General features: G+C 27.0%; 1 long non-coding RNA gene across 1 annotated transcript; it reads right to left on the bottom strand.

The window, feature by feature from the left end:
• Window positions 1-38072: 38072 nt before the first annotated feature.
• LOC123271791 lies at window positions 38073-53818 on the bottom strand. The gene is made up of 3 exons (XR_006510958.1): window positions 53738-53818; window positions 39429-39435; window positions 38073-38086 (listed from the first exon to the last, which is right to left on the bottom strand). It is a non-coding gene; the product is annotated as an uncharacterized LOC123271791 (long non-coding RNA).
• Window positions 53819-72089: the final 18271 nt, after the last annotated feature.

Genomic DNA, 72089 nt, shown 5'->3' with positions numbered 1-72089 from the left:
ATTAAATAAATAAAGAAAAAAAAAGGATATAAGATTTTAAATTGACCAAAGTCAATTTATTATATAGTTCTTCAAATTGCCACTAGGTGGCGCATGGTCGTAAATTTTGTTCCCAAGCACAAATTTGTTTCTAAGTTAATATAAACAGAATAATAGTTATTATTGATGAAATAATTAGTTTTAAACTGTTGTAAATTTATTTAGTAGAAATTTTTGAAAATTTTGGAAACATTTAATTTTTATTTATGTTTTGTAATAAAATTATTTTGATTTCAGGTCTTTCTAAAATCGTAATTATGTTTATTCAATTTCAATATTAACGCAATAATTTTAATTAAATAGGTTTGGTGTTTCAAAAATAAACTGTTATTTGAGAAGTTATTTGCGATAGGTAAAGAATATTATTTACAATTTTATCATTAAGTTTTGAATCACTGTTGCTTTATGTTACATAAAATAAATGATTAAGAAAAATTTTCAATCTTGGTAACAATTTTTTTTCTTTAGAACTTTTAAAGCACTTATGAAATTTGGTTCATTCAAACATTTATTTTATCTCGTGTGAAAATGATGAAAATTGAGTAGTTGATATTTTTTTTTTAATTTCCAAAATTTATTCTGCAGATTTCAAGTTATTCTATTTGATCCTACGATATTTGATAAGTTAAAACAATAGTGTAATTGAATAATTGTGCATCTATAAGAAGAAATATTGTCATTTTTTTTAATTTTCCATTAAAACTACGATACACTGAAAGTTTAGTAATTATTACCAAGAATCATGTATTTTAATTCAAAAAAGTTACTAGTTCCTATAATCGCCGCTAGAAGGCGCATTGAGATTATTTATTTCCGCTAGAATATACTTAATTCTAATCTACTATTTGTAATTTAGTGTTTTAGGTTGTTATATTAATTTTGTCGCATAAATACAACAAAATAAATTTTAAGACAAAATATCAAAGAGCTTGATAATGTTTTATAATCAATTGATCAATTTTTTATTTTATACTCAAAGAAACTGATTTTTTCGAAGATTTTTAAATTATTATCTTTATCGTCGAAGAAAATCAATTATATTGAATTAAACAGTCGCTTTAAGACTTCGATTAAAGCTTTGCCATATTAAAGCAAATTTTAAGGGAGTTGGGAAAGAACGGATAGGGGAAAAGGGGGGGACCTACTCAGTGGGAATTTTTCCGTAATTGAAAAAAAATAATCAGACAGCCCAGACTGGGAATCGAACCCAGATCTCTCGGTTACGCGCCAAGGGCTCTACCAGTTAAGCTATCCGAGACAAGTACTGGCTACTTCATTCAGTCACGTATATAAGACCCACCGAGCAAACAACGCCACCGTCCATCTTACGGTAAAGAGCCATATTAAAGCAAATTTTAAGGGAGTTGGGAAAGAACGGATAGGGGAAAAGGGGGGGACCTACTCAGTGGGAATTTTTCCGTAATTGAAAAAATAATCAGACAGCCCAGACTGGGAATTGAACCCAGATCTCTCGGTTACGCGCCAAGGGCTCTTTATATTGAATTAAGAGTCGCTTGTTTGCGCTAGAGTTGCAGCATCATCCCTATAATTGCATCTCGAAGCATTACAAAGTCTTTTTCTTTTCAGATGTGACGTTACGCTCCCTAAAATACAGAGATAGATATAAATGATTTTTTTATCAATCAGGTACTGGAAGAAAGTCAAAGTAGAGTAAAAATTAATTCATTAAGAATTGCCTGTTAGTTACCAAGGGCATTCGATTCAGCGTTACGTTCTGCCATTGAATCAATTTGGATTGTTTTTATCCTCGTTTTGATCTAAAGACGTTTAGACATAATCTTATTGAGATTATGATTTTTGAATAGTGATTAGTTCGTTGTTGAGATGACTTCATTAGAATTCAATTTAGAATACCTTAATTTTAATTTCCGTTGTTGGATAATTGTGCAGAAGTAAAATTCTTTCCGAATTCAACAATTTCAAAGTATAGTCGTCTATTATATCATCTATTTAATGACAACTGAAAATAACGGATTTGATGGTCTGACGTAAATAATTTTTCCATTTTTTGTTATTATTTACATTCCTCTATTATTAACTTTTGATGTTTAAATCTTTCAACAAATTTAAATTTAAAGAAAAATTTATCATTAACTATTTGCAAAATATTTATTTGTTAATATTTTATTTCTACTTTCAATCTCTTTATTGACGAGAACCCACTTTAGCTTGATATAAAAAATATTTGAATTAATTATACACATATCACCTTATCGATATTGCTGTAACTGTATTTTGAAAATTTTCCGAACCAGAAAATTTTTTAAGAAAGATACACGGGATGAACAAGATGACACTGGATATCATCCCAAATTATATTGAGTGAGAAAATATTAGATAATAGCTAGTATAATCCAGATTACACTGAGTATAATCCAGATATCACGCAGTGTAATCTGGATTTTTCTAGCTACTATCTGAAAATTTTTTTCGCCACAGATATCACTGAGTATAATCTGGGATGATATCCAGTGTCATCTTGTTTTTTCCGTGTTTAAATGATAAATTTATCGAGTATGAATTTTTTATTCAATATATAACTATATGTTTTTCTTAACAAATAAAAGTTTTTTGTTCGGAAAATAAAAATTATTGTTCGGAAAATTTTTTGGAATTTTTTTTAGAATTAATAGCGTAGAAATTCAATTTTTTGGAAATTATGATTCGAAATGAAATTTCTCAATTTAAGGTTCCTTGAACGGTTGAATTATTGCTCCATTATTTGCAGGCTCAAAATGGTTTCATTTACTTTTCGATAGTTGCTGTATTATCTGTCTTGTCAAAAATAAATATATGTTGATGGTTTCAAATTTTTAGATGTCAAAAGGAGGAAATTATAATTTTTCTCTTTTTGCAGCAAGTATTTAGGCCGTCCAAAGACTGATTTTTTTATTATAATTCGTTTCACCCAAATCAATAATGTAATTATTAAATTTTAAATAAAACAGGGTTATGAATTTAAGAAATATAATGTCTGCAAATTTTTCGACATATAATTTTATATACGTTTAACATCTCTATTTAAAGCTACAATTAATCTCAACTTTTACAGTTTGCTTCTTTAAATTTTAAAAGGTCACTCAGAAATATTGTCCGAATTATTATATATTATACATTATGACGATACAAAGAAAAATTTTAAAAAATAAACAATTTAAAAAAAATTATTTACAGTGGAGTTAATTCACAATAAAATTTTCAAAGTCGTTTCAACGCCTTTCTAAACATATTATTGTCGATCTTTATTGAGTACGCTTGTAAAAAGTTAATCAAGGCCGACAGATTCGCAATAAGATATTATAAATAATATTTATTTTGAAATTTAGGATTATTATTCTCATGTTCATTTTGATTTTTTAGATATTTTTAATAGAAATAAACATACACTAGTAATAATTAATAATAAAACATTTACACGCATCCAATCATCATTTTTCTGTCAAAATGCAACATGACTTTGACATTGGCTTTGACTTTTGATAATAACACTAGGAGTCTATTGAATTTTAGAAAAATTTATTCGATCTAAGCTATTATTTGCGGTCAAGAAAAGTAAGTATAAAAATTTCTGCTGCTCGTTCCAGCTTTTGGATTATTTGTAAATATTAAAAGTAACGGTTAGCAAAAATCCAAATTATCAAACTATATTTTGTTATTATTTTCTGACTATTGAATCTTTGTAATTTAATATCGAAATTTTTAGAGTAATAAAGAATGAAATAATTGCACGCCTCATAGCGCAAAGCGCGTGAGGTTGTGCTTTATACTCGACTATTTATTATTACACTTATACAATAATATAAGTAGATGTACACGGAGAAAACACTTAAATTAAACCATCTTTTACTTTCTAAAATCATTTCATGTAGCTATTTTGAAAAAAAAACGTTTTGAAAAAAATTTTACGTGGACGTCCGGATGTCACCCCATTTTGGATGTACCAATGATTACTCCCGAACAAATTGATATTTCAAGACCGCACTTTTTTTATTAGTTTACGAATGCGATGAACTGGGTCCGTATTTAATATCAGTAGCTTAGTTTACGTATTTTTTTTTTAAATTGAATTTTTATTAAAATTTATTACGATATAACCGTACAAAGACAAACGAATTTTTCTTATTTGTCTCGTGAAAACTATGGCGCCACTTGATAAAGCTAGATTTTTTTAGACTGCGTGCGCATATAACAAGAAAAAAGGGCGCTGATATTTAGAAAAAAAAAATACTCTGTAAGAAATTACTTAATTATAATTTTCTTTTTTTTTTATCAGTTACACAATTTATTTTTTCTTAAAAAATGAATGAGCGTTATGAGGCGTGCACTTTTGGATTTTCCAAACTTTTTTATATTTTAATGTTAAATAATTTCAAACGACAAAATAAATGATTTAATAACAGTATAATCAGTCGCTTTAATCGATGAGATTAAAAAAAAATTAGTTCTGAAAATTTCCGATAGGCGGCGCTTAGAAGAAAAACTTTCTACGTAAGTAGAAACGTATTTCTAAATTAATACAAGCAAAAAATAAGTTTTGGTTTGTAGAAATTGAATCAAGTGATTTTTTATACTTTTTCATGATAACTTAGCACATCTCTTGTAAACAATACAAAAACATAATCTAGTAAACCAAATGTTTCTTTAAATCTACGGATGGAAACAACTATTAGAATATAAAAGTCATGTCACTCTGCCATGTACATTAAAAACATAAATAAAAAAATTTTTGAAACGAATGATGTACAAATGATTTGTAAAGTAGAAGTGTCTATTCACATCTTTTGTCAAAATTTTGTCCTTTATCTTGGAAATATAACTAATAAATTCTCAAGTCTTAATGTTATGTACATCATCAGGTTCAAAATTTTCTGGTAATTTTTGTTTTGAAAAACCCAGTTTTAAAGTTGTCGAAATTAATTGGTGGCATGACGCTTCACCGTCTGTGTCTGATTTTTTCTTTTAAAATAATTGAAATTTAAGTCGGAAATGCCTCTGTTATAATTTACATCACTGGCCTAACAGGATGTAAACATTTGTATATAAATTGAGCTGAAAATATAATTTACGGAGCTGCATTTGTTTTCAATAGTTTTATCGTATTCACTCATAAGTATTCACGCTTTTTAGTTTATATTCTTTAAAATTATAGTCTCAAAAATCTTATTGATATGAAAAGAACCAAAACCATTCACCAAAAACAATAAATATTTAATTTTAAATTTGGATTCCAATAAAAATTGTTATAATGATTTGAATGTAATTAATGATTGGAAGTACGTGAAATCGCTGATACTTTTCACTCAAATATTAATTTCATACTATTTCCATTTCAAAATTTTTTAATCGAAGGGCGAATAACATATTTATTATGGTTATTCAAAGTCTAATTTTTGATAAAATTTTTAAATGTAACGAAGTAAGATAAAATACAATTTTTTCCGTTAAAAGTTCGAAATTTTACAAAGAAATAGTGTCAGAAACACTAAATTAAAAAATAAACAGTTTTGCAAACGTGTTTGCAAGATAATAAAACCAAAAAATTAATTTTAATTTGCATATTTTATTAATAATTTATCATTAGGCTTAAAAAATTTTTGGAAAATGTTTAAACTAGATTTAAAATTTATCAGATTATATTCATATGTGCAATCGTAATTGCGAAAAATGAGATTGTCCTTACGATCCTTAAATTCGAATGTTTCATTGGGAACTACGATTTCTGAAAAAAGGGTCCCGTAATAATTAAATTATATATGAAAAGATAATTTAAAATTATGAAGTTGTTACTGGATATTGTATTTTTCTAAAAAATCTGTATTCTTACAATTTTTTTGAAACTTGAGTTTATTTAATAAAGTGTCATTACATTAATTCACATTTCGCTTTATTAATATTGCGTAGCCATCCAAAAGTTATTGAAATTAAGACTTAAAATAATTTTCAGGATTATTTCAGTTAAAAAGTCTCTAATAAAAAAAAATGTATCAATAATCAATAATAAATTATAAATTATAAAAAAATTTATGAGCTACAAATATAGATCGAAAATAGTAAGCTGTATTTTTATCAATTTTCAAGTTTAGTATTAAGGGATAACTTCTAATAGGTGGCGCAGGGCCAAAAACTTTCTCGTAAGTACAAATATGTTCTCAAGTCGATTAAAGCAAATAAATAAGTTTCTATTTGTGTATTATTTTTTATAAATTAAATTGATGTACATTTTATCTGTTTAAAATATATATTTTTATAAAACTACTTTTTTTTTTATTGGCTTAAATTTTGTTTTCTTTCAATAAACTGTTGAGATATGATGTTTGCATTTAGAATAGTTAATCTCGTAGAATTTACGATCATTTGTAATTTTTAGAGATCCAAATTCTTCTAGAAAGAATTGCAATTATTACTTATGTTTTTTTTTTAATTGATTGATAAATTCATGCGAATTCATGTAAATTGTTATTATTTCAAAAATTATGGATTCGATATTATTTAATTTACAAAGCTTCGATTTAAAATATATTTTCATAAGTCCAATCCTGGTAAATTTCTTCTAAATATTCAAAAAAATAATCCAGAAAAAAATAAACGGAAACGTTCTAATTTTTAATGATGTTAACTATTAATTTAATGTATCTAATCTGAAAAATTTCTTCGTTTTTTTTTTACTTTTTTTAAATTAATTTCATAGAATGGTCCAAGTTTTTATTTTTCTCTTTGGAAGAAATTTCAACATATTTGGTTACTCAGCAAATTGAATTTAGTTTTGATTTAAAATTTATTTATATAAATTAGTTGTTCGCGGTAATTTGTGGTGAAAATATTAGAGCAGTTTCACTATCTTCATTAATTTGACATTATTAACATTATAAATATTTTTTGACGCGTAAATAATTACTAGCGCCATGACGTATATTCAAAAAGATGATCCGAATTATTACAAAGACAAACTAAACATTTGCAGTTACAAATAATTTTAAGAGTGCTAGTTGCTAGACCTTAGTTGCATATCTGAATGGATTAATGATATCATTCAAACCAGGTAGCATTGAACAATTGAAGTAAATTGAAAAAAACAATGACAAAAATAAATTATTGAATAATTAAGTACAAAAATATGATAATTTGTGCTGCACAGGTTGATTGCAATATAATTTGAATTACAAGGCCATGAAATTCAGCATGGCAGTAACTTGCAACTATTGCTGATATTTACGCAACATTCATCTTTGCCTATCTATAATTCATAAAAAGAAAATATAAATTAGTAATAATTTATTATTAATGACTAGAGCGTTTTTACGTAGCGTCCTTGTATTTTCAAAAATATAGTTTTCCTTGCGTTCAAAATCTTTTTTAAATTTTATCTTAACGTCAATAAATTTGACGGTACTATAAGCCGTAATTTAATTCGTCAAGATAATATTTGCTCTATAATTTTTTTTCTAGTCTTATGATATTTCCTGAATTAGATGTCTCAAGGATTGATTAGCGGAAAAAATATAATGAATTTTCTGTCTTAAAATCAAATAGAATTATTAGCTATGATAAATTTTTCGAAAGTTTAATATTTATAAAATTGGATCCAATTGATCATAAATAATCAAATATAGTTACATGGGCATTTATAGCTGTAATTGATTTCAAGATTTATAATTTCATTTTTCAAATTTTATTTCTAGGATAATAAAAATTGTGCAGATTATTATTCATTGCAACGATAGAAAAAAAATTAACCTTAAATCATTCACTACTTTCAATATAAAAAAAATAATACTTACTCTGCTTTTTATAGGAGTGATATCTTTATACTCAGAAACTGACCAATAGTCATCGTTTTATCAGTTTACAATAGCATAGTTGTTTTTTTGTATTTAGCCATTAGCAAAGTTCTTTTGGCTGATCATCTAGCGGTGATAGATATTTTAGAAAATATTTTTCAATATTATTTTTACAAACAATTTAATATAGACTGAATATTGATAAGGGCATAAAATATTTGCTAACAACTATCCAATACATCATAAAGTTTATCAAAACTTCAACAAGTTGATGAATTAAATCTCCCTTCAATTTATTTCAGAATAATTCATAAGATCACCGCTAGGTGGTGCATAGTCGCAAACTATTCTCACTAGAAGATACTTGTTGTCAATTTAATATACTCTTGTATAGATAATAGTTTAGTGTCTTAGTTTCGTTTGTTATTTTTATCAAATTTATGCATACGAAATGCAACAATATGAAAATAGATTTATAAATCAGAGAAAAATTTACCTACCCTTAAGGGAAAATTGCCTTTTTTTAATTTGCTCAAATCTGGTATTTTTTTTCTTTTGGCCAATTTTCCAAATGGGATTTTTAATTTTTTCAAATTTGTTTTCCATGTTGGATTCAATTTTTCTTGCTCATCGTATGAAGCTCTTTTAGTCATCTTTCTACTTCCATTCTCACTTCCATTCTCACTGAATTTTTCATTAGCCAGCAATGTATTAATTGTCAATATCTATTATGCTCCTGACTGAACGTGTAAGTTTCAAATTTATGCCAGTAGTACATTGCTTGGCCCAGAATTGTTTTCTCATCGTTAGAAGCTAAGGTGATTTTTTCCGTTGTTAATGATTATTTTCTTATTGCAGTTGGAAATTTATTATTAAATTATATTTATACGTAAATTAATTTTTTCATAACAATTGAAACGGATTGTTTGTTAGTTTCAAGCAAGTCTAGAGCTGGACCAGAGCAAGGACTTATCTTGAGCTTGGTAAGAAATTGAGTTTAATACAATAAAAAAGCAAAAATAAAATAATCTAATCCATTAATATCCGTTGTTTGTCCGTGAAAACGGACCGCGACATTTAGATTATCGGAATACCAATATTGTTGTAGTACGTGACGAACGGTCGCATCCCCTACTTTGAGTTCGAAAACGTAGGGGAACCATCGACGTGTAGGTAAAATTCGAGCCGTGATAATTATCGGTTTACTGTAAGTTAAATTTATAACTGACTAATTTTATTTTGTGAAAGCTCTTGCTTATATAGTCGAGAGATTAGTGACTCATCAAAGTAGGAAGGGACACAAGATAAAATTTTCAATCATGCAAAATAATTAATTCTACTTACTGTTAGTGAAAAAAAAAAAAAAAAAAAAAATAAGTCGACGACTGAAAAATTTTTCAATTTTCTTTTCCGAGAAATTTATTACAGATATTCATAACAACTTTTTATAAAAAAAGTTTTAAAAAATAAATTACGTTAGTAATAAATTGTCTATGTCCCTCACAATGCAAGTTTCGATCAATTTTATCCTTACAAATAATTTTTATTTCAAAATTATGAAATTTTGAAATTGACAATGTTTTTATTTTCTTTTTAATAATAAACTAGCAACCTTGCAATCACTATGTGACTGCCGTGACTTGTGAACTATAAAAAAGTACAATTTTGCTTTATTAAATAATGACTTTTGTTTAGTTGCACTGTACTTTTTTAACTATTGACGTTTTTAAAAATAAAAGCTCATCCCGATGTTACACTCATCAAGAGCTTTCATTTGAGTACCCACATGCATTTTTGATAAATTTTTCATATATGCATTCATATATAATATATATATAAAAAGTTTGGAAAATTGAAATAAGCATGCCTTAAGCGCTCATGTCATACACAAATTATTTAGATCGTAACAAAAATTATTCGTTTTTTTGTTTGGATTTTCCCGCGAGTAGTATTATCCCCTCTGTAGGTTGAGCTAAAAAAAACAGTCAAAAAAATTAACTGTATCGAAAAGGAATCCACAGATTCGGTAGAATCTGGCGCCAAGTTCCGTTCAAATCTGATGTAAACGGAGCGCCAGACTACCGACTATGTTTACTGTAAGCAGAACGGTATTTTGAGGTTGCAAAATTTTATTTAATTCTACGGTACTTTTTTTTCCTAAATTGTATATTATAACAATAATTCATACTTTATTTGACTGTTATTAATTAATTATATTCACTTATAACAATTAATCTAATTGAAATTATTAAATTTAATCAGCACAAACTATAGCAACGCAAAAATTTCGATCCTGACTTTTTTTCGATGGGCAAAGTGATCTGCCACAGACTAAATAATTCGAGAATGCATAGTAATCCTTCATTAGATGGGAAATTACAGTTAAAAAAATATATTTCACAGCTTGCATCTACACCCGCCAAGGTGCGCTGGAATTATTTTTACATAAACTGTAGTTTCAAGGGGATAGTTTGCTATAAAAAATGCAACCAACGCGAGATTTAAGTTGGTACCAATTGTAAATTTTTATAATAATTACAAAAAATACTAAAATCCGAACAAAAACAGTTTCACTGTAAAAAATCGCGCCAAGTCCACGTTCATAAGACTATTAAGAAAAAATTTGTTTTTTCTTTACAAAAATATATAAAATAAAAAATTAAAAATCCAAGTAACCGATATGATTGTTTATGATTTTCGGAAATTAAAAAAATTGTGTTATAAATTTAAAAATTAAGAAAAAATTTTGGAACGTACTTGGTGTGCGTCATTGTGTATTTCAATTTTTTAAGTCCTAGTAAATAGATTTTACGAATTTCATTAAAAGTAAAATATTTTGCAACCGCGCACACTAAATACGTTCCAAATTTTTAATTTTAAATTTATAACACAATTTTTTTTAATTTCCGAAAATCATAAACAATCATATCGGTTACTTGGATTTTTTAATTTTTTTATTTTATATATTTTTGTAAAGAAAAAAACAAATTTTTTTTCTTAATAGTCTTATGAACGTGGACTTGGCGCGATTTTTTACAGTGAAACTGTTTTTGTTCGGATTATATTGACAGATAATATGGTTCTAGACCTATATCATTGGTTTTAAATTAATAAGTAACAGACGTGAGAGTTCTACATTATTAAACTAAAAAATTAATTGATAGTTTCATGAATTACCGCTAGGTGTCGCATGGTCGCAAATTTTGTTCTTAAGTATAAATTTGTTTTTAACTTACTATAACCAAAAAAATAGTAATGATTTATAAAATGAATTTTTATTATTATCCAAAAATTATTTTATATTCAAATGTATTACGCTCCATTGGTTTTCTGAAGGGGATATCAAAAATTAAACAAAGTAGACACAAATAGGACAAATTATCCCAATAACGTGGCTTTTCTTTTAATTGGCACATGCATAATTGCTTTGTTTGATTGAGTAGTGCGTTATGTTTGAAGAAGAAAAAACATGACATGAGATGATATTTTCTCTAACTCCATTTATGTTGAAAATGGTAAGTGACAGTTAACTAGCTAGCTATAGAATAAGAAATCAATTGTGGTCTCAAAATTTTTACTTTTTCTTTTTCATCGATTTCTAAATGAGCCATTCATATAAGCAATAATTGGCTGTCACAGAAATTTGGATTTTTTTGCTTTTTTTCGGGAACACTCAATGCTCAATTTTGAATCAAATTAATAGTAACAATTTTATTATTTTACATACTGCAGATTTTAATCATTTTGATTTATATAAAACTTTACAAAAAAAATTTAATCACTTGTAACATAAATATAAAATTTTACGTCTACTATTTATACTTGTCAAGTTTTCATAATAATTAACAATATTCATTATCAGTTTCAAAACTTTTAATAAGTTTCTTATATAATTTATGAAATTATCTTTTATTCGTTCGTTTGTTATCGTTTCGTCATGCTATAACAAAGTTAGTGAAATAAAATTTGGTTAAAGCTATTTATTTAAACCGAAGAACAATTTTCCATCATAAATATCTTTTTTATTTTGAAATTTACTTCTTTCTTATTTTGTTGTAAGTTTAAGTTGTAATACAATGATATAATGCTGTAATTATATAATAAAAAAGTATTTCTAACTTTAGGAACAAACAAACATTATTTAGTCTAAAAAAGAAAAAAAATGAGTAATTTCAATTCTGGTTTGAGTCGGATCTCGAAAAAATTTGTCGAATTTGCAAAATTTTTCTTTTAATACACGATTTAGTACAGGTTGTCCTCAGTTGTCCTTACTTGAATCGTGCTTTCTGTAGCTAAATTTTAACTTTTGTGGAACACCGTTTGATTCGAAAATCATCGTTAATTCTTGTCAAAACTTGCTGTTCTAACATTCAGATAGTTTTATCGTTTGTCTTGAAAAGTTCTATCGTTCTGAGTCTTGAAAGTATTTTTCAAAATTCTTAAAATTATAACATACGCTGCAATAAATGCGATGTTAGAAAACTTTAATTGAAATCAAATTGATTCTTTTTATTACTTCAGTAACTTCACGACTTCGAGGTTCCCTTTCTTTCAATTTTTTTAAAAAATGTCAATTATCATCAATTACGTCGAAATTTGCTATATAATTTGTTGAATTGTAAGCTAGTTTACAGACAAAATGAATTTTGCACCGAAAAATTAATAATCAACTTTTAAAGAAAATGTTCTCAATTTTTTATTCTCACTCTATATAGTATTTTAGTTAATATATTAGTTGAACTGGCTTTTGGTTAAGTCTTCCTTAATCTACAGGTTAATATTCTGTCAGACAATTTTTTTTTAAATAATTTATGTCAGAATAATTCATAAAACCGCCGCTAGGTGGCGCATAGTCGCAAACTATTCTCACTGAATGATACTTGTCGTCAACTTAATATACCCTTGCATAGAGTATGACTTAGTGTCTAAGTTGCGTTTGTTATTTTCATCGAATTCATGCATACGAAATTCAATAATTTAAAAATCAATTAATAAAAAAAAATTAAAATTTACTTACTCTAAGGAAAAAATGGATTTTTTTCTTTAAGATTGCACAAGCCTCTTATTTTTTATTTTGATCCGATGCATCAGAAAATGGGATTTCTAATCTATTTGGTTACCTTATTTGGCCCCAGCACATATGACTTAGTTTTACCTTTGAATTATGTACGCTTTTGTTACTTCTAAAAAATTATCACAGCTAATTCTATTGAAGGATAATCTAGCATCTAAATGCTACTCAAGAAAAAATTTTTTGCAAAAATATTTCATATTTTATACTGCAAAATTTTAGTAGATTTCATAGAAATCTAAATATTGTATTGGTTCTCATGACGCAACTTTTGGAAAATTTTGCTATATATATATATATATATACGATATAACGGGCAATGTCTCTACTCTAACTTCCGCAATTCTAATCGGATCTCAATAAAATTTAACATACTTATTTTTTGACCGGTTTCTGAGGTTAAGTTCTAAGATGAGCCAAATCGGCCGGTTATTTTAGAAATGAGAGCAATTTGAAATTTTTGAAAAATTTCAAAAATTCCCATTTTTTACTGTTTTTCCATGTAAATACTATTGAACACAATATCCTAATAAATTTATGTTTAATGCATCTGAAAGCTTATTAAATAAGCTTTAATTCATATATCTATTGATTTTTTGCGTTAAGAATGACCCTCCAAAAAATGAAATTTTACTTTTGCATTCGTTTCGGAAATGATTTCATGTGTCAGAATTTATATACAGTTTAACAATACATTAAAACAGCTAGTCGATTCATTCTTTTTTTTTTCTTTGATTTTTGTTTTCATACTCAATGCAACCTTGATTAGAAATTTTTTTTTATTCATCATGAAATCTACTTCCATTTCGGCTGCCGAATGGTCTTTATATTCTATTAGTTCATTATGTCCAACCGTGTCACTACAATGATTAGAGCAAGATATTAAGGAAGTTCGAGCGAATCTAATGTGAAAATTAATTTCCAACTTTGAGCTTTAAAATTAAATATACGTATAAATAAATACGTCATTTATCTAATCCCAAAATTTAAAAAAGATTCACCGTTTAGACGGACAGCTCAAAACAACACATAAATTGTATTTTTGAGCTCGAAGAGCTCAAAAACGGCCTAAGTGCAATTTTAAGCGTCCAGGTATGGAATTAGCGGGAAGTTTCAGGGATGGCCTTCAGGGTCAACCGTTTTCCTAATTTTTTTATCATGCCATATTTAGTATCTGTCATAATCTGTACTTTTGTGCCTATTACTTGTACAAAATAATTTCGATGTTTCACATCTGCCAGGCGTCCCGTGACGGCTCATAATTTTTTCAAAATAGCAACATGAAATGATTTTAGAAAGTAAAAGACTGTTTAATTTAAGTGTTTTTTCGGTGTACATCTACTTATGTCATTGTATAAGTGTAATATGGTTGTGATAGAGGCATTTAAAGATCACAAAATTGCTTGACGACTAGTCGAGTATAAAGCACAACCTCACGCGCTTCGCGCTATAAGGCGTGCAAAATACGTAAGATCTAAACTATAGAGCGTATTTTTATTAAACTTATAGATACTAAGAAATTATCAATCAGATAAAATATTAAAAATTAGTTCTAATAACTCTCAACAGGTGGCACAGGGCTGGAAACTTTTTCGTTTGTAAGAACTTGTTCTCAAAGTGATATAAGCAAGAAAAATCAGGAATAATGAATTATTATTCAAGAAAATTTTCAAGTTTTTAGTAAAAGAAGGCTTTATCATATTGATCAAAAATTATTTCTGTTAGTTAAACTGTACAACTGGAGTTTAAAATAATAAAATATTACTATTATAGAGGTTATTATTAACGTCGTCATATTTATTCGGAAATCTTTTCGGATATGTTTTACAGCTTGGTAGTGTTACATTGAAAAGTTAATGGCTTTTTGAAGTAGTTATTGCGAATCTTGGCTATTGTTTTTAATATTTTATGGTGGCCCGCTTCTTTTTAAGGCTGAAAGTTTGTTTTGCTGAAATTTAGAATAAAAGTTTTCGAATTAAACTTATATCGCCATCAATATTTTTTCTTCTATGATAGGGGCATTTCTAACAATTTTTCAAATTTTAAGATGAAATTCAATTTTTAACTGTTCGTTACACTTAATACATTACTATGATTAATGGATCGGTCAGTGGAATTAATTTAAAATGGATGACTATAAGAAAACTTTAATTCTTAACAATATTCAAGTGCTTCAATATTTTAAAAATTTGTTTTGATTGTTCAAATGTTAATACTTTTGCGAATCATCTTCGTAATTGAATACTTCTTATTCTTAATCCAAAATGATTTCTTACCGTGTAAGTTGGTTCTATAAAAATTCGATGACCACAAAAATCTTTCCTTGGAATTTTCTGTGAAAACCATTTAAATCATTTTTTACTATTTTTGAAACAATAAACGTGAAATTGAAAAATTTTCACAAAATAAATGACAATAGAAATAGAAGAAATATTATTACATTCTTCTATTTTAAAATAACATTATTACGTTTATTAGATTGAACCTCTTTAATTAAGTTTGTAAAGATTTTGAGGTTATCGTTTAATTGCGCTACACTATACTTGACTCGATTAATTATGTGGTCTTTTTAATTATTATAAAATTAAAATTAGTTCCAGTAGAATAATGATTACTTTTATTTCCTATGTTAAGGTAATAAAATGGTGCAGAATACATTAAAATGTCAGTATTAGATCCATTTTATTTAAAGTCAATAGATTGATATACTTGTAATATAATGTTAATAAGTAAATTTACTAGGATTACTAGGCTTTCACTTACAATTTTTTACCTTCAATTTTTGACTTCAGAAGTTATTTTCTTGATTTTAAACCAATCACAATTTAAGTCCCATTAAACTTATTTTTGCTTCATATTGCAAGCTTAAATAATTAATATAGTTACTTACTTTAAATAACGTAGTTAGATTAAAAATCAATAAATATATTTTCCGAAAAAATTTTTAAATCTTCTATTAGATACTTTACAAGCTATCAAAATAATTTCAAAGCAAAAAACAGATATTTAATTCCGATAAAATTTTGTGATTTCAAAAATTTCCGCTGGGTGGCTCATGGTCGGAAAAGTTGTTCGTAAGTACAATTTTATTTCCAAGTTAATATATTCCAAAAAAGAAATCTTACAATTTATTTTTACGTGAATTATTTTGTTTTTCATATTTACAATTATTTATAATTGCTTAATGCATCTTGAGTAGAGTTGAAATTAATAAATACAGACCAAAAGCTTCATATTTCAATTTACGAAATTTCTGTAAAATAGTTACTTGGATTTCTCCGGTGATTACTTCGATTTACCATTATATAAATCGTAAATTTTTTATTCTATAGTTATCATCAGGGTTGCTTGATTTATTAGATATCAGACTTGATTTACTATACTAATTAGATTGGACTAATCTGTCGAAAATTGGTGATTGTAGTTTTGGTGATTTTAGTAGCTTCCAGTTAAATATTTCTCGATTCTAAGATTAAAATTCTGTTAGGCAATTTTTTATATCCACAAAAAAACATAATCTAGAGATGATAATTTAATTTTGAAATCTAGTTATTTGAAGTAAATTTATTTTCAATTTGAGCACGATACTGTTTTATATTTTCTAAAAAAAATTTTTACTTAGAACAAATTTTGAAATTTAATTTTTCTAGAAAATTGGATTTAAATAATTTTAATTTTTTTTGAGTTTAGAAATTTTTTTTTGCAAATTTATATACTAAAAAACAATAAATAAGTGATTTAAAATATAAAAATTCATTGATAAGTTAAAAAAAGTATACTTAGTTCTAGGAATTTCCGACAGGTGGCGCATAGGCAAAAACTTTCTCGTAAGTACAAACTTGTTTCCAAGGTATTATAAGCAAAAAACGTAATATTTTTTTAATTATTACCTGAATTGATTCTTAGACATTGAATAGATACTTATAAATACTAGATAAAATTTTTTAATACTGTAGATATCATTTTCTTCGAATTAAATTCCTTTTATTAGAGCAAGAGTTGTTTTAGATAATAATACTTTCCATCTGCAATTAATTTCAAAAAATTTGCGGAGGCGTAAATAGTTCATTGTCAAAAGTTATTGAGATAAAAATCTACATGTTGGTGTACAATTTCTCCGTCGGCTTTCTCGCAAAATTCAAATTCAGTTAGCACACTTCATTGACTATGGCACAATAAGCAATTGATTTCCTGGTACTTTTGAAAATTTATGAATTTACAAAGTTCATTTTTTGTGACGAAACATTTTTTGAACGTAATAATGGCTTTACATTATAATTAACTGTCTCTGAAATTTGCTGAAAAATTTATCCATTGGAACTAGTATAAATAGTTGACTTTTTTCAATAAAGCTGATTGACGTTAAAAGACGAACAAAATGTATGCGATAATTATTCTAAAAAGTTCTATTGTTTTTATGATTTTATCTGTCTCGTTAGGGATTCAATGATTGTTACCACTATGCTATTTGCTGCGAGAAATGTATTATTAGGAAGCTTTGAGTTATACTCTCCTAGAATTTTCAAAGAAAATTATTGGAATGTCAAAACTGTTTCATTGTTTTAAAATAGTTATATAATTATGCATCTATAAAAAGAAATGAAAAATTGTCATTTTCTAAAATTTGTTATCAGAACTATCACACACTAAAGCTTCGATAATTTTCACTACGATTTGCATTACTTGTAGTTATCACAAACTCTATTCTTCAAGAAAGCCTCGTAGCTAAACAGGTAATGAATTAAACTTTCAGGCGCCAGGTCCAAGGTTCGGTTCCAGCGCGCGCCGGTTTTTTTTTTTTTTTCTATGGAAATAATTCTATATAATTATATAGGGCCATTTTTCATATATAATTATGTTTGAGTATATATAATTATAAATAATCTTTTTTACCCGGGCAATTTAAAGATCTGGCCAGATCTGATTATATCTGGCCAGATCTCGTCAGAGACAATTTAAAGATCTGGCCAGATCTGTTTATATATGGCCAGATCTAATCCGTTTTTCCCGAGTAAGTAGAAATTTATTTTTAAGTTACTCTAACTAGAAAAATAGTAATGATTTATGATCAATTTTATTTAGAAATTTCTTAATTATTTCTATCGAAATAAAATTTGTTCCAACTTTAGTTTGATAATTGTAAATGTATAAAAGTTATTGCATACATTTTATACGGTTTAAGTATTAGGTGTTGGAATTAATTCGTAGCATTTTATAAAAACGTAATGAAAAAAACGCTACGAATTAATTCAAACTCCTAATAATGATATTAATAAAAGCTGTTATATGTAAAGTAAAATTTTGATTTACACACTGTATAACTATCATAAGTTTAACATTGAAGTCTATGTGCATTAGATTAGGCTGTGCTGTTGGAGGAGGTATCAAAAAATTACAAAAGTTACTTTGAAATGGCGTAACAGCTAACTAGCCAGCTATGTGACGAGAAACCAATCGTAATTTCAAAATTTTTATAGTTTATTTTCAATGATTTTTAAATGAGTTATTCATACGAGCAATAATTGGCTATCATAAAAATTTTCATTATATTTCGTGTTTCAGTGGAAAAACTAAGTACTCAATTTTGATTTAAATTATTAACAATAATCTTATCATTTTACATACCTTAAATTTATAGAGAGCTTTACGAAAAAATAATTTATACACTCTGGTGATATATAAGTAGGAGAAAAAATGTAGGAGAAAAAAAACATGTAGGAGAAAAAAATCAAATTAGTTTTAATTTCTAATAGGTGGCGCGTGGCCAGAAATTTTCTCATAAGAACAACCTTCTTTCCAAGGTAATATAAGCAACTAAAAAATTGTAATTTGTGATTTGTTTTTTGACAAGATTATTTTTTAATATACATCAAAAAGCGTAGAGAAATTCTTATTCAATTGAAAATCTATTGTTCGACACTTTTTTTGTGTAAGTATCTGATTAATTTTTGAAAAATTAAGAATCTTCTTTGAGGTTTGTTAATAAATTTTAAGTACTTTTTTTTTCTACTTTATAAGTTTCTAAAATCATAGTAGTTACATATTTAAAATTGTTTACCTGCTTCGTGTGATATAGTTTTTTTTCTTTTCCTCTATGATATTTAATGAAATAAAATTTGCTGAAATACAATTATTGAAACCGAAGAACAATTACAAATATATTTTCCATCTTGAAATTTAATACTTTATTAATTCGATTCAGGTTAAAGCTGTAATACAATTATGTCTCGCTGCGTCCACAGTAAAAAATTATTTTTGACTGGTGAACAAACATTCTTTATTAATTATTCTCAACAAAAGAGTAATTTTGATTTTGCGGCAAAGTCGTATTTTGAAAAAGGTTAACGTACTTGTTTTTTTTAATTTGAATAAACGATTTAGAAGTTGTCCTCAGAATTAACTTGAACCATGCCATCTGTAGCTAAATTTTGACTTTTATAGAACACTTACTGTCTGATTCGAAAATTATTTTATTATTTTGAGGATACAAAATATTGTTAGATAGTATTTATGTCAAAATAACAATTAACGTAATATAAAAGATTATAGACCCTTGAATCGAATCTTTTTTTGTGGTCGTCTTGATTGATTTGTATGTGATAACTTATTTATCTGATGTGTGAAAGCAAGTCCTACTATGATTACAATAAGTTCACCATCCCGAGATTATATCAATTTCTCTTTTAGCTTAAAAAATTTTTTTTGTTTTATTATATTTGATTATTTTACAAATTGCTATGTAATATGTTGAATTGTAAACTAGTTTTGTAAGATTTATTGCATCTGGGAATTAATAATTTATTCGTCAATTACTCCTCAAGTGAAGATTTTCTACGAAATTGAGGAATAACAAAAATTAGCTCAATCAAAATTGATTTAAACGAAATGCCAAGACTGTGTAATTTTATACTAATTTAAAATTGAAAGTAATTAAAAGCATTTCTCGTAAATTTGTTGCTCTTAATTTTCTATTTGCAATTTTTAAATTTAAATATTATTTTCATTATTCGAATAATTTCGATAGCCATTTGAATTTCTTACACCAATTATGTTATCGTCAAAATTTTTCATTCGAAGATTCTGATATTTTTAACTTCCCGCTATGAAAATCGAAGATTTTCAAAAATCGGGAAGTTATTGTTTTCACCCCGTTTTGCAAAAATCGAGTTTTCATCAGATCTCGACGTTTGAAGGTCACAGGAAGCTTCCCTGACTATCCCCGCGAGGTTGTCACGGTGTATGTGAACCGCTTATAACTTTTAAACGGCTTAAAGGTTCAATTCCAAAAACTAATCAGCTCTTAACCTCAAAAAACCACGTCGATCGCCACCAGTCCGGTCAAAATCGGTTGATTCGTTCGAGAGATATCGTGAACGAAAGAAAACCGAAAAAAGTGTTTTTTCGGAATAACTCCAAAATTCCTAGCGCGATCAATTCAAAATTTAGAATTCTTTGTGAGGCTTAAAAAACTGCGTCGAATGCTTCTAACCGCGTAAAAATCGGTTTATTCATTCAAAAGTTATTGCGGTTTAAAAATTCAAAAAATAGTGTCTTATCAAATCTCTATCAGACTTTTGAGCTCGAAGAGCTTTAAAGCATAGGAAAGCAATCTCTTTGAGCTCAAAGAGCTCAAAATAACCCATAAATTGTATTTTTGAGCTCGAAGAGCTCAAAAACGTCATTGGTGCAATTTTAAGCACCTAAGTATGGAATTAGCGGGAAGTTGCAGGGATGGCCTTCAGGGTCAACCGTTTTCCTAATTTTTTTTTATATATTTAAAGAGTTATGATATTAGTTATAATATATTTATAATATATATGAGTTATATTATAACCTCATTCTACCATTTAAAATAAAAAATTACGGTATGTATTAAGCGCTTTTTATGCAGTAATTCTCTCGACAGAAATAGATCAGAAATTATAAAATAAAGAAACTTTTCCACATAGGTGAGTTGAAATTGCCGATAGTTGACTTATCAATTGTACCAACCATTTTTATTCTTCCATTTTGCACGCCTCATAGCGCGAAGCGCGTGAGGTTGTGCTTTATACTCGACTCGTCAAGGTCAAGCAATTTTGTGATCTTTAAATGCCTCTGTCACAGCCATATTACACTTATACATTAATATAAAGATGTACACCGAAAAAACACTTAAATTAAACCATCTTTTACTTTCTAAAATCATTTCATGTTGCTATTTTGAAGAAAAAAAAACGTTTTGAAAAAAATTTTACGTGGACGTCCTGATGTCACCCCATTTTGGATGTACCAATGATTACACCCAAACAAAATGATATTTCAAGACCGGATCTTTTTTATTAGTTTCAGAATTCGATAAACTGGGTCCATATTTCATATCAGTGGCCTAGCTGACGTATTTTTTCTTTTAATTGAATTTTTATTAAAATTCACTACGATACAACCGTACAAAACCAAACGAACTTTTCTTGTTTGTCACGTGAGAACTATGGCGCCACTTGATCAAGCTAGATTTTTATAGACTGCGTGCGCATATGACAAGAAAAAAAGGCGCCGATATTTAAAAAAAAAATAAAAAATACTCTGTAAGAAATTACTTAGTTATAATTTTTTTTTTTTTATGAGGCATGCATTTTTGGATTTTCCAAACTTTTTTGAATTTTTAGCTTTCTTTAGACTGAGATCGAAGAATTTTTAAATAAATAACAAAAACTAAATTTCTTATCCTCAACCGTACTATAGTTTGTATTTTTATTAAAGTGATTGATACTAAAAAATCATCAATCAGTTAAAAAAAAACTTTGGAAAATCCAAAAGTGCACGCCTCATAACGCTCATTCATTTTTTAAGAAAAAAATTAACTGTGTAATTGATTAAAAAAAAATATAATTAAGTAATTTCTTACAGAGTATTTTTTATTTTTTTTTTTTTAAATATCGGCGCCCTTTTTTCTTGTCATACGCGCACGCAGTCTAAAAAAATCTAGCTTGATCAAGTGGCGCCATAGTTTTCACGTGACAAATAAGAAAAGTTTGTTTGGCTTTATACGGTTGTATCGTAGTGAATTTTAATAAATATTCAATTAAAAAAAAAATATGTAAACTCGGCCACTGATATGAAATACGGACCCAGTTCATCGTATTTTTAAACTAATAAAAAAGGTCTGGTCTTGAAATATAAATTTGTTCGGGAGTAATCGTTGGTACATCCAAAATGGGGTGACATCCGGACGTCCACGTAAAATTTTTTTCAAAATGTTTTTTTTTTTTTTTTTTTTTTTTTTCAAAATAGCAACATGAAATGATTTTAAAAAGTAAAAGATGGTTTAATTTAAGTATTTTTTCGGTGTATAAAGTCAAGTATAAAGCTCAACCTCACGCGTTTCGTGCTATAAGGCGTGCAATTAGTTCGAAGAACTCTCAACAGGTGGCGCAGGGCTGGAAACTTTCTCGCGAGTAGGAGTTTCCAAAGTGATATAAGTAAGAAAAAGAATTGATTAATTATTATTCAAGGAAGTTTTTTATTCATTATTTACAAGAAGGCTTAATATTAATTAAGATTTTCTTTTTAATTGAATTGTTAAACTAAAGTTTAAAATTAATAAATTTTTCTGTTTACAAGTCATAGACGTTTTTCTTAACATGAACTGATGTTTAGGGAAAATTATTTTAGGTAGGATTGGCTACATTCAAAAATTAATTGGTCTTTGAGGTAGTTATCATGCACCTTTATAATACTTTTCTGTTATTTTTACAAACTGACCGGCTCTTTAAAGTTATAAGTTCTTTAATAATATTGGATATACTAGAACGATTTGCTTGAAACTATTTTTTTTCTAAATCAAAGTTTTTGAAATAAACTTATGAATATGAGCAATCTAGTCGTAACGTTATCGGCCAATTGAACTAACATCGCTGTCAGGCATTGTTTGTCCAATACAAGAGATCGTGAATAATTAATTTTCATTCTCATAAATTTTTAGAGAAATACAATTATCAGTTACTCATTGCACTTAATAATTTATAATTATGAATAGATTAGTATGATGGAATGAATTTGAATGATCATCAAAAAATCTCCGATTTTTGACAATATCTGAGCGCTTTAATATTTAAATTATTTTCTAACTCATCAAATGATTTGTATTATCTCGATGTCGATAGTTGGGCGGAATAACTCCGTAATTTATTATTAAATTGCTCATCTGAAGCATGATTTATTATCATGTGAGTTAGGCATCTCTAAAAATTCATTTAAAGATATAAAAATTTCACTTGTTTCGAAATTTTTTACATTAATCATGAAAACAATTATTTAAGGTAAAAGACCTACTTATTGACAATGGCCTAGTTGATTGACACTTGCAATTTTATTCTAATTAAAAAAATAAAATGTTCTCAAAAAAACAATTATCTTAAATTTTATAATTAAAAAATTGTATTTATTGATTTGTTTTATTTAATTAAAATAAAACTGCAAGTGGCAATTACTAGTTGAGTGTCAATAACTGGGTCTTTAACCCTACTATTATTAAATCAATAAACTCAAAATTGAAAAATGTGTTTTTTTGACTTTGCAAATTTTAACAAAAATTATAAATAAGGTAAAAGCCCCAATTATTGACGCTATAAGAGACAAAGTTATGATTTCATTTTTTTTAAGCAATCAAATATAAATATCGATGAATTTTGTTTGTGGTAATGTCTTCAGTAATGTTTTAACTAATCAATTTCTTTTTTTAAAATGATAATCAGTGATATTAACCAAATAATTTTAAATAATTAAATAGATGATCTGGATACACCAATTATTGACGGGTTAAAAAACTGATTGATCTAATTATTGACGTACCGTAACCCCAATTATTGACGCCCCTACTGCACATGCGTCGAATCATTTGGTTATATTGTTATTTATCAAAAACTTGATATAAAATAATCAATATTATTAAAGTTAATTAATAATAATTTCTATGAATGAATAATTATTATGAAAAATATAACAATTTATTTAAAAACTTATTTAACACTAAAACACGCCGAGTTATTTGACAGTTAAAAGCCTTGAATATAATCGCATATATAACGTATTTTATACTTAAAAAAAAAAGGCGTCATAGCGCTGTCGACTGGCTGTCAATATGGGATTCACCATGAAAATTATGAACTAGTTATTGACTCCCATTATTTAAATATCATAAAACATACAATTAATTTCGATTATTTAATTTTATAAATATTTCATATATTGTTAATTAAAAAAAAAAAATAGATCATATAATTACATGAAAAACTTAATTTAAACTCGGCAGTTAAAAAAAATGCTTTTCTAACCAAAGTTGTTAAGAAAATAGACGCTCGAAAGCTGATTTGATGAACTGGTGCTAACTTTATTTTTTTTTAATAACTAATATTTAATATTTTGAACTGAATGTGATTTTTTTCAATTTTTTAATTAATTAGAATTTAATAAAAATTTATTTGAACGTTATTCTTATTACAGATAATTTAATATCTTTAAAAATAATTTAGGGTGTCAATATTTAGACCCCCGTCAATAATTGGGGCTTTTACCTTATATGACAAGTTTTTAGAAAAATTTTCTCAAGAAACGGAGAAATCTTGCAAACATAAATTGAAAAAAAATAGTTCGAAAATTTTCCGTCAAGTGGCGCAGGATCAAAAAACTTTCTCGTTAGTACAAACTTGTTTCCAAGGTATTATAAGCAGGAAAATAGTTAAAGTTGATGAATTATTTTTGTCACAATTAATTTTACTTTTTAAATGAAATTATAAATCGAAAAAATATTAAATTACTTCAAAAATTATTCTGTTAGGAAATTATCGATTACTTGTCTAGAGATTTTGAAGCCATCGTTTTCTCTACTGGCCGATTCATCTTGGACTTTTGATTGAAGCTTCATTTGTTTTTAACATCTTAAAATTTAATTTTTACAGCCCATAAATACTTTCATTTTGGATAATCAAGTAATTGATAATGCGAATTTTATATTATTTAAAATACAAGTAGGGTAACAAAATTTTGTTATTCAATACCGACTTTTTATAATGAATAAACAAAAACTGATTGAATTAATATAATAGAATTATAAGGATTTAAAGAATTTTACACATTAATAGATAAAAAATTGATGACACAATTTTCGATTTTGGGACACGAAGATTGCTTGTGCTTAAATTAAGATCTACATTATTTTAATCAATAATTGTTTGAATTTCCCTCGCTTTCTCTCAGCCGATTAATTGACCATAATTTTTGAATTATAATAATTGATGTTAAACAATGTAAAACAATCAAACACGCTTATATGTAAGCTTAAGATCCATTTAATTTTATGTGGATATGTATAAGAAGTGTCATATAATATTAATGGCTAATTAATATTTTCATCACTTATAATTTCTCATTCTCAATTTTTGACTTTAAAAACTATTTCCATTACGAAACAAATTACTATTAAAGTCCCATTAAACTTATTTTAATAAATAAAACATTTACTTTTGCTTTATATTGCAACCACAAATAATTAAAATAATAATTTACTCCATACACAGTAGTTAGACTTAAAACCAGTCAATATATTTTCTTCTATTTTCTAAAATTTAAAAGTTTCCGGAACAAATTTGTAAATTTTTCTGTCAGATATTTTACAAGCTATCAATAGTATATTACACACCTAGGGAAGTAAAGTAAGAAATGTCTCAGATCACATGTAATTGTTGGCCGAGGCGAAGCCGAGGTCAACAAACATGTGATCTGAGGCTTTCTTATTTACTTCCCGAGGAGTGTATACTATTTTTTTGTCCGACGAAGGCGGAAAGCGGCAACTTAGTTTAGCGCAGCGGGACGAAAGTTGCCACTTTCCGCCCGGAGGGCAAAAAAATAGTTTAATGACAAAGAATGACAAGGGTATTTAATAAAATTTATTTCTAAAAATTTCCGCTAGGTGGCACATGGTCGAAAAGTTGTTCGTATGTAGAAATTTGTTTCCAAGTTAATATATTCCGAAAAAAAATCTTATAATTTATTTTTACGTGAATTATTTTGTTTCTCATATCTTAAATTATGAATAATTACTTAATATATTTTTTATTAGAGATAAGATTTATTATTATACAAACTGAAAACTTTAAATGTCAAATTAAAGAATTTCTGTAAAATAGTAATTTGAATTTATCCAAAAAATTTTTGCATTCTGCCATTTTTTAAGGCGAAAATGCATCTTCATGCATTGACCGAAGATCGCTTCATAGAAGTGTGACATTGAGATCGCATTAGTCTTTATGAATTCGGTCATTATAGTTTTCAGTTGTCTTTCTTAATTTACAGCTTAAAACTCTGTCAGACAATTTTTTTTAACCGCAAAAAAATATTATTTAACAATGACGATTAAATTTTAAATTATATTTTAATAACAATCTCTGAGGTTTCATAAATAATTAAGATAATTGTTATTCATTTTTAGCGCAAATATAATTAAAATCGATAGATGTAGTTTTGATCTTATCTTTCCATCAATTCGATTGAAAGTTTTCTAATATTATCTAAATTAATATGCGCTATCTTTGATTATTTTTTATAAATTTTGAATCTATTTTATTTTGTAAGTAAATGAATAAGCGAATTGGTAAAAAGTATAAATATTCGATCTACAATTTTAAAAAAATATATCAAATTCTTCATTGAAAAATCCATGTTCAATTTAGAACGGCACAATTATTGGAATACTTGAATATAATTTTTGCTGTGAACAAATTTGACATTTTTAGTTTTCAAAAAAAAATTGTTTTAGTGAATTGATTAAGTTAATCATCAATAGAACTATGTCATTAGACAATTGGGTCAATAAATAATTTTAATTATTTTTTAGGCTTGGATTGATTTGCAAATTTGTTAACTAAAAAGTTAAGTAGAAGTGATTAAAAATATAAAAATTCTTCGGTAAGATAAAAAAAAAGGAGATTAGTTCTAGGAATTTCCAACAGGTGGCGCAAGACCAAAAACTCTCGTAGGTACAAACTTGTTTTCAAAGTATTATAAGAAGAAATAATATTTCCTGAATTATTATCTGAATTGATTCTTAAGCATATAATACATAGATCAACATTTGATAAAAATTTTTATTATTAAAAGAATGATTTAATCAAATTAAATTTTAGTAATTATTGCAAAGCTTACTTTAGATTAAAATATTCTCAACCTGCAATCGATTTTGATGAATTTGTGGAGGTGCAAATAGCATAATTTTGGAAATATTATCGTATAAGTAGATACTATCAATGACTTCTCCGCATTTGTTGCAAAATTAAAATTATTTCAGTAATGTGCTATTCTATGGCACAATATGCGATTAGTGTTTCTGTATTTAAAAAATTTATTTAAATTTTCGTATTCATTTTTATGATACAATATCTTTGTATTATATATCTTTGTATATACAATATCAAATTTTTATGATACAATATCTTTTGAACATGCCAAAATTGCTTAACATTAAATTAAGCTGAACATCTCATTGAAGAAATGAATTATTTGATAAACTATTTTATTATTTGTAATAAAAACATGCACCTTACTTGAAAAAGACGATCAAAAAGTAAATTATCATTATAATTATTAAAAGTTCTATCGTTCTGATTCTTCAATATATTTGCCAAAATTCTTAAAATTGTAATATTCGCTGCGATAAATGCGATTTTACAAAGCTTTGAATTGAAATTCTCTAGAATTTTTAAATAAACTTAATTGGAATTTATAAACTCTTTTATTGTTTTAAAATAATTAAATAATTATGTATTAAAGTAATTGAATAATTATTAATAAGAAATAATAAATTGTCATTCTTTAAAATTTTTTATAAAAACTATCACACACTAAAGCTTCAGTAAGTTTAACCGCGAATCTTTTATTTTAATTCAAAAAGGCTACTAGTTTCTTTAATTACCGCTCGGAGGCGCATTGACCTACTTTCTTTTCGCAAGAAGAGATTTAATTCAAATCTATTATAAATAATTTAGTGTTTTAGATTGTTAGATTATATTTGTCGCATAAATACAACAAAATGACTTTTAAGACATCAAAATATAACAGAACTTGATAATATTTCGAAATCTATCGTTATAATTTTCATTTTATACTCAATTTTAGACTTCAATCTTTTCCAAAAATTTATATTATCATATTTTTCATCGAAGAAAATTAATTATGTTAAAATCGAACCACATTATTTAGGATCAAACATATTTTTTGACAATATTTGTAAACGTGAAAGCTCTTTAGTCCAGCGTAAATTTTTCTTTGGAGCGTGAACTAATAAACTTTATTTAGGTTATGATTTGTAAGAAGATCCATTAATAGACAAATAAACAGATTCATTTGGTTCTAGAGCCTTAACCCTCTAACGACCATCTAAATGCATATTTTTTTGACATTGTTATTTAATGGTCAATAGATAAACAAAAATGAATAGTAAATTGTTTAATTATATGGCTATTAATTGCGAACGCGTCCTCAGATTTTCACAGACTTTACGACATTTTACGAAGGTTTTTGAATTAAAAAAAGTTTCTGTTAATTTTTGATTAGATTAATCAAATATTTTGAAAGGTTTTCGGGGAAACTGAAAAAAAATCTTGAAATCTGGTGAATGCACAGGCCAACCCTAATTTGAATCCAGTTTCAAATGTTTGAATATTAATGTCTCTTGGTTAATGATTATGTAGAAGTTTGTATTTTATTCTTTCCGAAATGAACAATTCCTTGGCACATTCTGTCCATACGATCATCTATTTAATGATCACTGAAGATTAAGTTACATCGGATTTGATCATGTTTCAATTTTTCAACAAATTTGTTCAAATAAAAATCATCAACTTTTACTTGCAAGATGCTTTCAATCTTTAAATTGACCAAGGACCCACTTTATCTCTATAGAATAACGGTGTCATTATTACTATATCTGTATTTTAAAATTCTTCTAGCCTAAAGATTCTTTTTACTAAAATATTAATGACAAACTTATAGTCTATAGATTTTTTATTTGAAATATAACGAAATATTTTTCTTAACCACTAAAAGATTGGTAAGGAATGATTAAAATAAAATAAAAAAAATAATTAGTTCTTAAAAATTCCGATAGGTGGCGTGGGGATATAAATCTTTTTTGAAAGTACAAACTTTTTTCCAAAGTAATATAACCAGAAAATTAATCGTGATTTTTGAACTATTTTTTAGATTTTTAAAATTTTTTTTAGAAATAACGGCTTAGAAATTCAATTTTTTGAAAATTATATCGTAGAATGAAATTTTTAAGTCAGTGAAAATTTATTTGATAGTTGAAAATTATAACCTCTATATTTCATGGTTTAAAACGGTTAATTCTACTTTTTGGTCGTTGCTGTATCATCTGTTTTGTCAAAAATAAGAATTGATGACTGAAAATTTCTAATTATCGAGAGATTAAAATACTGATTTCAATTAGCATGCATAGTTGATAAGTGCATAATTGAAGTCTAAAATAATATTAATTTGGAAGAGATTATTTAGACTTATTTTTCAAAATCTTTGAAAAGACTTTAATTCTCCTGAAAAAATTAAAGAAATAATTTTGTAATTTCAATTTAGTTTATCTAATTTAATTTGTCCTATCGGTTTAATTTTTGCCGGTTCTTCTAGCTTTAATAGATACTATGAAAATTATTTTTTAATGTAATTTTCACAAAGAGTATAATTTAGATTAAAAATTGATGGCATAACAAATTTGCTAGCAACTATCCAATACATCTCAAAGCTTACCAAAACTTCAACAAGTTGATGAATTCAAGCTCCCTTTAATTTATTGTAGTGTAATTTATAAGATTATCGCTAGGTGGCGCATAGTCGCAAACTGTTTTCACTAGAAGATACTTGCTGTAAATTTAATATCCTCTTATATTTTTTAAGATTTAGTATCTTGGTTTCGTTTGTTATTTTCATCGAATTTATGCATAAGAAATTTATAAATCAGAGAAAAATTTACTTACCTTCAAGGGAAAATTGTTTTTTTTTAACTCACAAATTTGGAATTTTCTTATCTTTTGGCCAATTCCGCAAATGAAATTTTTACGTTTTCCTTTCTTTCCTTTTTGGATTTATTCCTTCATCATGAAAATATGTTGGTCTTTTAGTCATCTTTCTACTTCTATTCTCACTAAATTTCGGTTAAAGCCAGCTAATTATTAATTGTTAATATCTTTACGCTCTCAATCGAACATGTAAATTTCAAATTTTTACAAGTCGTACATTTCTTTATTTAGAATTGATTTTCGATTCGATGTGACTGTTGCTTCTGTCCATTTGAGGTTGATAGGGTTGGATGGCAATTAATAAGTAAAGTACATTCAAGTTTTCAGCTGGAACAGAGCAAGGACTAAATCTTTCAGTTTTGTGAAAAATTAAGTTTCATAAAAAAATAAAACCAATTATAATAAAATTACATAACACAATCATGAATTCGAAATGATTTAAATGTAATCAATAATTATAAATACGTGAAATCGCTCACATTTGTCACTCAAATATTAACCCATTTATATTTTACAGTTTTCCAATCAAAGGACAATTAAAATTTTTTTTGTGATTATTCAAATTAAGTCTAATTTTTGATAAAAAGTTTCAAATTTGACGAAATAAAATAAAATTTTTTCCGTTAAAAGTTCGAAACTTACCGAAATTTAACAATGAAATAGTGTCATAAATACTAAATTAAAAAAATAGTTCTGTAAATTTCCGCTAGGTGGCGCATAGCAGAAAAGCTTTCTCGTAAGTACAAAGTAGTGTCCAAGGTAATATTGCCGAAAAAAAATTTTGATTTATGAATTATTTTTCTAAAAAAATTTTTTGCATTTTATTTTAATTGAGATCTTGAAATTCTTTGTAAATTATTCTCTGATAAAGATTTTCCATTTTCTTGTACATATGATTTTTGATCAAAAAAATGTAAGAATGTCATAAAAATTGAAACAAAATTTCGAAAAAAAAATTTATATAATAATTAGTAAAAAATTATTACCTCATTGGCGTACTTTCTTTTTACTAGCCATCTATGTTGATGCCATCTTCATTTTCATTCTTTCTAGTTTATGGCTAGGCTTACATGTTCACTCAATGATGAAACTAAAAATAATACTTATGTTTAGAGTACTTAAAAATATTACTTATGTTTAGAGTACTTAGGCAAATTCGGAAAACTTTAGTGGAGTGAGAAAAAAGGGCAATTAATTCCCGCCTTTTTGCAAATACTTAATCATTTTCGGTAGGAGAATTCTACAACTTCATAGCACATTCTGTCCATTTGATCATCTATTTAATGATCGCTGGAGATTTGGGTTTATCGGAATTTATAGTCAGAAGTAAATATTATTTTAATTTCTTTATTATTTAGATTTCTCTATAATTGATTTTTGATTTTCAAATATTTCAATGAATTTGACTTCAAAGAAAAAATCATCAATTTCTACTTATAAGATGCTTTCGGCATTGACAAAAGACCCGCTTCAGCTTGATAGAATAAAATAAATTTGGATTAATAATACATATGTCACCTTATCAATATTAAATAATAAAATAATTAAATATTTATGACTAGGGCCAGGACTTTCGCAGTTGTTTAAATGAGCATTCATATGTTTAACCTGAAATTTGAATAAATAAAAAACGCCCACTTCCTGATCCTACGTATGACAAATTTGTAGACCATGAATTTTTTACTTAAAATATAATCTTAATAAATAAAATTTAAGTCAGGAATGGTTGAAAATATGGAAGTCCTTGATTAATTAAAAAAAAAAAATTAATCAGTTCTTAGAGATTCCGATAGGTGGCGCAGGGTCAAAAACCTTTCTCGTAAGTACAAGCTTTTTTCTAAGATAATATGAGCAGAAAATCATTCGTGATTTGTGTATTATTTTTCAGAAGATTTGTTGAAATTTTTTTTTAAATTAATGGCTTGAAAATTCAATTTTTTAGAGGTTATATTCTGGTATTGAATTTTTTCGAGTAATTCACATTTAGTTGATGGTTGAAAATTAAGGAATAATATTTCCGGTTTTAAAATGGTATCTTTTTGATCACTGCTATTTTTTTCGCTAGTATATCTTTTGTTTGTCAAAAATAAATATATACTGACCACTTCAAATTCATACATATTAAGAGATTAAAATAGTAATTTCAGATTCCTTGGAACGATACTTCATGTGATTATATGACTACTTTTTTCTCGAAAATTAGTTTCAATTAAATTAAATTATGAATGTTGAATTTTAAACAAAATTTAGTTTCTGGTCATTAAATAATGTTTGAATAATGATTCAGATCTGGGCAGAAAAAACTTCGAAAAGAAACTTCGATGACATTCTGTAGAATCATCATCAAGATTGAAAACTCATTTATTTTTAGATGAGATGTTTACTTTTATAGCTGCCATTAATCTTAACATAATTTATTTCGTAGAAGTTTAGGCGTTTGTTTAGAAATATTGTTCAAATTATTATACATTACGACGGTACAAAAAAAATCGTTCGCCCAAGAAAAAAATATGAAAAAAAATATTTTTTCAATTTTTGTTTACTAATTCAATTTGTCTTATCGATTTTCAGTAGCATAGTAATTTTTTTGGCGTTCGACCATCAACGAAATTCTTTTAGCTGACTTTCTGGCAATGATAAATATTTTAGAAAATTTTTTTGTAATTATTTTTACAAAGAGTTTTTTAATTCAGATTAAAAATTTATAAGGGCATGACAAATTTGTTAATAACTAGCCAATACATCACAAAGTTAATCAAAACTTTAACGAGTTGATGAATTCAAGCTCCCTTCAATTTATTTCAGAATAATTCACAAGATCACCGCTAGGTGGTGTATAGTTGCAAACTATTCTCACTAGAACATACTTGCTGTCAATTTATAATACTCTTGTATATTGTATGATTTACTATATCAGTTCTGTTTGTAATTTTCATCAAATTGATGCATGTATGACCCAGATTTTACTTTTTGTATTTGAGTATTTTGGTTTATTTTTATTAATTATTTAAATATTAATAGAAACAATTATTATGATTATTTCGGTGATTATTATTTAATTATTGTTTTTATTTAGTTAATAATAATGTACTGTTGTTACCACAGTTATGATTTAATTAAAAAATTAAGCGTGTGAGAAATTATTTTGAAGCCGAGCGAATTAAGCGAGCAAAAGAAATTAATTGTGAAAAAAATTAAAAGACTGGGAAAATTATTTTAAGTTCTGAACAAGATTTAGTATGGGAAATCGATGAATGGATAGAGAATGAAAGAAATTACGATTAAAATAATAAAGAATTGTGAATTTGACGAAACGAATGGATGGATAATGAAAGAAATGACGATTATTATTTTAAAGAATTGTTTCTGGGAAATAAAAACTTAGAAATTTTCAACAAGTGTTAAGCTTGCGTGAGCCTCGATAGATGGCGAAGATGTTTCGTTTGTAGTGATGGCTCAAAAATATGTTAAGTTCCGTTTTGAAAATAATTTTGAAAAGCAATTCTTTCTCGGGAGAATTACTCGGACGAATACTCATCACCAAGTAATTCTAGAGGATGATACTCTACCTGGAGTCTGACCAAGGCCCAGGTAAGTATCGTGAACCGACCGGATGAAAGTGCTACTCCCCATGCCGAAGCCTTCAGCTGAGGTACGGTAGGTGATCATAAGCCGTGTAGGTGGGAGCGAGGAGGATACTCTCCACTTGCTCTCAGGGTAGAGTTTAGGACCCTCAGGGATGACGGCTAGTCGCCCTGAGGGGGGGGGGGTGTTATTGGGAAACTAGTTAGTATTTTGTAGACCGCGTTTTTGAGTTTGAACCGTGAATACCGTCGTGTATGTTTGGATAGAAAGTTTCTATTGTATTAGTGTATATTGCTTATATTTTTTCTTGATTTTGAACCGCATTAATGATTTTGAACCGCGAATATGTGTAAAAAGAGTGTTCTAATGTATTGTTTATATTGTTTAATTTGCTTATATTGTTTATATCGTTTATTAACATGATCAAGCCAATAAAGAGGTTTCCTTTTTCTTTGATTTATTTAAAATGAAGTGTTTTGTTTATATTTTGTTATTGATAATGTGATCCCCGTTTAAGACCCTGGACTCCGGCGAGCGAATTTCGAGCCGGGGATTAATTAGATAGGATTAGTTGAAAACGTGGACTTTACACATAAGAAATGCAACAATATTAAAATCAATTTATAAATATGAGAAAAATTTACTTAACTTTAAGAGAAAATCAATTTTTAGTATTGAGGTCAAATCTGGTATTTTTTTTCTTTTGGCCAATTTTGCAAATGAGATTTTTAGCTGTCAGCATCTTCGGCACTTTTCTACATTCTCACTGATTTTGTATAAACCAATAAATTTTAAATTGTCAATATTTTTTCTATTCACGTTCAAACATGTAAATTTTTAATTTCCACTGAAGTGGTGCATTTTTTCATTCAGAATTGTATCATCATTTTTAGAAGCTGATTTTTGTCCATTTTAAGTTAATAGTTTTGGTTGGTGATTACTAAATGACTTTCATGTGTGAATTAATTTTTTCGCAGTTTTTGAACCAAATGGTTCGTTAGTCCCACGCATTTCTGGGATCGGTCTAGAGCAAAGACTAAATCTTTCAACTTAAGAAATTTTGTTAATTTAATGTCTTTTTGGACATATTATAGTCAATCTTTGTAGAAAATTAACAAATTTCAAGGAATTCGCAATAATATATTGTTATAGTAATACTTAGTTTGAGATTCAATAGTACCATTGTTTTGAAGCTGTTGATCTCTTAAATATTTTCAATAGAAATGAACAATCACAAGTAACAATTAATAATAGAACATTTACTTTGCATTCAATCATCATTTTTCTGCTCAAATGTTACATGACTTTTGATATTAAGATAATAGTTACCACTATGCTGTTGAATTTTAGAAAAACTTATTTAAGCTAGGGGAAGGACGGGCAAAACGGATATGTTAATTTGAAAATGAAATAACAAATATATATTACAATCATATCCATTCTTAACTTTGGCTAATAATTTTTTGGGTAATTGAAGTTTATAATTAAAGTAAAATAAAAATAATAACAAATAAATTCTTCTTCGAAATTAAAAAAAAGTCAACATTATCCGTTTTGCCCTACCAGGGCGGGCAAAATGAATACTCAGGTCGCGTAAAACGAATACTGATTGGAAAATACATTTCAATCAAAACAATCGTCGCAAAAATATCAACCGCGTCCTGAATATGAAGAAAAAAAATCAAATCTGCATCGTCCTTAACAACATTAAACTAAGTATTGTATACTTACGATTTAAAATTTTATTTTTTTTCCTAAATTTCAATATTTATAAAAAAAAATTCCCACAAGTATGCAAAACCAATGCTTTATCGATAACGGTAAGTGTAGTTACATAATAGATTGATAGATTGCTGTCTAAAATGTTTCTATCGACCGACCAGCGATTTAAAACGATTATTCATTTTACCCGCCCTCTCCGTCTTGCCCGTCCGTCCCCTATTATTTGCGAAGTAAAGAAAAGTCTATAAAAATTTCTATTATTGCTTTCAACCTTCGGATTATTTGTCATTAATCAAAGTTTAGGTTGGAAAAAATCAAAATAATGAAAGTGTATTCTCTTATTATTTTCTGACTACTGAATCTTTGTAATTTATTATTAAAATTTTTAGAATAATAAATAATAAAATAATTATATATTTTAATTTAATAATTTTAAGCGACAAAGTAAATGATTAAAGAAAAGTATAATCAGTTGTTTCAATTAATTGGATTAAAAAAATAGTTCTGAAAATTTCCGATAGGTGGTGCATGACAGAAAAGCTTTCTCGTAAGTAGAAACGTGTTTTAAAGTTAATACAAGCAAAAAAATAAGTTGGGATTTGTGGAATATTTTCTGACAAAATTTTATTGTTTTATCTTGGAAATATAAATTCTCAATTTTTAATGTCATGTATATCATCAAGTTAAAAAATTTTTTATACCATTTTGGGGGTTTTATTAAAGCTTGAAAATTTTCAAAATTTATTAATGACATGACGTTTGGTAAACTAAGAACACATTTTTCGATGAATTCAGATAAAAATAAAATTTAAAATCGCTGAATTTATCTTCGCTTATTTATATGCCTTAAATCATGAATATTAACGCTTTATAATAATATATCCTTATAAATCAGAGGGTCTTGAACGTTTTTATTATTGATGTTAAAAGAACCAAAAAGATTTACTATAATTTATAATTTATAGTTTCTAAATTTGAATTTGAATAAAAAGTGTCAAAATATTTTCAATATAATTTAAATAGTATCTCAAGCACTAAATAAACAAAAAAAGCCCATTCAGTTCCTCACGTGTCTCTGTAGGTAGCACATCGTAGAAAAACTTTCTCGTAAGTGCGCAAGTGTCTTCAAGTTAATAAAAGCAAAAACTAAATTCTGATTTGTATATTTTGTTGAAGAATCATCATGAAGATACAAATTTATTGAAAGTTGTTGGGACTTGATACAAGACATCAGATTATACTCATATGTGCAGTCATAATTTTAGTTAACATTGATTATAATTGGCTCTGACGAATTTTCCGTCTGGGCCTAATATTCTTGAACACTGTGTTCCGTAATACTAAAATTGGATGTGAATAGATTAATGAAAATTTTTTAGTTATTTTCTTGATCTTATTTTTTTAAAAAAATTCACACCTCGAAATTTTTTTAATCATGAGGTAACTTCAAAATAAAAGCTGTTTTTTTTTTACTAAACTGTAATTTTGTAAATTTACATATTGCTTCATCGATATTGCTTAGCTATTCAAAAGTAAATGAAATAAGAAGATTAGAAATTAAATTAGAAGATTTATCAGATAATATTTATAACTCAGACATAATTTTTAGATTATTTGGTCTTACGAATTTCTCATTAAGTTCCAGGATTGCTAAATTCTGGGTCTTGTAATAATTATTGTAGCTTTCATAGGTTTTAAAAATTCTTGCTTAATTTTTTGAGATATGATTTTTAGTTTTCATTTCTGTGTTTACGATGATCATCAATTTTACTTCTAGGATATTTTACCGTTTGACAATATTTTTATTCATTCATACCTGAAATCAAATGCCTCTTATTCAATAAAATAAATGCTTTTAATATTGTGATCTTTAAATTTAATATTAATATTAATATTTAATATTAATATTGTGATTTTTAAATTTACAGCAAAATTTTTTTTAATTTTCGAAAATCATATACAACCATATCGGTTACTTGGATTTTTTAATTTTCTATTTTATATCTTTTTGTAAAGAAATAAATTTTTTTTTTCTTAATAGTCTTATGAACGTGGACTTGGCGTGATTTTTTACAGTGAAACTGTTTTTGCTCGGATTTCATTATTTTTTGTAAATATAATAAAAATTGACAATTTTAATTTAATACATTTCCGGTGGCAAACTATCCCCTTTAAGCTATAGTACATGTAAAAGTTATTCTTGCGCCGCCTGGCGTGTGTAATTGCAAGCTGTCAAATATCTTTTTTTTACTGTAGTTTCCCATCTATTATAAGATTAGCATGCATCCTTATATTATTTAGTCTCTGGCTAAATATATTAGCCAGCTATGTTACAACAAACGAGCCGTAATATTTAAAATTTTTACAATGCATTTTTATTGATCTCTAAATGAATGATCATTCGAGCAATCATTGGCTATCACAAAAATTTTCATTATTTTCGTATGTTGATTCTGTGAAAATACTAAGTACTCTATTTTTAGTTAAAGTAATAATTATTTTATTATTTTACATACTTTAGATTAAAAAAAGTTTTGAATTATATAAAGCTGTATGAAAAATAAAATTTATAGACTTTGGTGATCCACAGATTCGGTAGAATCTGGCGCCAAGTTCCGTTCAAATTCGTTGTAAACGGAGCGCGAGACTACCGACTGTGTTTACTGTAAGCAGAACGGTATTTTGAGGTTGCAAAATTTTATTTGATTCTACGGTACTTCTTGTTCCTAAATTTTATATTATAACAGTAATTCATGCTTTATTTTACTGATATTAATTAATTATATTCAATTATAACAATTAATCTACTTGAAATTATTAAATTTTATCAGCACAAACTATAGCAAGCTTAAAAATTTCGATCCTGACTTTTTTTCTATGTAAAAAGTGACATGCCACAGACTAAATAATTCGAGAATTCATGGTAATCTTCCAATAGATGGGAAACTACAGTTAAAAAAATACATTTCGCAGCTTGCATCTACATCCGCCAGGGTGCGCTGGAATTGTTTTTACATAAACTGTAGCTTCAAGGGGATAGTTTGCTATAAAAAATGCAGCCAACCCGAGATTTAAGTTGGCACCAATTGTAAATTTTTATTATAATTACAAAAAATACTAAAATCTGAACAAAAACAGTTTCACTGTATAAAAATCGCGCCAAGTCCACGTTCATAAGACTATCAAGATAAAAAAATTTCTTTTTTCTTTACAAAAAGATATAAAATAAAAAAATTAAAAAATCCAAGTAACCGATATGATTGTATTTGATTTTCTGAAATTAAAAAAAATTTTATTATAAATTTGAAAATTAAAAAAAAAATTTTGGAACGTATTTAGTGTGCATGGTTGCAAAATATTTTACTTTTAATGAAATTCGTAAAATCTATTTACTAGGACTTTAAAAAAATTGAAATACACAATGACGCACACCAAGTACGTTCTAAAATTTTTTTTTAATTTTCAAATTTACAATAAAATTTTTTTTAATTTCCGAAAATCAAATACAATCATATCGGTTACTTGGATTTTTTAATTTTTTTATTTTATATCTTTTTGTAAAGAAAAAAGAAATTTTTTTATCTTGATAGTCTTATGAACGTGGACTTGGCGCGATTTTTATACAGTGAAACTGTTTTTGTTCAGATATATAAGTACATGGAGTGAGAAAAATTAAATTAGTTTTAATAATTTCCAATAGGTGGCGAGTGGTTAGAAATTTTCTCATAGGAACAAACTTCTTTCCAAAGTAATACATGCAATAAAACAATTGTAATTTGTGAATTATTTTTTAACAATGTCATTTAATACACATTAAAGCGTATGGAAATTCTAATTCGTTTGAGGATCCATAGTTCGAGATTTTTTTGTTTCAGTTCTTTTGTACTTGATTTTTAAAAAATTTAACGTATGTTTTTGAGACTCAATAATTTTAATTTTTCTGTTTAAGAGGTTTCTAAAATTACTAGCAATTAAGCGCTTTTAATTTTGAAACTTAAGATCCAAATATTAGTAATTAAACTTCTAAAATTGTATGTCTTATTGGTGTGCAATCGTTTTTTCGTTCCGTGTTTGTTTTTCGGATTGTGCCCGAAAAACAATTTAAAGTCACAAATTAATTTTTCTTCTTGAAATTGATTTTTTCACTAATCATCTTTAACATAATTAATATAGCATAACAATTGAGCATTATTAATTATTCTTAAACAAAAGAGTTATTTTCATTCTGGCGTACGTTAAAGTGTAACTTGAAAAATCTTAATAGATTTTTCCAATCTTGCATTCCAATAAACGATTTCGTATCAAATTGTCATTAAGATTAACTAGAATTATTTTTTTAGTAGCTTAATTTTTACTTTTATGATTAACTCAGTAATTGTCCCAAAAATTATTATTAATTCTAATCAAAATTCATTGTTCTAATATTGAAAGAAACTTATGAGTTCAAATTACGTGAATTATTTCTTTATTTATTGATAATCTCTTTCAAACTGCAGTATTGAATAAATTAATTAAAAAAAGGATATAAGATTTTAAATTTATAAAAGTCAATTTATTATAAAGTTCTTCAAATTGCCGCCAGATGGCGCACGGTCGTAAATTTTGTTCCCAAGCACAACTTTTTTGCTAAGTTAATATAAACGGAAAAATAGTTATTATTGATGAAATAATTAGTTTTAAACTGTTGTAAATTTATTTAGTAGAAATTTTGGAAAATTTTGGAAAAATTTAATTTTTATTTATGTTTTGTAAAAAATTATAATTTAATTATTTATTTAATGTTGAAATTAACGTAATAATTTAAGTTGAATAAATTTAAGGTTTCAAGAGTAAACTTTGAGGTGTTATTTTCTGTCGGTAAAATTTTTTTGATTTCAGGTCAGTCTAAAATCGTAATTATATTTATTTAATGCTAATGATGACCCAATAATTTAAATTAAATAAGTTTAATGTTTTAAAAATAAACTGTTGTTTGAGAAGGCATTTGCGATAGGTAAAAAATATTATTCATAATTCATTAATTAAGTTTTGAATCTTCTTGCTTTATGTTACATAAAATAAATGATTAACAAAAATTTTCAACATGTTAACAGTATTTTTTCTTTAAAACTTTTTATAACTATATCTACTTTTCACTATCTACTTTTCACTATCGTTCAGCGTTACTTTTCGCCATTGAATTAATTCGGATTGTTTAATTACCCTTGTTCTGATCTAAAGACGTTTAAAAAATTGAGATTATGATTTTTAAATAGTGATTATTCCGTTTTTGAGATGATTCATTAGAATTCAATTTAAAATAATTGAATTCTAATTTCCGTTGTTGGATAATTGCGTAGAAGGAAGCTTCTTTCCCGCCAAATTCGACAATTTCACAGTATGGTCGTCAATTATATCATCTATTTAATGATCGCTGAAGATAACGGATTTCATCGTCTGAAGTAAATATTTTTTTAATTCCTTTATTATTTACATTTATCTATTACTGTCCTGTGATGTTTAAATCTTTCACCAAATTTAAATTTAAAGAAAAATTTATCATTAATTGTTTGCAAAATATTTATTTGTCAATTTTATACTTTCAATCTCTTTAATGACAAGGACCCGGTTTAGCTTGATATAAAAAATATTTGAATTAATTATACACTTGTCACTTCATCGATATTCGCCATGAATGTGACTGCAGCGACAGTCAAAATATGAACTACAGGAGGCTGTCGGAGTATGTTTTTATACGTATTTCAATAGCAAGAAACATAAAATTATATAAATATTATAAATAATAGTAAAAAAAAAACGTTGTAAAAAATATGTGACAGTTTTATACACTAATAGAGGGATTTGTTTATATTTAATAAGTTTTATTAACTGTTAATAAATAATTTTTTAACATCATAGGATTTAATAAATATTTATTAACAGTTAACAAGTAATTTATTAACTACAATTTATTAACTGTTAATAAATATTTATTAGTGGTTAATGACGATCCCAATCGCCTTCTGGGCTGAAAATAAAATATTAATAAACAATTTAAACTTAAAATTAAATCTTAAATTATTATATTTTTTCAAACCGCTCGGAAGGTGCCGCCATCTGGCGAAACCTCCAACACACTGTGATAAATTCGCTACTTTCAATATCAAAAAAATAATGATACTCTGATTTTTATAGGATTGATATCCTTATACTCAGAAACTGACCAATAGTCATCGTTTTATCAGTTCACAGTAGCATAGTTGTTTTTTTATATTTAGCTAACGGCAAAGTTCTTTTGGCTGATCATCTAGCGGTGATAGATATTTTAGAAAATATTTTTCAATATTATTTTGTTTAATATAGACTCAAAAGTTTAATATAGACTGAATATTGATGAGGGCATGAAATATTTGCTAACAACTATCCAATACATCATAGAGTTTATCAAAACTTCAACGAGTTGATGAATTAAAGCTCCCTTCAATTTATTTCAGAATAATTCATAAGATCACCGCTAGGTGGCGCATAGTCGCAAACTATTCTCACTAGAAGATACTTGTTGTCAATTTAATATACTCTTGCATAGATAATAGTTTAGTGTCTTACTTCTGTTTGCTCTTTTCATCAAATTTATGCATACGAAATGCAACAATATGAAAATCAATTTGTAAATCAGAAAAAAATTTTCTCATTTTCAAGGGAAAATTGACTTTTTTTAATTTTCTCAAATCTGGTATTTTTTTTCTTTTGGCCAATTTCGCAAATGGGATTTTTAATTTTTTGAATTGTTTTTTGCATGTTAGATTCAATTTTTCTTGGTCATCGTATGAAGCTCTTTTAGTTATTTTTCTACTTCCATTCTCACTGAATTTTGTATTAGCCAGCAATGTATTAATTGTCAATATCTATTATGCTTCCGATTGAACATCTAAGTTTCAAATTTTCCCGAGTGGTCCATTGATTGGGCCGAAATTGTTTCCTAATCGCTAAAAACAGAGCTGATTTTTTCCATTCTTAATGATGATTTTGTTATTGCAGTTGGGAATTTATTATTAAATTACATTTATACGTAAATTAATTTTTTCATCACAATTGAAACGGATAGTTCGTTAGTTTCAGGCAGGTCTAGAGCTGGACCAGAGCAAGGACTTATCTTGAGCTTGGTGAGAAATTAAGTTTAATACAATAAAAAAGCAAAAATAAAATTAGGTAACAGGACCAAATTTTTATTTCATATAATGAATACAGTTAAATGTTGACGAAAAATTAAAAATTCGATTTTGATAGATCACAAAAAATATCTATCTTATATCATCATTGCTCATCTATAATGTATAAACAGAAAATACAAATTAGTGAAATTTTATTGTTTATGACTAGAGCGTTTTTATGTTGAAAATTCGTGTAATTTTCAATAAAAAGGTAACCTCGCGTTCTCGATCTTTTTTAAATTTTATCTTACTGACGTCAATAAATTTGACGGTACTATGAGTCGTAAATTAATTCGTCAAAATAAGGGTTGTTCTATAGTTTTTCTTTTTGTCTTGTGATATTAACTGAATTAGATCTCTCAAGGATAGATTAGCCGAAAAAATACCATAAATTTTCTATCTTGAAAGCAAATAGAATTATTTGCTATGAGCTATGATAAATTTTTTGAAAGTTTTATATTTATAAAATTGAATTCAATGTTTCATAAATAATCAAATATAGAGTTAGCAATTGTCGAAATATTTAAGGTAGTACTACCGTTACACAAGAGTCAAATTACAAAACTTTACCTTATTTGATTAACGTAGGAGATTTCACTATACTAAATCACGTTGGAGAAAGAGAAACGGAGATAAATTTTGAATGTTTTTTATTAATAAATATTCTCATATGCTCGGACGTAAAACCATACTGATTGTTATTAAATATGTTCTAGATGTTATTTTCTCTCGTTGTCTTAATTTTTTTAACAATCTGAACGTCCAGTTTTGTGAAATAAAATGAAGTCTTTGATTTTCCATAAGGATCAATGGTAAAGGCAAAAATATTTGAGTATTAATATCTTTTTTTCAGGACTCGCCAGGCTTCCAAAAATTTTACTGCTAAATTATGAAATTATACTACTTTAATAAGAATTACTATACTATTTTTTTATGATTAAATACTTAATTAAGGAGAGCGCATGTATTGTATTGATAGACAATATGATTCTAGATCCATATCATTGGTTTTAAATTAATAAGTAACAGACATAAGAGTTCTACATTGTAAAACTGAAAAATTAGTTGATAGTTTTATGAATTACCGCTAGTTGGCGCATGGTCGCAAATTTTGTTGCTAAGTAGAAATTTGTTTTTCTTACTATAGCCAGAAAAATAGTAATGATCCACAGATTCGGTAGAATCTGGCGCCAAGTTCCGTTCAATTCTGCTGTAAACGGAGCGCCAGACTACCGACTGTGTTTACTGTAAGCAGAACAGTATTTTGAGGTTGCAAAATTTTATTTAATTCTACGGTACTTTTTTTTCCTAAATTGTATATTATAACAGTAATTCATACTTTATTTGACTGTTATTAATTAATTATATTCACTTATAACAATTAATCTACTTAAAATTATTAAATTTAATCAGCACAAACTATAGCAACGCAAAAATTTCGATTCTGACTTTTTTTTCGATGGGCAAAGTGATCTGCCACAAACTAAATAATTCGAGAATGCATAGTAATCCTTCATTAGATGGGAAACTACAGTTAAAAATAGATATTTCACAGCTTGCATCTACACCCGCCAGGGTGCGCTGGAATTATTTTTACATAAACTGTAGTTTCAAGGGGATAGTTTGCTATAAAAAATGCAACCAACGCGAGATTTAATTAAGTTGGTACCAATTGTAAATTTTTATTATAATTACAAAAAATACTAAAATCCGAACAAAAACAGTTTCACTGTAAAAAAATCGTGCCAAGTCCACGTAAATAAGACTATTAAGAAAAAAAAAATTTGTTTTTTTCTTTACAAAAATATATAAAATAAAAAAATTAAAAAATCCAAGTAACCGATATGATTGTTTATGATTTTCGGAAATTAAAAAAAATTTTGTTATAAATTTAAAAATTAAGAAAAAAATTTTAGAACGTACTTGGTGTGCGTCATTGTGTATTTCAATTTTTTTAAATTTTGCAACCGCGCACACTAAATACGTTCCAAACTTTTTTTTTTAATTTTTAAATTTGTAACAAAATTTTTTTTAATTTCCGAAAATCATAAACAATCATATCGGTTACTTGGATTTTTTAATTTTTTTATTTTATGTATTTTTGTAAAGAAAAAAACAAATTTTTTTTTTTCTTAATAGTCTTATGAACGTGGACTTGGCGCGATTTTTTTACAGTGAAACTGTTTTTGTTCGGATTTATATAATGAATTTTTATTGTTATCCAAAAATAATTAAATATTTAAATGCATTACGTTCCATAGGTTCTCTGAAGGAAATATCAAAAATTTACCAAAGTAGACGCAAAAAGGACAAAGTATCCCAAAGACGAGGCTTTTTCTTTATAATTGATTCATCATTATTTTGGTTGATTCACTGGAAAGATATGTTAAACAATCACGAAAGGTCATAATTGCACGACTCATGATGCGAAGCATCAGAGAGTGCTTTACGATCGAAAAATTTTTTTCGCTTCATTTTAGCAACTATTTTTAGTATTATAGCCTTGTTAGTTCACGGAATCAAGATATTTTGCATACTATTGTCGAGATAATTTAATGGAGATTAATTCCATACTTTCTAAAAATTGATTTACTGCAATAGAAACGGAAAAAAACATCAAAATAGGTCAAAAAATTTTCCTGTCCGTCATGTATGAAACCCCGGAAACACTGTAACTTGTGAAAAAATCAATTATTTGAGTTAAATTTTTTTTTTAATTCTAATCGACGATTGTAGCTCACTGAATGCGAATGGTTAATTAATTCAGTATCATTTAATTACAATTAATAAAAAACGAAAACTGCAAGACTGTACATCTATATATTATAATATATCCATGTAAAATTAACATGGATGGTGATATATCTATATCTATAGATATTATGTACATTTTATTCCACCAGGGGCGCTTGTGCAGTACCTTCCTACTACAGCTGTTTTTTCGGCAATTAATTTTGAACGACTTAAGTTTTTTTTTTTTTTTTTTTTTTTTTTTATATTTCATAATGAAATGAGCATTATGAGTCGTGCACTTTTGGATTTTCCAAACTTTTTTTTTAATACTATTCTTTTTCCAATATGGTAAGTAACAGCTAACTAGCCAGCTACAATTTGCTTGCAGCGATTTCTAAATAAGCTATTCATTTGCTAAATAATTGGTAGCCACAAAAATTTAGATTTGATTCTTTTTCGGAACATACTGAATCCTTAATTTTGAATCAAATCAATAATAACAATGTTATTATTTAACATACTGTAGATAAATATTATTATATATATTGAAAGTCAACACCCGCATGAAAATACTATAAATATATATTTATAAAAATATATAATACCGCGTTAAAAATATATTATACAATATATTGCATATAAGTGATGAATATATGGCGGCAAAATTGTCTATATTGAAAAGTATAACTTTATTCTATATATGGAACCATGTATTTTAAATAATATATTCATTAATATATGGTGATCCATATATTGTTTAGTATATATCATCTGCTATATTACCAAATACATAAAAACCATATATAATATATCATGTACAATATGTGAAGAATATATGTGACACCATATATTTATCGATACATTATTTTAAGTGTAAGGTATCATTATATAAAAAGTTATACCGATACACGTGTGGATCGTGCATACATGAAGCAAATATATTGATGAATATATGGTTTATACATGAAAATGATATATTTATTTACAATATATTTTTTTATATCATTGTGGCAAAATTATAGATATGATTTTATATATCGTTTCATATATCACATTATAATATCAATATATTTAATCATATATTTTGAAACATATAAACCTTTTCCAAGCGGGTATTAAATAAGATCCGAACAAAAACAGTTTCACTGTAAAAAAGTCGCACCAAGTCCACGTTCATAAGACTATTAGGAAAAAAAATTTTTTTTTTCTTTACAAAAAGATACAAAATAAAAAAATTAAAAAATCCGAGTAACCGATATGATTGTTTATGATTTTCGGAAATTAAAAAAAATTTTATTGTAAATTTAAAAATTAAAAAAAAAAAATTTTAGAACGTATTTAGTGTGCGCGGTTGCAAAATATTTTACTTTTAATGAAATTCGTAAAATCTATTTACTAGGACTTTAAAAAAATTGAAATACACAATGACGCACACCAAGTACGTTCTAAAATTTTTTTTTTAATTTTTCAATTTACAAAAAAATTTTTTTTAATTTCCGAAAATCATAAACAATCATATCGGTTACTCGGATTTTTTAATTTTTTTAGTTTGTATCTTTTTGTAAAGAAAAAAAAAATTTTTTTTCCTAATAGTCTTATGAACGTGGACTTGGTGCGACTTTTTACAGTGAAACTGTTTTGTTCGGATTTTAGTATTTTTTGTAATTATAATGAAAATTTACAATTGATAACAACTTAAATCTCGTGTTGACTGCATTTTTTACTGCAAACTATCCCCTTAAAGCTACAGTTTATGTAGATGTAATTCCAGTGCACCCTGGCGGCCATAGATGCAAGCTATGAATCACTTTTTACTGTAGTTGCGTGTCTATAGGAAGGATTACTACACATTTTTATTTTATCTAGTCTGTGGCGCTGATATTCCCCATCGAAAAAAGTCAGGATCGAAATTTCTGGGCTTACTATAGTTTGTGCTGATAAAATTTAATAATTTTGAGTGAATTAAGTGTTATAATTGATTATAATTAATTAATATCAGTAAAATAAAGTATAAATTACTTTTATAATATATTATTTTGGAAAAAGGAGAACCATATAATTAAATAAAATTTTGCAACCTCGAAATACCGTTCTGCTTACAGTAAACACAGTCGGTAGTCTGGCGCTCCGTTTACAACGGATTTGAACGGAACTTGGCGCCAGATTCTACCGAATCTGTGGATTATTATTAAATCTTATTTTACATTCTGTAAAATTCATTTATATAAAGCTTTACAAAAAAAAAAAATGTATACACTCTGGTGATATAAATAGAAAATTTCACTTCTACTGTTTATACTTATTAAGCTTTCAAAATTATTAACAATATTTATTATCAGTTCCAAAACATCTGATATAATTGTCATTATTACACTTCTAAGATTTTCTGTTTGGTTCGTGTGTTTCGTTTTTTTATGCTTTTCGAGAGTTGGTTAAATAAAATAAGGTCAAACCCATATATTGAAACCGAAGAACAATTTCACATCATAAATATATGTTTTAATTTGCAATTTATTTCTTTAGCAATTTTTTTAATGTAATACATTTATAACAAGCTGCATTCACGCAATAAAAAAGTATTTCTAACTTTAGGAACAAACAAACATTATTAATTATTCTCAAAAAAAAAGAGAATATTTTTGATTTTGAAGTCTTATCTCGAAAAAAATTATCATAATCATCAAATTTTTTGTTTTAATACACAATTTAATACATGCTGTCTGTAGGATGAACTTGAACAATGTCTTCCAATGCTAAATTTCGACTTTTATAGAACATTTACTGATTGATTCGAAAATCATTGTTAATTCTTGTCAAAGCTTACTGTTCTAATATTCGAATAGTTCTATCGTTTGCCCAGAAAAGTTCTATCGTTTTTAGTCATGAAAATATTTGCCAAAATTTGTAAAACAATAACATACGCTGCAATAAATGCGATGTTACAAAGCTTTGCATTGTATTCCTCTAAAATTAAAAAAGAAATTAATTTAAATGTAAAAACTCTTTTATGACATTAAAATAATTAAATATTTGTGCACCTATAAAAAGGAATAAAAAATTGTCATTTCCTAAAATTTTTTATTAAAACTATCACACACTGGCCTCAGTCATTTTCACTAAGAATCCTTCATTTTAATTTAAAGGCTGCTAGTTTCTATAACCACCGCTAGGAAGCGCATTGACCTACTTTCTTCTCGCAGGAAGATATTTAATTCAAATCTATTATGTATAATTTAGTGTTTTAAATTGTTATCTTATTTTTGCCGCATAAATACAATAACATAATTTTTAGCCATTAAAATACAAAATAACTTGATAATATTTTGAGACCTATCCTTCTAATTTTCATTTTATACTTGAAAAAACTCTTTTTGAAAATTTTACGTTATCTTTTGTGTCATCGAAAAAAATTAATTATATTAAATTATAACCACATTAACTTGGATTGACTCAATATCTTGACAGTATTTTTTAAAGTTGAAAGCTTTTCAATTCAGCGTCAATTTTTTTCCGGAGCTTTTAGTAAACTCACTTTGTTCTGACAACGTATGAATTTTATTGAGTAAAAGTTTGGATTATAACGTTCCGAATTCTAGAATTTCATAACACATTCTGTCCATTTGATGATCGCTAAAAATTAAATTCTATCGGATTCGATAGACTGAAGTAAACATTTTTTCAGTTTCTTCTTTATTTAAATTTCTCTATTATTAATTTCTGATGTTCCAATCTTTCAACAAATTTAAGTACGAGAATCAATTCACTTTTAGTTGTTAAATCCTTTCAATCTCTAAATTGACTAAGGACTAAAAAAAATAATTAGTTCTCAGGAATTCCGATAGGTGGCGCAGGGCCAAAAACATTTCTCGTAGGTACGAATTTTTTTCTAAAGTAATATAAGTAAAAAATCAATCGTGATTTGTGAATTATTTTTCAGAAGATTTTTTTTTTAGAATTAATGGCTTAGAAATTTAATTTTGTGGAAATTGTATTCTGGAATAAAATTTTTTTTATCTTTGAGAAATTTATTTGATGGTTGAAAATTATGATTAGCATTATTTCCAATTTAAATCACGTATTGTGGTTCTTTTCATTATCCCTTAGTTTTTTTGTAACAGTTGAAACGAATTGCTTGTATTTGACTGATTCATAAACTGGAAAACAGCATTTGTAAAATCTCAGTTTGATTGAAAATTATTATTGCACTATTTACGGCAGTTGTGATTACAAAAATTATCGATTGATATTACTAATGGACGAGTTGCTATATAAATCACCAATTTACTTAAAAGAGTAGAACTTACACAAGTGTAATTTACTATAAACTTATAGACGGAAAATTAAAGTATGTTTAAAGTATTCGAGGTTTTCTGTCGTTCTTTCAATTTTTTCAATTATCATCAATTACGTCGAAATTTGCTGTATAATTTGTTGAATTGTAAGATAGTTTAAAGGCAAAATAAATTTTGTACCGAAAAATTAATAATCAACTTTCAAAGAGAATATTCTTAATTTTTTACTCATCAGTTTCTGCTTTTTCTCTTGAAAACTAATTCTATTGCAAGCCACTTAGAAACCGATAAATTTTATGGGGCCCGGCACATATAACTAAGTTTCTATTACCTATGAATTAAGTACGCTTTTGTTTAATTCTAAAAAATTATGAAAACTAATTCTCTTGCAAGAACAATCTAGCAGCAAATGCTACTCAAAAAAAATTTTTTTTTTAAATATTTCATATTTTATATTGCAAAATTTTTTCTGTTAATTTCATTATGTCCAACTGTGTCATTATAATGGTTAAAGCAAAAGATATTAAAAATCTATTTTTCTTATCCAAAGACTCAAAATTATTTCAAAAAATTAATTTTTAGTTCTTTGAATTTCCGCTAGGTGGCGCAGACTCTAAATAATTTCTCGTAAGTACAAACTTGTTTCTAATTTAATAAAACCAGAACAATAATTACAATCGATGATTTATTTTTCAATACGCTTTTTCGTTAGAACAAACTTGGCCTCAAGATTATTTAACCATTTCTCTCAAAAAGTTGTCTTTAAAACCTAGACAATGTTATATATGTGTCGACCAATGGTTTATGATAAATTCTAAAATGTAGTTTTAATTTTCCGGAGTGTCCATATAAAATTATTACACCTGAAAATTGGTTACTCAAATCCTCCGTCATATATTCTGAGGTTGCTAATGAGCACTCAGTTTATTTCACAATTTTTTTTGCATGAAAATTAGGATGTCTTTCTTGTCCTATAAAATGGTCATTAATAAATATTTAATATTAAAAATTATCTTTAAATAATTTATGATATCTTTCTATTTTTTGTGACAATATTTCATTTTATATAAATTTTGTAGCAGACACAAAATATTTTTAAATAATCTTGTGTCAAAACAACGATTAATATTATGTAAATGATTATAGACCCATGAATCGAATCTTTGTACGTAAATACCTATCCTACTTATAATTATGCTACAAATTAGCATGTTATATGTTGAATTGTAAGCTAATCGAATAATAGTGGTATTCGATCTATCAGTAAATTAATAATTAATTCGACAAATGTGGATAGGTTTTGTACGAAATTGAAATTGATGAGAAGTAACAAAAATTTAGTTTCTTATTTAGATTGTTTAATTTCTTGCCTCTCAATTTAAAATTTGATTAGTTTTTTGATTCCTTGTACTAATTAATGTTCTTAAATTTTGTTCAACATTTCTCTTCCTGAATATAATTTTCATAATTCGAATTATTCGATAAGCATGTAAATTTTTTGGATCAATTTAATTGTCAAAATTTTTTTCGTTTTCCATTCTGATTTTTTTTCTATTTACTTGAGGAATTATTTTTCTACTGGATGAATTGTCACTTAACACTGAAATAATTGTAATATTAAAACGATGGCCTTACATTACTTAGATTATCATTTCGCTTTTTCTTTACAAATAGACCCCGCAATTTAAGCTTAAGATACGTCTAGTTTGTATTGCTCTTAATTTTCGTAATCTCATACTACCTTTTTAAATAAAAAATTATCGCAACTATTTTATTTGAATAAAATAATTGATTTATATTGCAGTAATAAGAGAAAGATTTAAAATTTACAATTGGATTTAAAACTTAAAATTTTTCGAAAAAAATAACATAATTTTCAGTGGACTATAAATAGTATAGTAGTTTCTTAAGTTTCCGCTAGGTGGCGCAGGGCCAGAGAGTTTCTCGCAAGTAAAAACTTGTTTTCAAATTAAGATATACAAAACAAGTAATTTTAGTATGTAGAATATTTTGTTGAAATTTTGTAATATGTAAAGTGTATTTATAAGGTAAATTGTGATGTAAAATTTTAAATAAATCAAGGTTTGAATTTGATAATGCTCTTTTTGATAAAACTCAATTTTAATAATAGAATTTTGGAAAAAAAATTCTTTAAATAATCTTTTTTCTTTCCAATATTAAAAAAATTTTCATATGACGAACTGGGATACAATATAACCAGTCGATTAGGTGTACTTTAGTAAATTTATAATTCAGATAAATTTATAAAAAGTATGATGTTGTAACAATACTTTTCCCCAAAATTTAACTAAATTCGACCGATGGCGAAGATATCGGCTGGGTAGGGTATTTTACGCTCGCCCTTTTAAATATATAATAAATTAACCCGGAAACCCCTCAGGCTGGGTTAGTGCACATTTGGACGCCAGGTAATTTTTGTGAAAAATTACCAAAAAATAATAACAATTCCAGGGGCCGCGCCAGACGGTCAATTAACGATTTAAATCAATATGAGTGAAAAATAAGCCACGAGGAAATCAAGGTTACGATTAGAATGGACCTCAGAATCGGAAATAATAAAGAATTAATTATAACATACTATTTTATAATAACTAGGTAAGATAGGAAGATGAGTTGCAGGAAAAGAATACAGGAAAGTCAAATAGTTAGTATAAAGGAATTAATCTAAAAAAATACTTCAAGAAAATGAAATAGTTCAAAATAAATTCTTAGCTATAAATTTATTCAGATTAAGGCCTAAGAGGTTTAAATCACTGAGATCCTCCGTGGGCCAACTTAAGTCTATTTCAAATTACAAATAAATCCTTTGTGGAATTCTTGATTAACAAATAGCTTTCTATTCAACTTAAAATATAATAATATTGCGCTCGGAAATAATAATAATCGCAATAAATTAATAATCTTAACAATGATCAAGATTTAATAATATTAAAAATGACTTGCGCTTGACAATAATACCTGCGACGGCGATTAACATATAACAATATTAATCATAAATAACGCAAAATAATAATAGCTTTGATGATCAATAATACTTACAAATTAAACGAAAGTAACACTCATAATACTCGACGCCTGATGTCATCAATCGCAAAAATAATCGTTGTAAAAGAAACCAAACAATATTCATCTACATTATTTGTAAATTAAATCCAAACAAAAATTGTAACATCAATTAATATTTAGTAATATTGATTGTTAATCACGCTCAAAATAATGATTGTAATAATTAATAATTAACAATATCAATCGTGAATCACGCTGTACAAATTATAAATATAACAATAATATGTCGCGTGGGAAACAATAATCATAAAAATACCGCAGTACCAATTTTGGTTTAGGTACTTGCGTACACGGAAAGAAAATTGAAGGAGTTTTTACTATTTTACTATTGTAATTTTTACTAAATAAAATAGTAACGGTGGACTATACTTCTCATTTAGTAATTTTTACGATCTACTATTGTAAATTTTATCCAACAAATAAGACTAGCAAGAGTCTTAAAAAGTCGAATACTATGGAGCAAATTATACAATATGTGTTTGTGAACTTTACAATTCAACTATTGTAAAAATTCACAGTTGTTTTTTTTAAAAGAAATATTAGGGAGGGAGAGAGATAGAAGGTTGGACTAATTGGTACCTGTACAGTAATCGAAAAAAGAAACCGACATTTTCGTGCTGTCTGGGAATCGAACCCAGAACTCTGTGTCGGCAGCCAGAGACTCTCCCTCTACGCTATCCAAGATAAACTAAGACTCATATCCTTTAACATTTACATAAACTCGGAGTCTAGCGCTGTGCACGGCCATCACTCACACTAATTGAGAAACATTCCAATTCAACTATTGTAAAATTTGCTATAGTTCTATTGGAAAGATACAGAGGCAGCACTGGAAATTTTCATCTCTTACTTTTTACAATAGTAATATCGTATTTTTTCATGAATAAATAGTATTTTTTCTTCTAAAATATTTGACAATTAATAGTAATAAAAGTATAGTCCAGCTTTACAATAGTTGTATCGTAAATTTTCCCAGAAATTTTTTCCCGTGTAATAAATTGACGCGAGCCACAGGACGCGATTAGGCAATCAGCCGCCGTGAGATTTTCCCCGAAAGGCCTTTCTTTAATTTTAACAAACAAATTAGCCCACGTTTGAATATAACTGAATTTAAATTTTATTATCAAATAGCTCACTGTGATTAATTCATTACTTGTCAGCCACGTGGTCAAGATGGCGGCCTCACGTGGAAAACCGGCGCCGGTTCCCGCCCGGGAGAATCTCAGTAATTACCGTGGCGGAATAATATTCAAGGACTTACCGGAATGCGTTAATACGGTCAGCCAAAATCACCAAATTAATTCTCTAACGAACCAAACAGTAAATTAATAAAGAATTGTTGAGCAACTCAAACAACAATTGCAAATTATTATACCAAAATTGAATGACTTGACCACACTGGTGCTTGCAATCTGGTATCACGCCTGTGACTGACTATCTATTCCGCCGGCAGCATGCTGCCAGCTGCGGCTACCGACCTGCCCTCATGAGGGACTTCCCGTCACCTCGGGCTATCGCCGGTACCGTTCTTTTTCCAAAATTTCCAATTCCACCAAATACTGAGTAATCCTCCCCCGAAGCGCAAATCGAGCCGGCATCCGCATGCAATAACATTTCAGCAACAATCATAATCATTGTTTAGATAATTATTTAATAATTTAAAATCAAACATGAGTTTAAAAGACAAATTTGAGCTGAGCGTCAGGCTCGTCTGCTCTAGACTGGGGGCCTCGGGTATTCTCAGGCCCGTCGGCCACTCACCGGAGCCCCATCTAATTTAGTAAATTGAATTAATTAAACAAATTAAATTCTTTAGTTTAAATTTCAAAGTTACATCGCGCTAATTTTAATCACCGGCGACCATCCTGATCGCCTTCTGGGCTGAAATGAAATATAAATAAACAATATTAACTTAAAACTAAATCTTGTTTCTAATAAACTTTTTATTATCAGCTCGGGAGGTGCCGCCATCTGGCGGAGCCTCCCACCAGTGTGCTCAAGCCCGGCGGGAAATGCCACAGCGTGTAAACACTGTGACAATGTGGAATGGAAAAAATTTTCAAAGTTTGCTGTTGGATGAAAATAATATTATAAGATAAGCGTTTGCAATCAAACTCTTTAAAATTATATTAATAACTACAAAATGAGTTTATCGTTTTGTTGAATCTAAATAAATTAACCATGTTAGCGTATTATAAAAATAAAATAGATCTCTTTTTAGTGGCATGATGGCCGAGCGGGCTAAGTCCCATTATCCCGTTAGTTCGCTCGCACATCATGTCGTGAGGCGAGGGTTCGGGCCCCGACGTTTGTTCGAATAGTTCCAACACCAACCATCGGGGGTCGCTCCAGTAGCCGAACTGTACTGGCATGGGTTTTCTCTGTGGTTTCCCCATCGCCACTATTCCAACAACCGATAGAAAGAGGAGAGGAATAGGTTAAATGCAGTACAGAAAGCACAAGTCGGTCCACAGCCGCAGTGATAATAAAAAGTTGAGAATAAATGTGTGAAAAAAATAAGGTTAATTATGGCAGTGAAATACAGGAGTGAAAAGGGATGTGCTGGGGTCCAAACGTAGTATAAAAACAGGACAGTATAAAGACAGGATGGTGGCGCACTCGCTGAATGCGACAGTTACCATCTACTCAGCCTTGCAAAAACCAAAGAAACGGTATACAAGTAAAAATCGTAAAAAAAAAAAAAATAGATCTCTTTTTGGAGATTATATAAATCTCTATAGAAATAGATCAGAAATCATAAAATAAAGAAACTTTCCTCCATAAGTGAGTCCAAATTGCCGATAGTTTGGTGATCGGTTGCACTAACTATTTTTATTTTTCCGTTTTTGAATTCTCAGCTTTCTTTAGACTGAGATTGAATAATTAAAAAGAAATCTAGAAAACAGTTGACCCTAAAGGCTATCCCTACAACTTCCCGCGAATTTCATAAATAAGCTCTTAAAATTGCACTTATGATGTTTTTGAGCTCTTCAAGTTCAAAAATACAATTTATGTATTATTTTGAGTTCTCCGAACTCAAAGAGATAGCTTTTTTATGCTTTTGAGCTCCTCAAGCTTATCGAGAGCTTTAAAGCGAATTTTAACACATTTTGACTTATTTTATCATATTTGGGGCGGCCATGTATCAAGAGTTCTTAAGCCTGATGCGTGCGAGTGTGCCCTACGCTTCCCAATACGGAATCGCGCGATGAAGTTATGAAAAATCTAAAAAAAAAAAAATATAATCAATGGTTCAGAATATTTTAGAGGATGCAAAAAAAATTCGATTGGTATACAATAATCATAAGAAAAAAATTTATCGAGAGTTTTAAAGCTAATTTTCCATATTTTGTCTTATTTTGTCATATTTGGGGGCGGCCATGTATCGAGAGTTCTTAAGCCTGATGCGTCCGAGCGTACCCCACGCGTGTAGACAGGAAAGCTTCCTAGGACCTCAAAACGTTGAGATCTGATGAAATCTCGATTTTCGAAAAACGGTGTGAAACCAATAACTTCCCGATTTTCGAAAATCTTCGATTTTCTTAGCGGGAAGTTGAAAATAATATAAGATCCAAATTATAGAGCGTATTTTTATTAAGCTAATTGATACTGAGAAATTATCAAGCAGATAAAATATTAAAAATTAGTTTTAATAACTCTCAACAGATGGCGCAGGGCTGGAAACTTTCTCGCTTACAAAAACTTATTCTCAAAGTGATATAAGCAAGAAAAATCGGGATTTATTAATTATTTTTCAAGAAAATTTTCAACTATATAGTAAAAGAAGGCTTGATGACATTGATGAAAAATCATTTCTTTCAGTTAAATTGAACAACTGAAGTTTAAAATCATAAAACCTTATTGTTATAGAGGTTATTCTTAACGTCGTCATATCTATTTGGAAATTTTTCTAGAAAGATTTTGTTATATTCTGAAGCTACTGGGTTCTTGAAGTAATTATTGCTTATTTTCCTATTGCTTTCAATTTTTCTTCGTTCTGATTGACCTTTTTTTGAGGCTGAGTGTTTGTTCAGTGAAATTTAGAATAAAAGTTTTTTAATTAAATTTATACTGCCATCAAAATTCGCTCTCTAGTGACAGAGGTATCTCTAATAATTGTTATAAATTTTAAAAATGAAATTCAATTTTTAATTGTTCGTTACACTTAATACATTACTATGATTAATATATCCGTCATTGTGATAAATTCGGATGACTATACAAAAAACTTAGATTTTCTATAATATTCAAATGCTTCAATATTTTAATAATTTATAAAATGTAATTTTTGTTTTTTAATTTTGTTTTGATTGTTTAAATGTCAATACTTTTGCGAATTATCTTCGTAATGGAATACTTCTCATTCTTTATCTGAAATATGATTCCTTAGTGTGTAAGTTAAGGTTTTATGAAAATTTGATGTACAAAATTTTCTTTGGTATTTTCTGTATGAACCATTTAAATTATTCTTTACTATTTTTAAAACGATAAGCGTAAAATTGAAAAATTTTCACCAAAGCAATGACAATAGAAATAGAAGAAATATTAAAACAATCTTCCATCCTAAAATAACATTATTAGATTTATTAAATTGAACGTCTTTAATTAAGTTTGTACAGATTTTGAGGTTATCGTTTAATTGCGCTGCATTGTAGTTGACTCGATTTATTATGTGTTCTACTTAAATAAAATTAAAACTTTATAAAATTAAAATTAGTTCCAGAAAGCTAATGATTACTTTTATTTCTTATGTTAGAGTAATAAAATGGTGGAGAACACATTAACATATTTATATTAGATCCATTTTATTTTAAATCAATATATTGGTAGATTTGGAATATAATGTTAGTAAGTAGATAACGAGGTTTTCACTTACAACTTTTGAACTCTCAATTTTTGACTTTAAAAATTATTTTCTCGATTTTAAACCAATCAATATTTAAGTCCCATTAAACTTATTTTAATGAATAAAACATAAACTATTCTCTTATATTGCAACCTTAAATAATTAATATAGTTACTTACTTTAAACAAAGTAGTAAGATTAAAAATCAATTTATATACTTTTCTTTTATTTTCTAAAATTTAAAATTTTATAAAAAAATTTTTAAATCTTCTGTTAAATATTTTATTAGCTATCAAAATAGTTTCTAAGAAAGAATCGGGTATTTAATTTCGATAAAATTTTGTATTTCCAAAAATTTCCGCTAGGTGGCGCATAGTCGAAAAAGTTGTTCGTAAGTACAAACTTATTTTCAAGTTAATATTTTCAAAAAAATAAATCTTACAATTTATTTTTATGCAAATTATTTTGTTTTTCATATTTACAGCTATGTATAATTACTTAATACATCTTTAGTTAGAGTTGAAATTTATTATTACTGATCAAAAGCTTCTCATATCGACTAACGGAATTTCTGGAAAATAGTTACTTGGGTTCTCCAGAAATTATTTCGATTTACCATTATATGAATCCTAAATTGTTTATTATAATCAATTTTATCCGGGTCGCTATATTTATTACCAAACTTCATTAGTAACCTTATTAGACTGGATTAATCTGTTGAAATTTGGTAAATATAGTGTTTGTCACTTTATAGCTTCCAGTTAAATATTTCTTAATTCCAAGATTTAATTCCGTCAGACTATTTTTTTTTAACCATAAAAACACAACCAATCTTATTTAAAATCTAATTAGTACAGTTAAATTTTGACTAAGAATCAAAAATTGCATTTCGCGAGGTCACAAAAAATTGAATATTCATCTTATCTAAGCACTTAACTAAATGAATTATCCATATTGCTCATGTAACTCAAAGCTTCATGTAATTCAAAACAACTTCAACCAAATTATCATTGAGTAGTCTGAATTCAGGTCCATAAATTCGCAATAATATATCCATTTAATAGAGAACTTCTCTTGTAATTTAATAGTACCATTGTATTAGTACTTATGATTCCTTGAATGATATTCTTAATATAAATAAATAAACACAAGTAATATCACAAAGAAAGAAAATTTATGATTATTAATTCACAAATAAAAATTTATAAGCTAAAAGTAAAGATTGAAAATAGTAATCGTATTTTTATCAATTTAGATTGCAATATCAAGGGGTAGCTTCCCATAGGTGGCGCAGGGCCGAAAACTTTTTTGTAAGTATAAATATGTTTCTAACTTGATTTAGGATAAAAAATAAATTACAATTTATAAATTATTTTTTTTTAAATCTAATAAAAATTTTGGTTCTTTAGAAAATTTCTTATTTCAAAGCTACATTTTTAAAATTTTTTTCTTTTAAAAAAGTCTTTTGAATCATTAGTTAGTAGTTCAAAATGTTTGCATCGAAGAATTTGTGAAGAATGTTTATAATTTTCAGAGATACTAAATTCTGCTAGTAATAATTTCCATCATTGCTATTGTCATTTTTAAATTGAATTATAATTTTGAATTCCCCGAAAATCTGTCATTAAGTTCCAAATCACTAAGTCGAAAAACTTCAATACATCCAATATTTCGATTCGAAATTTAAGGATATAGCTTCAATTTCAGTTAATATTTCTAAGCATTCTATATTGCGACAATTCAAATTTCCAAAATTTGCTTAGGTACTCAGAATATGATTATTATTTTTAGTTTTGGTATGATGTGACCTCCCGAGGAGTAAACAACCAAAAGAAAATAAAACGTAAATCTAAAAAAATATTTTCTTGTTAATTTGATTTCAAATTATTTATTTTGGAATTTAATAGCACTATTATATTGTTACTTTGAATTTCGTGAATGATATTTTCAATAGAAATGAACAAACACAAGTAATAATTAATAATAGTACATTCAATAGAATTAGCGGGAAGTTTTTCAGATTTTTTTCTGTCAATTTGTTTTATAATTAGTGTCTTGTTTTTTGTTTTCATTCACTATAATTATACTCGTCTTCTTTTCCATCCAATTCAAGAATTAAAAAAAACAAAAACTTTACTTGTCTTCGCGGCGTCTGTCTTCGTTTTGCAAGTGCCATCGGCACATGCATTTTATTTACTTTGTAATCTTTATTTTTCTTCTCTGGCTCATCTAGCTTTTCTATTGGTTGTTGGTTTTTTAAATTTTTTGAGTAACCACGTAGGGAATGACTGTTGTTTTAGCAAATTAAAGGTTTCCTCCAATTTTACAGGTGAAGGTGTAGCGGATTTAGAAACCTCATCTGAGTATATATTATTGTTTAAATTCTTAATTGAAGTTTCTCACAGGCGTTCACTCGATATTCATTATTAGTTATCAATCGAAGTTAAAGTTGGCAAAAATCAAAATAATTAAAGTGTATTTTTTTATTATTTTCTGACTATTGAATCTTTATGATTTATTATCAAAATTTTTAGAATAATAAAAAATAAAATAATTTTATATTTTAATGTTAAATAACTTTAAACCACAAAGTAAATGATTCAATAACAATAAAATCAGTCGCTTTAATTAATAAGATTAAAAACAAAATTAGTTCTGAAAATTTCCGATAGGTGGCGCATAGTAAAAAAATTTTCTCGTAAGTAGAAACGTGTTTTTAAGTTAATACAAGCAAAAAATAAGTTGTGATTTGTAAAAATTGAAGCAAGTGGTTTTTTAAACTTTTCCGTGATAACCTATCACATCTCTTGTTAGCAATACAAAAACATAATCTATTAAACAAAATGTTTACTGGAATTCTCGGATAGGAACAACTATCAAAAAATAAAACTCTTGTGTGTTGTCGCTTCATCTTGAAAATATAACTAATTAATTCTTATGTCTCAATGGTATGTCCAGCTTCATCAGGGTCTGAGTCTATTCGTAATTTTTAATCTATGAGACCTTTTACAATTTTAAAATTTTCGTAATTTATTCCACTTATTTAACTGACATATTTATTATTACAAAATGATGAGAATTTTAGGTTGGCATTATCAATGTCTTACTTGACAATACTGGCTCAACAAGATGGAAGTAAATAAGTGAACATTTGGTCCTTAATTGAGCTAAAGATATAGTTTACAGTATATGCCTTTATCTTCAGTCATTTTTTTGTATTAATTACAAGTATTGACGCTTTTTAAAACTTTATTCGTTGAAATAAGAAAGTCTCGAAAATTTTGTTTGTGTCAAAAGAAGAAAGAATATTTATTAGAATAAATAATGAATTAATTTCAAATTTGGATTCAAATAAAAATTGTCAAAATAATTCAAATAAATAAACAGTTTGAAATACGTAAAATCGCTTACATTTGTCACTAAAATATTAACCCATTTATATTTTATAGTTTTTCAATCGAAGGACAACTAACATTTTTAACTTCCCGCTAAGAAAATCGAAGATTTTCAAAAATCGGGAAGTTATTGTTTTCATCCCGTTTTGCAAAAATCAAGTTTTCATCAGATCTCGACGTTTGAAGGTCACAGCAAGCTTCCCTGACTATCCCCGCGAGGTTGTCACGGTGTCTGTATGTATGTGTGTGTGTGTGTGTCTGTGTGTGTGTGTGTGTGTGTGTGTGTGTGTGTGTGTGTGTGTGTGTGTGTGAAAGTATGTGAACCGCTTATAACTTTTGAACGGCTTGACCGATTTCATCGCGGTTGGTGCCATTCGAAAGGGCTTAACCAAACTTAGATTTTAGAAACTATTTGGACCGATTCAGATCAATAGATTTTGAGAAATCGTAAAAAAACTGAAAAAAAAATTTTTTTTAGATGTGTTTTTTTTGGAATAACTTTTAAACGGCTTAAAGGTTAAATTCCAAAAACTAATCAGCTCTTAACCTCAAAAAACCACGTCGATCGCCACCAGTCCGGTCAAAATCGGTTGATTCGTTCGAGAGATATCGTGAACGAAAGAAAACTGGAAAAAGTGTTTTTTCGGAATAACTCCAAAATTCCTAGCGCGATCAATTCAAAATTTGAGATTCTTTGTGAAGCTTGAAAAACTGCGTCGAATGCTTCTAACCGCGTAAAAATCGGTTTATTCATTCAAAAGTCATTGCGGTTTAAAAATTCAAAAAATAGTGTCTTATCAAATCTCTATCAGACTTTTGAGCTCGAAGAGCTTTACATAGCATAGGAAAGCAATCTCTTTGAGCTCGGAGAGCTCAAAATAACCCATAAATGGTATTTTTGAGCTCTTCGAGCTCAAAAACGTCATTGGTACAATTTTAAGCGCCTAAGTATGGAATTAGCGGGAAGTTGCAGCGATGGCCTTTAGGGTCAACCGTTTTCCTAATTTTTTTTGTGATAATTTACAGTCTAATTTTTGATAAAAAGTTTTAAATGTGACGAAATAAAATAAAATAAAATTTTTTCCGTTAAAAGTTTGAAAGCTACCAAAATTTTGCAAGGAAATAGTGTCATAAACACTGAATTTACAGATTAGTTCCGTAAATTTCCGCTGGGTGGCACATACCAGAAAAGTTTTCTCGTAAGTACAAACTTGTGTCCAAGGTAATATTGCCGAAAAAAAATTCTGATTCATAAATTATTTTTCTAAAAAAATTTTCTGCATTTTTTTTTAATTGAGATCTTAAAATTTTTTGTGAATAATTCTGTAATAATTTGAGCTTTCAAAAATTCTTCAGGCCAAGATAATCGCAGACTTGTAATTTTTAATTTGAAAAAATTGTTTTATTTATTCTTCTTGAATTTCATCAAGCTTCTTTCCTTGAGGAAATAGAAATAATACTGAAAAGCAATAATAAACTTTTCACAGGCAATGCATAATTATTCCAGGCATTACTACTCATTTCTTGAATTTTATCAATACTATTTGATTTGACTCACGATTAGTTTATCGCAAGTATTTGTACAGTTACGTATAAAATTAATGAGTATATTTTATGCCAAATAATTATTTCAATTTGTGAATTTAATAATTAATTCACAAGGTATGTGGACAATCTTACAAGCAGGAAAAATTAGGAGTAGGAATATTTGGCAACGAATAGTTAACCAGGAAATAATTTGAAGGCGGGATAATTGCAAGCTATGCAGTTTAGAAAAATAAGTAGGAAAGGGAATACGGGTGCAAAGATTTTTACCTAGATGGGCGATAAATTTACAAAATATTTCTAAACTTATTTAGCAATAAAAAAAATTAAAATACGGAATTTACCAAAAGTAAAAATCCAGACCGTCATATAACCCGGGTATCAATTTTATGGCCATAAGCAAATAAAGGAAAATACTTATGAAAAAATATCCCAAAAATTACCATTACAAATTTATTTACTATTCTAAGGGTAGTAAATAGCTTAAACATAAAAAGTAAAAATTGTCTAGACTGCTAATGCAATACATAAGCTGGGAATTTTATAGTCATAAATAATATCGAACAAATAAATGAACCTTTTTCTAGGTACTACAAAGTAAAAGTATTTAGAACTATGGATTTAAATTCTACATTTAAAACTAAAATATTATTTTTCAAACATCTGTTATGTCCGAAAAATAAGATCTTAAACTGCGGTAGCTGGATTAACGGAGGTTCGGATAACAGATGAATTTCCCTAACGAAAGAATCGTTAAGTTTATATTTTATGGGTTAGTGAAGGTGAAAACCCCGGAGAGGGCCCCTTGAATACGACAATCGACCTCGGAAATAATAAAATATCCTCCACTTACTATTGCGAATCCTAATTCCAACGATGATTCGGCCTTTGATTGGACGTTGTACCTTTGAGTTCCGCTGCTTGGCTTCTCGCTTCCTCCTGCTGACTGGAGATTGAAGGTTAAAGGTTCTTAACTTAAGAATGATGATACACTTCGATTCGGGTTTTTAGTTTATATACACAGTAAAAAAATTTTCGTAAAATTTAACATAAAATTTTGTGTAGATGATTTTTTTACATAAAATTCACGTTAATTCTACACAAACTGTTTGTATTGATCAATCCATCCATTTTTTAACACACTCAAGTGTTAATTCAAAGTAAAACTACACTTTTTTAATGTTACTGGTCAACCAACACAAAATTTATGTTAAAGAATACTCCCAGTCGGTTAGTAGTATAAATAACACTTTTTAAATGTCAATTCAATATAAAGGCTGTGTTGATGTTTTCTATAGTAATACAAATAATATGTTGAATTTACACAAAGATATGTTAAATTATGACGCCGCTCCGCTTTATTTTGCGCGGGATCTCGGGAGTACGAGCATAGTCACGTATGCCACACAAGATATTTAGACATGTGAATGTGATAGCCTCAACGTCATTTTAATTTGGTGGATTTTGATTTGTGTCATTACGTGAAATACTTAAATGCAGCGTGAAAAAAAAAATTATTTTCCATTAATATATAATTAACGAGTTTATTAATAATTAATAATTAAAAATCAATACATCATTAATCCTATAATCATCTATTGCCACTGACTTGTAGTAAAGTAGCAACTATTGATTAAAATTAATTAATCACTATTTAAAAATTTTGAATACTTTATTGAGTTCTTTAACTTTGTATTTATGGGAAACAATTTATTTTTTATTCAGAAATTAAAATCTATTTAAATATATATTTAAATTATTAATAAAACTCACAAATTTGATAGCTGATCTGAGTAAAACAAAGAAAATGTTAAAATCAACACTTTATTTGTGTTATGCATAACATTTAAGTGTGTAGAAATCCGAGAATCAGCCGATGAAAGTTTTAACATATTTTTGTGTTACTTTTAACACAGAATTATGTTGATTTTATCAATACAAACAGTATGTGTAGAATTAACATAAATTTTGTGTAAAAAAATCATCTACACAAAATTTTATGTTAAATTTTACGAAAATTTTTTTACTGTGTATTCTGTTTAACTGGCCCTATGGGCAAACACGTCTTAACTTACACTATTCACTTATTAACTAATAACAATATAAAAACAAAGGTTGAAAGTTAATATAAGTTCGTAACCGGAGTAACGACTCCGGCAAACAAAGTTCGCCGATTATAAATTTACAGAAGAAGAAAATAATAATTTGAGAGTGGGACCAGGTCACTGGAACTGTGGGAATCTCGATTATCGTCAAAACGAATCGTGGCTCGAAGAATCGCTATCACAGAACTCAGAAATACCGTTAAGGAAATCGAAATGAATAATTAGGGAAAAGATGACTAATTAATTAGTAGATTTCATAGAAATCTAACTATTGCATTGGTCCTCATGACGGAACTTTTGAAAAATTTTGCTATATTTCGACTCAGCTCGTCAAGCGAATTCAGAAAATGCATATGGTTCAAAAGTTTATATATGTATGTATTTATATATATATATATATATATATATATATATATATATATATATATATATATATATATATATATATATATTTATATAGATATGGGATATAACGCGGCTTGTCAGGACGATAGCGTCGCCAATTTACAACGGATCTCTACCAAACTCAACATACTTATTCTACAGATAAATACCAAAGTCAAGTTCGAAGATGAGCTTAATCGGTCAAGTAATTTAGAAATACCAGGATTTCAAAATTTTGAAAATCATAAAAATTCATATTTCTTCACTTTCGAACTCGAATAACTTTTGAATGGGATAACTTATTGCAATTCTGTAAATTGCATCCGAAAGCTCTTTAAATAAGCTTTAATGTGAGTACCATATCATATGTGTAGTCTCAAAATTATGCCCCATTCCCCTATGCCAATTATGAAATTTGCTATTGCACTGGTTTTAGTATTTGTCCGTCGATATATATTTTTGTCGATTGCATATAAGTTAAAAGCCCTAGTTCTGTATACAATCTTCGTTATATTTTTTTCTATTCATGATGAAATCTACTTCCATTTCGGCTGCCGAATGGTCTTTTTTTTAATAATTGAAGTCTGCCTATACGTGTCGGGGTATAGGACTCACCCGGGCTCTAAGGCAGAACTGTTACCTTGTAAATGAGCTGTCGAATTATGGTGTTCGTGTCTTTCATCACCTCAGTTGCGATTCATTAAGTGGGGCTACTAATTAAACAATTGGTTCCTGCGATGAGGTGACAATGCGCGGTAATGTGTATTCTTCGGCCACGAGTAAGTTGTCGCGCAGTCCAGTCCCTAAATATGCAAGCGCTGCACTTTTCGGCAGGAATGGGAGGCCCTGTATTATAGACGGCACGCCGGATATAACACATCGTAGCAACTTTCGCCTATGATAAAAAAAATATAAAATTGTTTAAATTAATTTAAAATGTTATACTAGAAATATAAGTATACGACTGAACACTATTTGCTTAATTTTTTACAAATTAAAGATTAGACAGCGGAGAAATAATTTGAAACATCATCAATGATTGTTTTTCTAGAAAAAACTGTTGACCTTCCGCGCTTATTTCCTGCCATCGAATTACGTCAGCGGCAAATATTCGTCGAATCAAAGAATGAATTTTTCTGTAATAAATGGTTATCATTTTGAGAAGAAATAAAATAGTTGAAGAAAAATATAAATTAAAAAAAAAAAATATAATTGTACTGAATTGAAAAAATTAATAAAGTTATGATCTTGATTAGATAGCATTCAGGTTGTATGTGATTGATTCAATATAATTTCAAGTTATGTAATTTTTGGACACTTATCTTCTGATTTTAGATCCATAAGATTGATGTTCTAAACTTTATTCTCAGGTAGCGAATGGAATTACAAATAATTATATTGTGTCTTTATCAATGGTCAGTCTAAGCTTAAGATTTAAACTGAGAGATTCTGAAATTATCATATTTTTTTTTCATACTTATGTCAATTTATCGAAACTAATTTGAATTTTGATTTACAAAAAAAATTTTATACCATTCATGTGTTGGTTTTAAAATTATATTCAGATTTATAATATTTTATCCTTGATATTGATGTTTTTTCTACAATTTCAGATTTGGATAATAGTTATTATTCTTATGAATTGAATAGGTACAATTAAATATTTCACTAAAATTTTTTAACTGACAAATTGCTGGCATTAAATACTTACAACGATTTTAAAAATAATTTACTATCATTTAAGATTTAAATTTCTCATTCTCAACAGTACTCTATTTTTTATTTTTATTAAAGTAATTTATACTAAAAAATCATCAATCAGATAAAATATTATAACTTAGTTCGAATAACTCTCCACAGGTGGCGCAAGGCTGGAAACTTTCTCGTAGGTAAAAACTTGTTCTCAAAGTGATGTAAGCAAAAAAAATCAGGATTCACTAATCATTGTTGAAGGAAACTTTTTATTCTTTATTTACAAGAATGCTTAATGATATTAATTAAAAATTATTTTTTTAATTGAATTGTTAAACTGAAGTTTAAAATGACAAAATTTTTCTGTTAAATTATAATGAAGGTCTTTTTTAACGTTGTCTAATGCTTGTTTGAAATTATTCTTGATAAAATTTTGTATATTAAAATTATTCTGGATAAAATTTTAAATTTTTTTTATTTTGAATTTTGTAAAATTTTCAGATTATTTCAGATAGCATAAATTCAAAAGTTACTGGCTCAGAAAAGTTCTAGTTTACCTTTGAAATTCTGTTTTTTTTTTATTTTATATAAATTGATTGCTTTTTTGAATTATGAAGTTTATCTGTGAAATTGGAAATGCTAAAACGATTTAGCAGAAATTTTTTTCCAAATAAAATTGAACGTATATCGCTCTCAAAAATGATTTTTTCTGCACAAAAAAAAAATGTCTGATCATTTTCATAAATTTTCTTATTCTGCAGGGATGAAATTGTTAGTTGCTCGTTTCACTTAATAAATTCTTATTATTCGTAATGGCGAAATCAATTTTAATGGCCATTGGAGCTCTTTGATTTTTTACAATATCCAAATACTTCAATATTTTTCAAATTTTTTGGATGAAATTATTCATGTTGATTTAATGTTAATAGTTTTGCGTATCAACTGCGTAATTTATTATTCGATTGATAGTCTGGAATATAATTTTTCATAGTGTGTTAATCATCTATAAAAATTTATATTAAGTTATAGATTCTAAATATCACTTGTTTCGGAATTTTTTACATGAATCATTGAAGTAATTATTTACTATTATTAAATCAATGATCTTGAAATTAAAAAACGTGTTTCTCTGACTTTACAAATTTTAACAAAAATTTGAAGTATATGAAAAATTGTTAGAAAATTTTTTCAAGAAACGAAAAAATCTTAGAAAAATTAATTAAAAGAAAATATCATTTTAGTTCCGAAAGTTTTCCACTAGGTGGCGTAGGATCAAAATACTTTCTCGTTAGTACAAACTTATTTCCAAGGTATTATAAGCAAAAAAATAGTTCAAGTTGATGAATTATTTTTGATCACAATTAATTCAACTTTTTATAATGAATCATAGATCAAAGTAATATTAAATGACTTTTAAAATTAATCTGTTTTGGAATTATCGATTTTACTGTTCCTGAAATTGAACTTTATCAATTACTTGTCTAGAGACTTTAAAGACATCGTTTTTTTAATTGTATTTATATTTGTATTTTTCCGTCGACTTTATACATGGTATCTTTAATTTGAGCAACTTAAAATTCAACTTTGACAGCCAATAAATGCTTTTATTTTCTACGATCAGGTAATTGATAGTGCAAATTTAATATCATTTGTAAAACAGTTAGGATAACAAAGTTTTGTTATTCAATACTGACTTTTTTATAATGAATCAACAAAAACTGAATAAATTAAGATAATAAAAATAATATGAGATTTAAAAAATTTTAGATAAAATAAGTAGAATGTCAATGACACAATTTTCTGCTGTGACTTAAGTACTACTTGTGCTTCAGTTTTAAGACGAAATAACTCAAAATTATTATAATTAATGATTTGTATTTGGATTGTTATTACTAATACTATTTAATTCCTATTAAACTTATTTTACTAAATAAAACATGTTTATATAAAACATATATATTAAATACTATGTTAGGCTGTTGATGATAGCCAAATGTTGATATTGGTATGATAATCATTACTTTGATTTTATTTTATAACGGGTGAATTTTTGCCTTGGTTAAATATAATAATAATACTAATAATAAAAGTGAGAATAAATAATGACTAACCCTTGTTTAAATATAGAGCTTGCCAGTATCCAGAGCTTAGACAGGAAAACAAAAAAAAATTTATTAACTATTTTACACAGAGGTGGCCTAAAGTATTTTTTACCACCTTTACAATTTATCTTTGAAATGGTAAGTGACAGCTAACTAGCCAGCTATGTGACGAGAAACCAATCGTTGTTTCAAAATTTTTTAAGTTTATTTTCAATGAATGCTAAATGAGTTATTCCAACGAGCAATAATCGGCTATCACAAAAATTTTCATTATTTTTTCCTGTTTGTCTAAATATACTAAGTGTTCAATTTTGAATTAAATCAATAATAATAATCTTTTTACTTTAAATACCTTAAATTTATATAGGAGCTTTATGAAAAATTAATTTATACACTCTGGTGATATATAAGTACATAAAGAAGGAGAAAAATAAAATTAGTTTTAATAATTTCCAATAGGTGGCGCATGGCCAAAAATTTTCTCATAGGAACAGACTTCTTTTCAAGGTAATATAAGCAACAAAAAATTGTAATTTGTGACTTATTTTTTGCCAAGATTATTTTTTAATATATATCAAAAAGCGTATAGGAATTCTAATTCATTTGAAAATCCATTGTTCGACCTTTTTTTTGTGTAAGTATCTGGTTAATTTTTGAAAAATTTATGATCAATTTTGAGGTATGTTCAAAAATTTAAAATATTTTTTTTACTCTATGAGTTTCTAAAATTATGATTAATTAAACATAGCAATCTTGAAACCAGATATCATAATAGTTTATTACATACTTAAAAGTTACATATTTAAAATTGTTTAGCTATTTTGTGTAATATCGTTAATTTTCTTCTCCTCTCAGATATTTGATGATTGATGAAGTAAAATTTTTTATCTTGGAATTTAATTCTTCATTAATTCGCTTTAGGTTTAAGTTGTAATACAATTATGTCGAGCTGTATCTACATAATAAAAAAGTATTTTTGATTTTTTGGACAATCTTTATTAATAATTTTCAAAAAAAGAGAGTAATTTTGATTTTGCGGTAGATTGAAGTCGTATCTTGAAATAGTTTATATATTTGTCCAGTTTTTTAATCTTACATGATTTAGTAGAAATTGACCTGAGAATTAACTTGAACAATGCCTCCTGTAGCTAAATTTGGACTTTTATAAAACACTTACTGTTTGATTCGAAAATCATTTTTTCTTTCGAAAACAATAAATATTGTTAGATAATATTTATGTCAAAATAACAATTAACGTAATATAAAAAATTATAGACCCATGAATCGAATCTTTTATTGTGGTCTTCTTGATGTATTTGTATGTAATAATTCATTTAACTGATGTGTGAAAGCAAGTCCTACTATGATTGGAATAAGTTTACTATCCCGAGATTATATCAATTTCTCTTCTAGCTTAAAAAAAAATTTTTTTGTTTACTATCTTTGATAATTTTACAAATTGCTATATAATATGTTGAATTGTAATCTAGTTTTATAAGGTTTATTGCATCTGGAAATTAATAATTAATTCTTCAATATACACATTAAGTGTAAAGATTTTGTACGAATTGAGATCGATGAGAAATAACAAAAATTAACTAAATTAAAATCGATTTTTACGAAATGCCAAGACTGTGTAATTTCATACTAATTTGAAATTAAAATCAATTTTTTGAACTTTTAGTATATTTGTTGGTTCTTTATTTCTGATTAACAATTATCAAATTCAAATATTATTTTCATGATTTTAATAATTTTGATAACCAGTTGAATTTCTTACATCAATTTAATTATTGACAAAATTTTACATTTTAAGATTATGACATTTTTTTTATAAATTCAAAGAGTTATGTTATCGATTAACGGATTAATCAGTTAACACCGAAACTTATAGTTAAGATATAACAGAGATGGACATATCTTTTTTTAACATATTTTTTTCTATACAAATAAACCACGCACTTTAAATTTGAGATTTTAATTTCCATTGCTTTTGATTTACGTAACCTCATTTTACTCTTTAAAATAAAAAATTACGGTATGTGTTTAGCGCTTTCCATGCAGTAAATCTCTCTACAGAAATAGATCAGAGGTGATAAAATAAAGAAACTTTTCTACATAGACAAGTTGAAATTGCCGATAGCTGACTTGTCAATTGTACCAACTATTTTTATTCATCACTTAGGCTCGGAGGTTTTATTCGCAAATTTGTCAACTAAAAGCTAAGTAGCAAGTGATTAATAATATAAAAATTCATAAGCAAGATAAAAAAAAGAGATTAGTTCCAGAAATTTCCAACAGGTAGCGCAGGACCGAAAACTTTCTCGTAGGTACAAACTTCTTTTCAAAGTATTATAAGAAGAAATAATGTTTCCTGAATTATTATCTGAATTAATTCTTAAGCATATACGTAGATTAACATTTGATAAAAATTTTTAATAGAAGAATAATTTAATCAAATCAAATTTGAGTAATTTATGCAAAGCTTGCTTCAGATTAAAATATTCTCGATCTGCAATTAATTTTAATAAATTTAGAGGTGCAAATAGCATAATTTTGGAATTTGCAGATTTACGTATTGTCGTACAAGCAGAGATTATTAATGTCTTCTCCGCATTTATCGCAAAATTAAAATTATTTAATTTACTGTATTTCAAAAATTTTACCAATTCTTCCAATTTATTTTTATGATACAACATCTTTTGGACATCAGAATGGCTTATCATTATAATTAACCTGTATAAACCTGAATCACCATAGTTATTTTATGTTTGAATAGTGTATTCAATGAATGAACTATTTGATAGAAATTTTTAATATTTGTAATAAAAACAGGTTTTTGTAATAAATTTGTATTATTTGTAATAAAAACGTGTACCTTTTTTAAAGAAAGACGATCAAAAAGTAAACTATTATTATAATTCTTAAAAGTTCTATCGTTCTGATTCTTCAATATATTTATCAAAATTCTTAAAATTATAATATTCGCTGCGATAAACACGATTTAACAAAGCTTTGTATTACATTTCTCTAGAATTATTAAATAAAATTAATTAGAATGTATAAACTCTTTGATTGCTTTACAATAACTAAATAATTGTGCATCTATAAGAAATAAAAAATTGTCGATTTCTAAAATTTTTTATAAAAACTATCACACACTAAAGCTTTAGTAATTTTCACCAAGAATATTTTATTAAAATTAAAAAAATCTACTAGTTTCTTTAATTACCGCTAGGAGGCGCATTGAGCTACTTTATTTTCGCAAGAAGTGATTTAATTCTATTCTATTATGTGTAATTTAGTGTTTTAGATTTTTAGATTATATTTGTCGCATAAATACAACAAAATGATTACTAAGACTTCAAAATTAGACCTTTTAATTTTTATTTTATACTCGATTTTTTATTCGATTTTAGAATTCAATCTTTTTCAA

Source organism: Cotesia glomerata, linkage group LG9 (assembly GCF_020080835.1).
Source record: "Cotesia glomerata isolate CgM1 linkage group LG9, MPM_Cglom_v2.3, whole genome shotgun sequence".
Lineage (NCBI taxonomy): Eukaryota > Metazoa > Arthropoda > Insecta > Hymenoptera > Braconidae > Cotesia > Cotesia glomerata.
Note: the sequence above shows the minus strand (reverse complement) of the source record. Positions and strands in the feature narration are given on the sequence as shown.